This window comes from Leptinotarsa decemlineata, unplaced genomic scaffold (genome assembly GCF_025532065.1).
Source record: "Leptinotarsa decemlineata unplaced genomic scaffold, Ldec_3_MD MMD2_tig00000035_RagTag_RagTag, whole genome shotgun sequence".
NCBI classification, from domain to species: Eukaryota; Metazoa; Arthropoda; class Insecta; order Coleoptera; family Chrysomelidae; genus Leptinotarsa; species Leptinotarsa decemlineata.
Genome location: NW_027412540.1, coordinates 10,198,315 through 10,267,190, shown reverse-complemented (window position 1 = coordinate 10,267,190; position 68,876 = coordinate 10,198,315). Strand labels below are relative to the sequence as shown.

Below are 68,876 nucleotides of genomic sequence, written 5' to 3'. Positions count from 1 at the left end.
TATATTTGATGATCATTCGATGAGTCATAGTTAGTTTCAATAGTAAGATGTAGTTGCAGATAAAAAAACGTAAATAAGAAAAACAGTGAAAGAAGAAAGGAAAGAAAGGATGAAGAAGGTCTACAATTCAAGGTAGCTTCTTAGATATCCTATATGATATCCGAATCGAAACTTTCTTATTTTATTGTTGATACACGAGAAAACTGTGATAGAATAAATAATTGGCGAATATCAAGTACTTTGGTCTCGGTCTGTAACATGTCAGATGATAATCGTCTTGTTTTGTTGAATGTAATTTTCGAAAGAAATTTCTGTATAGTTTCAAGATTTCGTTTCAAGTTTCATTTGCTCCTCCCCAGACTACGATTCCATATAATAAATGCGATTCCCCTAATGAATCGTAAATTATTTTTATTTGTTCCACTTTCAGGATATTTGATAAATATTTGAACTTATGCAGTAAGTATCTCAGTTTTTTCATGATATTATTGATATGCGTTTCCCATTTCAAGTGCCTATAGAAATACTCCTAAATATTTAATACTTTTGGTAGACGAACTTTCAACTTGGAAAGTATTATGCAAGAGTGTAAGCTTATTATATTCTGGTAAATGACTTTCATACGATGCGAATGGAATATAAGTTTTATCATAGTTGATTGTTACTAATTATGTATCAAACCAATGAATAATTTTAGGAAAATCTCTCTCAACCTTAGCTTTCACGCCTTCCTACGATAAATCAGGATAAATAACAGAGGTATTGTCTGCAAAAGTTAATATTTCCCCTTCGGTTTCTAGTTCAAATGAATCGTTTGAGTAGATTATGAATAATATTGGCCCTACAACCGTCCCTTGGGGTACTCCATATTTTATATCAATAGGGTCGCTGTAAATTTCTCCTATTCTCACACATTGTTTCCTCTCTGATAGGTAGCTCTTCATTATGTCGTATGCATTCTCTCGGAAACCAATATTCTTCAAAGAGTGGAATAATTGACTATGGTTAACAGTGTCAAACGCCTTTAATAGGTCTACAAAGATACTAAGTGATGATTTTTTTTATCCACTCACTTATTTACTTTAGCAACAAGTTCAGATATTGCATCATTTGTAGATCTATTGTCCCGAAACTCGAATTGTTTATTTGATAATACCTTACATTTTAGTTAAGAATTTCATTGTTCCATTTTTCAAAAGTTTTTCGAATAGTTTGGCAAGGTTTGTGATCAATGATACCGGTCTATAATTTGTAACCTTCATCTTATCTCCTTTTTTGAATAGTGGCTTAATGGTATTTTTTTAAACAACTTTTTTAAACCTTCTCTAAACAACCTATGATGACACAAGCCAAAGGAGCTGAAATAAATTCTGAAATATCTTTCAATGTCTGTACTCTGATATCGTATCCGAGATGTTATTTTCAAGACTACTAATCACCTTTTTCACTTCCTTCATACATGTTTCTTCAGAAAAAAAGAAAATCCAAAATTTTTTCTTTTTGTTTATATATTAGAGAAATATTTTCCATTTGTAATTTTCTCCGCTACTTTTTCAACCACATTAGTGTAGAAATGGCAGAATGTGTTGGCCATATCTTTTTTATCACTTGTGATGTGTCCGTTTTAACTTTTGAATCGTACAATGTCATTTTTTTTACCAGCGGTAATTTTATTTATACATTTCAAATGGTTTTAAGTTTGCATTCGATTTTTGTTTATTTTTTCTTGATAATAGTTCTTTTTTGCATTTTTCAGGAATTCATTTAGTTTTTTCATAAAACTTTTGAATTTTGTGATGTTTTTTTCTGTAGGATTTTGTCTCATATTCTTATACAATAAATTTTTTTCATTTGCCGATTTCACTAATACTTTGGTGATCCAAATCTGTTGTTTCTGTTCGTTTTTTTTTTTATTCTGACTTTTTTGGTGGCTTTTGATATCATTGATAGCATCGTGTTCAAAAAATTTTCAGCAGCCTGTTCGGCATCAATATTTGGAGTGGATATATTTGTTATTGTTACCAGATCGCGATGCATCTTGTGGAATTCAAATAGCTCTCTATACGCGTAATTTAAGGTCTCACTATATATTCCTCACGATAACCTCTTTTTCAGTATTTACCAGTTTTTGAAATACCTCAGGCGTTTTATTTTGTTTTTTGTCCCACCAGTATTTTTCTGGTGGAACAGAATAACTTCCTTGGATAACTTCTTTGATTCTTATTTCTTGCTGTTCATGATTTCCCCATTGATTTTTTTCGGATTTAATTTGTTCTTATGAACCACAAATAATATTTTTGTTTCAATACTTTTCCTTTGAAATTGTTGTTATATTTGAAATTCTTGACAGGAGCTGAGTATTCCAGAAAACGAATAAGTTTTCGTTTGTTTTGATGATACCGGAGAAATAAATTCTGGTATCTTCGAAACTAAGGACTTGTTGAAACAGGTAGATTTTCTAAAAACAATTACCAAAGTACAACAGGTGATTTATAGATATGTTAATCATTGACATTCCATCAAAACAAATTTAAAATATTGGTAAGATAACATATCCCCCTCCTAAGCGGTTGAACCATGACAGTTAAATAATAAAACTGACTTGCCTATTCGACTTTCCACATTATGTACTGTAGGTAAAGGATATATAAAGGATAGGAAGTTTTCAAATTGATACCGGGTATCCGGGTATCCATCATGATTATAAATGAATTGCAATATACAATTGCAATTGCAAGTTAAACAAACTTATTGAATAATGTAAAGTTTCAGACCGAAGTCATTTCAGAAAAAGTATTTTTGGGAAAGAAAGTTTTTGGCTTTCTACTACTACATCTTGATACAAAAAAATGTGTGAATCTTCCAAAGAAAGGAAGGAAGTAATCAATTTGAAAATAAGTAACTCTATACATGGATGTGTAGATCATGCAAAGAAGCAACTTTCAGACACAAACTGGAAGAAAGCCCTCCTGAATCAGGTACTTTCATATAAACATTGGATTACACGACAGAAAAAATTCTTTCGAAACAAATACTTTCATATGAACACTGAATTATACAGAAGACATTTTTCTTTACCCAGTTTGTATAACAAACATTCGTTATGGAATAATATCAGATATCATTCACAGGAGTTCTATTTTAAATGAATGGAAACAAATTGCACTTACATGGAACACTGTCATCCTCACTGGTATACATCGATGTTTCGCCGTAAAACACTTGCCTTAAGGCTCTTCAGTACCAAATTGAATAACATTATAGAAAATACACACAATTCATTCATGAATTACGATTTTTAATGTCACGGAATAAGTTTGATTTACTTATGTCATGGATGACATCGTAATGACATTCATTCACCTATTTGATAAAATCCCAGCAAAGAAAAAGTATGTAATCTCAAAATGATCATGACCCTTCTGAATTTTTGCTTTTCTACCGGAACCAAATAATTACAGTTTCATAACTCACTCACTTTGAAAATGTTTTCAACTCATTATTATGAAAGATAATTGGAAAATTATTTTCCCTTTTCCATATGGAAATCATATATTCTAGCGAGGACGATAAATGAAGTGTTTGGTCGACAAAATCATTTTTCGCCATTGGGTCTATCAAAAGCTGATTTCAATTGATTGTTTCATTATTGAGACCAATTTTTAGTCTGAAAATCGTGAACAAAAGAAGTGACTTTTTGACATAATCGTGTGGGAGAAGTACAACCACGCCCAATGTACTTACTTACTTACTCAATTACTTACAGTGTACTGTAAGTATACTGGACGGTTTATGCCGATTATGTCACAGTGTCGGCTTCCGAATCGATGTTTTCTATATATCGATCGTACATAGTAAGTAAGTACCTAAATTTTTTCGAAAACCTAGTTGCCTGTAGCGTACCCTTGCATCGGCTCATCATTATGGTGATTTTTGTTCAAGACAGGTAAAAATAGCATTAATAGGCCCATCAATTTCTGTAGAATTGCCTGATAACACATTATATTGAAGTTCTGAAAATCTTGCGTGGGGGGTCGCTTTGAACATTGGGAGAAATCACAAAGTTAGGTTTGAATTGAGAATTTATATTAAAGTATGTATGTTGAAACTTTCACAGTATTTATTATGATAATAAAAATATATGCAATGAATTATTATTTGGGCCAAATCTTCTGGTTTGGAATTTTGTTGGTGTCATTTTATCTCCAGAGCTTGTCAACGCAAGACACTAGTTTTCAACTCGAAGATCAGTCCATCATAGCAGGCATTTTCTTCCGAAAGTTCACCATTTCTGAAATTCTTACAATATAACCTTATTTTTTTCCTATAAGATTTTTTGTAGGCCGCTCGAATTCTATTGAAACTGTATTAAAACTTTCATTACATATGTAGGTCTGGTGCTATTGAAGACCAAAACGATTATACTTTCACCAAAGTACCGATAATTATGATTTTATTGATTGGATATCCCCATTGCTATTACCTAAGCGTAGGAAAGGAAATACGTAACAGAAGTCGTTCGATTTGCCTGCGAAATGAGTTTATTGCGGCATAACATACTAAAAATAAAAATTATCCTTTCTGAACTATAAATTGTTTTACGATCATCTCCTCCACAGAAATCTTCGACCACACCCAAATGAATGCAGTTATGTTAAATAGGCATCTCTCCAGTTATTACTCAATCACGATTTACATCCTGATGTTTTGTCCTTGACAATCATAAAAATCTCACAATTTCAATCAATAACTGAACACACAATTCAACACGATGGGCTAGTGTGCTGTGCCGGACTGTAAAATGTTGGCTCTCACTTCATACAACCAATTCAAGATCGTTGGACGGGTTCTCAAATAAAGTTCCTTTTTTATTGGAAAAGTGGATATGGGCATATTTCGAACATCTAGATTCCAAGTTTCAGTCCAATATCTCATACAGGGAGTTAGTTATATGATAACAAATTTCCAAATTCATGCTTTTTTGACTGACCCTGACTGACCCTTCACAGAAAAGATGAAGTAACCATTCAATGAAATACTCAGCTACGAAGTTAAATAGGTGGTTATAGATAGATAGATAGATAGATACTTTATTCATGTTGTTACACAAAAGTGTTTATACATACGTCACATAAAACAGTTACAACAGAAAGTAAAAATGTGAAAATTACAGCGAATAATTAAGTTATTTAGAATCCATTACAATCAACACCATTTGTCAGACAATAAAAACATATTCAAACACAAATATGTATAGCTTTGTATACTTCATAAATACATAAATTCAGTTACTTGATTACACATAGGGTATCGGATATGAAAAGTAATTGAAATACTCTTCAAAGGAGTAGAAACATTCCTCGATCAAAATACTCTTTACTTTCTTTTTGAAGTTGCTCAAACTCAACGTTGTTCTAGGCTTTGGCAGTCTTATATCACTTTTTCCTCTCGTGAAATATTCATGTACCTGCTCATATTTGACGGTATCACCACGAATATTTTTATTTTTTATATAAATCAAACATTCATATATGAAACAAGAGGGAAGTGTAAGTATCTTAAATTTTTTAAATAGTGGTTTGCAATGATCATTATAATCAACCCCTGCCATAATTCTTAGAACTCTTTTCTGCAAGACAAAAATTTTGGCTGTATGACTTGATGTACCCCAAACAACTATAGCATACGTCATTGCTGCGTGAAATATTGAAAAGTAAGATACCCTGATGAATTCTTCAGTTAGCTTGCCCTTCAATTGTCTAATAATAAAAGTTGCCGTCGATAACCGTTTGGATAAATGGCTTATGTGTGACAAAAAATTTAAACTGACGTCTAGATGCACTCCTAATAACTTAATATCATTATTAGCTATCGTATTGTTCAGTGTGAAAGAGATTCTTTCGTCCAGATTCCATATTTTCAGTAATTCTTCAGATTCCATTATATTTTGTTCGACAATACATTTGTCCCTGTTACAATGTATGATGGAGACATCGTCAGCATAGCTAGTTACATGTATATTAGTTGGTTTGGACAAATTGAACATCATATCATTAACATAGATTATAAAAAGTAGAGGACCTAAAACAGAGCCCTGCGGAACTCCATGTTTCATTACAACAAAATCCGAGATATTGTCTTGCCACTTGACTCTTGATTTCCTATCCATAAGATAGGATTTAAATAATTCCAGTTCGTTTCCCCGCACTCCATAGTACTCCATTTTATTTATCAAAATTTTATGATTTACAGTATCAAATGCGCGGGAAAGGTCATAGAGATTTGCCATACAACATTGTTGATTCTCGAATGAGTCTAATATTTTTTCATAGGCTTCGCACAAAGCAGTAATTGTCGATCTGTTTGACCTATAACCGTGTTGGAATTTTGTTAGCAAGCTATTTGTTTCAAAATAATTTGTAAGTCTGTTTTTTAAAATAATTTCAAAAATTATTGCTAATATTGGAATTATTGAGACTGGTCTATAGCTGCTTGTGTCCTCAAAGTTTCCCTTTTTATGTATAGGTGTTATTTGAGAGAGTTTGAAAATTTCTGGAAATAAACCCTGTTCTATACAGGAATTCATCAGGTTTGTCAGTGGCTCGATCAGAAAATCCCTTATCAGATTTAATAATATGCTGTTCAAATTAAACACATCCATTGCTGGTGATTTTTTGAGGTTACTAATAATATCTCTAGTTTCACTGACAGTAACAGGAAATAGGAAAAAAGATTTTTGTGTGGATGGGGCAAACTTCAAGAAATTTTGAAAATCTTGATCATTTACACCAACGAAATCTGTTAAGAGTTCTTCAATAATATTAACAAAATATTCTGAAAATTCATCCGAAGTCACGTCCGATTTGTAGTTGTTAGTCCTTTTAGTCGCTCTGTTGGCATTTATTATATTCCAGGCAGCCTTCTGTTTATTTTTAGATTGATTGATATACTCCGAATTACTTTCAAGTTTAGACTGTTTTATTTTATTTTTATATATGCATTTCAGTTTTCTGTATGCTTCCAAATCTTCTTTATTTTGAGTCGAGTTAGCAATGACTTGTGTTGCCGCTAAAGAGTTTTGTAATTGAACCAGTTCTGAATCAAATTTAAAATTTATTTTTTTAAATTTTTGTTTCTTTACTGTTTTTTCCTTGAAGCATGATTCATAGCAATATGATAGAAAATGTGTAAGATAATTAGCCTTTGAGTTCGCACAAGTCAAATTGTAATACTCTTCGTTATTAAAGTAGTTAACACTATTTACAAACTCCTGTTTATTGTTTTCTGTCATAGGTCTGCATATAATGTATTCATCTTTTATTTTTCCTATATCAAAATTAAAAAATATACCTCGATGATCAGATAAATGTGGTTCTACAACTTGTACATTGTATGTTTCCTTAATATTGGTAAAAATATTATCTATTTTTGAACTGCTCTTCGGAGTAACTCTGGTATCTTCATTTACTTTCTTTGTTAGGTTATGGGACGACATAGTATTTCTACAATTGTTTGAGTCACAGTCATTTATATTGAAGTCGATATTGTAATCCCCCACAACAATTATTTGTTTATTTATAGAAATATTTCCCAATACTTCATCTATCGCGTTCAAATATGCATTCACCCCAAGACCTAAACTAGATCTATATGTACAAATCACTACCGTCTTCTCTGTAACTAATTCGATACCCGCAAATTCAGCAGTTTGTTCCAAACAATATTTAGACATATCTAAAGGTTTTATTTTCAAGTTGGAGTTTTTTCTCCCTAATATACATACTCCCACCATGCCCAACTGTTTCTCTACAATAATAAGACAATAATTCATAATTTGGAATATTAACATTTTTTAACTCACCTTCCTTTAACCATATTTCAGTGAATAGTATAATGTCAACCTCATATTTTGTTAAGAAATATTCTATTTGTGTTATTTTATTACCAATACTTTGGATGTTTATATAAAACATCTTTACGTCAGATTTATTACCTTTCATATCCAATTTTCCCATATATGATGTATTCGATACATTAGAAATGTTGGTTAGTGACTCATTATTGTAGTTAGTTGTGATGGACGAGGGTATAAAAAATTTTGTTTATTCGTCTCCACCTGACTTTCTTGAAGTTCCTCAGCTAATGGTTTAATTTGGTACGTAACAAGAGTTGCTTCGCGTTCATCTTTGTTTGATGGTTTAGAGTCACCGTTATTGTCGGCTACTCCTAAATTTGACATAAACTTCCAGATGGCTCTGCATACAAACTGTTTTCCTTTTCCTGTTAAGCTTTGTCCGTTTTGATTATAATTGGATTCCCTCAGAAAGTTGTTGCATTCAAAGATACATGTACTATGTAAAGTCAAATTAAATAATTCTTTTTTCAGTTTTAAATTACTTTGATATATAGCATAATTGTTTGTTTTAATGTCATAGCGGTAAAGTTCAGTAATTATAATAGGATTTGTGTGAGTCATCTTCAATATGAATTCTTTCAAGTTCATGTTTTTTTCATCAGGCCACAATATCACTATATCTTCTTTGTTAAAATCTTTTGTGTTATCTAGAGCAGTATCAACGAGATCGTCTCGGGCGCAATTTGGTTTCAGAATTGACTGTATGAAATAGTTATCATTTCTATCTAGTGATCTTAAAATTTTTCCTATATTTCTGCCATTACGTCCTGCTACAATCATTATCCTCTTTTTATTTGGGATGTTCGTTAATACAGTTTTGTTTATTGGAAAACTACCTTTCAGCTCCTCATAAAAATTTGTTCCAGTCTATGGTTCATACTGAGTTGCAGAATTAATTTTTACTAAGTACTACGTTAGTGATGTCTCCATTTTTACCTACGCCACTGGATGGAAATAGAATTTCATGGAGTTGTCTCTAGTTTAATTGAAATTAACAAATCAAAAGTTGATAACGTGTTTTTAATTTTAGAAAAATTACCAACAACAGAAGTAAATTGAATGATAAATGGAACAGTTTTTTCAAATATTGCAAAATTTCTTTCCATATCCTCAGGTTATAAATGTTTCTCAACAAAAAGACTTAAAAATCAACTCGCTACCAGGGTACGTCTGGCCTGAAGAACTTTAAAAAAAAACGACTTTAAAATCTCAATATATTGTTGGTGTTCTTACAAGTGTACTGTAAATAGTCAAATTATATACCTACATACTTCCATTGTTTTTTTTATATATTCATTAAGCGAGTTTTCATTCATGAAAAAATCAACCGAACAAATCATGTCAAAAAAGAAATATTCAGAGAATGAAGTTACACAGCGAAAACACAGGCACTTTTGTTCTTTTATAATGACAATGCAATCATGAGAGAATATTGAACATTTAAGTTTCAAAAATAAGTTTTTTCATGTTCTTTACCGTCTTTTATTTTCACGCTATGTGAGTATGAAGAAAAATGTTATTCAACCAGGCTGGGGATGTTTATCTCCAAATCAAACAATGAAAATGTAACAACTTTTCGAATGAAATAAGATTAGACATCCTACTAACCAAAAACTATATGGAAATCGTAGAAGACGGAAAAAACTAATCCTGAAGTTTCTTCAATGAATACACCGAGCAATGCAAAAGAACCTGAATTTTCCTGGCGTTCCATTAAAGCTTTCAGAAAAACAGCTATCGGATACAACTGTACATATCTATTTCGAAAAAAATTGACGAGGTGTCAGTGTCTTCAAAACTTATTGATAATCCGATATTTAGTGATGAGCACAATTGAATTTTGAAATTTTCAATATATCACTTGATGGATTGAAACCAACCGGTGCTATGCTGTGGAAATTGAAAAGGTAGCCTATGAATTTTTCATGAAATTGTCTGAAACTGGTTAGTTTATGAATGCACTCTGTATGATGAAACTTTGAAAACTAAGTCATTGTCATTTTCATGAAGTGATACCCAAGTCTTAAAAATTATAAAGATATTGCGCTAGTTGCCTGTGCTACAAAATAGTTGACTCAGATTCTCTTCAAATAGGTCGTTGAATTGGTCTGATTTTTCGAAAGCAATAGGATAATCTCAATCTGGGTTTGAAACGGGTCGTGGATGCTCTTACAATGTGTTATTACTTTCGAAATTATACAACTGAGCTCCGCGTCAGAAATCGGCAGTTTTTTGTAGCATTTATCGACTTCAAGAAAGCATTCGACTCCATAGTACATACAAAATTGTAAAATAAATTGTATAACAAGCAACAATGAAAATCAAGTCCAACAATGTATGATTTTTTCTCCGCGAGAAAAAAATCTGAGTCTCAATTTGTTTTCACTAATAATATCAGATATTGATTCTTACTTTCATTTCAATGGAGGTCTCAGCCTTAATGTCAATCGAAGTACCGATATCCTCCCACTTTGTCGATGCCCTAGTTATCCTGACGGATACATAATTTATTTCACAAACTACAAATCTGTGGAATACACGTTGTAGAAAACTATCGATAGCGTGTAGAAAAGTGAAGTAAAAGATGAGGCGATTCTTCAAAACTAGCTCCAGAGGAATCATCTCCACCAGTTTCTTCTGAAAACCATGAAATTAAAATACGAATATATCCATTTGGTCAAGTTTGTCTTCTTTCCGCTCTCTCATGAAAGGATTTCATCTTCATGGAACCACTCATGAGATGAGCGGTTGAATCTATTCAACTCTATCGTTTTGAGTATATTTTCTAGTAGCTTGTGTGCATGCGGAATCAGCACCAAAATATCGGTGAGATTACACCTTATCTTCTTTTTACTATCTCGTAATTCACTCAAATATATAATTTTCAGATACGCTCTGAACTGGATAATGAAACTTCTACCTACGACTGACGACATATATCCAAGAAAATACTCCTTTGAGTTACTTGAATTAGGTCAATATATATAGTCTGACAATTTTCAATTGAAGGTAACTCATATGCAAATTGAACTGAGAGCTTACGACAACAATGTTAAATGCTAGAACTAAATTCTTACCGGGGTCATTTTTATTGTCTATGCATCGTCATTATAAACAATTAGAAAGTAAGATGATTCCATAAAATGTGCCCCCCGTAACAAGATAGCTTCTGCATATCGATAGGATGTACGAGCGAATAGGTGAACCAGTTCGTTAAATACTTTGAAACATCGGTAAACTGATCAACACTTCGCGTCCTTAAAATGCCATAACTAGTCATTCGATTTCTTCATTATCAAGGGTCCTTATCTGCATAGGCGTAGTGTGTTCCGTTTCTTGTGAAGGTGACTTTGTTTTGTATTTATTAAATATATTTTATTATATTTATTAAATAGACTGTTATATTTATTAACTTCAAGATATAGTCTCATGGCGACGGAGATATCTTCGCTCTATTAGAGAAATGCGTTCTGATCACGAACAGATTTATTATCTGGACGAAACGTGGGGTGAATGCTGGTCACACAGTACCTAAGATCTGGCAAGATACTACTGTAACTAGTTATCGTCAAGCATTTGTGGACGATTTATCAACAGAGTTACACGGACCAACGGGTAAAGGGCAACGACTAATTGTCGCCAATATAGGTAGCGAGAGTGGCTTCTTAGACGATAGTGCACTAATTTTTTTATCAAAAAAAACGGGGGATTATCACGAAGACCTGGACGCCCAACGCTTTGAAGGATGGTTTGAATCCGTTCTTTCACGAGTCGAGCCAAATTCGGTAATAGTGATGGATAACGCTTCTTATCACAGTCGATTAGTAGAACAGCTGCCAACTATGACCACCAAAAAGCAGATATGCAGAGTTGGTTAGGCCGAGCTTATGAGTGTCATTAAACAGCATCGTGACAGATATTGCCAGCATGTGGTAGATACAATAGCTCGTGCTATTGTATCTGACAGTGAGACTGTCAGGCATGTCCTGTGCGAGTGCCCGGAGTTATCGTCAATAAGAGAGTGTGTGTTCGGCGAGTCTTGGCCTACACCTGCCGATATAAAGGAGATGTCTCCCAGCGACCTGTCCACTTTCCTGGAAAGGACAGGATGGACGACGACCTAGGAGGACAACTCCTCGGGAGGATGTACAATGGGTCACATGTGGCCTAAGTGCGTGGGCTTACACTCACCCTCCCTACTCTACAGATACAGATACAGCTCGTGCTGAAGGCATCACCATTTTGAAACTTCCTCATATTGCGAGTTGAACCCGATATAATTAATCTGGGCTCAAATTAAGCGTTACGTAGCTCGTGAAAACGTGACATATACAATTTCTGATGTCCAACGTTTATTAGAACGGAACGGATACGGAAAGAAGATTGGGCTAATACTGTAGCCCATGTGATCAAGGAAGAAGAGAAAATGTGGAGATTGGACGGGATGGTAGACACTGTTTTCGACCAAATAATAATAGATTTAAGTGTGACTAGGGATTCCTCTTTGGACAATGGATTCTGAAACTTCATAAGCATAACATAGGTAATTATTTCTTTGCTTTGTAGTTCGCTTTCTATATAAAAGGAACATAATTATTTTGTGAATTTTTCTGTTTTTTTGAAGTACAGTATTAGGCATAATAAGAAAATGTTATCAGTTTTACCATTGACACCAGTTAGTGCCACCTACTATAACAATTTTTACGTAATTACCTATGTATTCAAATAAATAAAAATATTATTTTGTTGCGCCTCTGCAGAGTTGGTAAGAGGATTATCTGTTGGTCACTTCAAGTGCGACGTTGCTAATGAATCACCTTCAATTGAAAATTGTTATAGTTTATAATCACAAAATCGTTCGACTACTATATATAGTCTATATAGGAAATCAATCCGAACAGATGATGAATTCACTACTTGATACCATACAAAACCTCCCACATAAAAATTATGATTAGACTCCGTGAATAGTACCACACTGCCCATGCCGTACAAAGAAACTGCCGACGTTCAATAACTATTCAGCTTTTATGCTGAATTTGCTTCGTATATACACAGATATAAACTCAAAAGTTCAAATATAAATATCATAGCGTAGATTTAGCTTAACTTGCCATCAGTAGGTATATTTATCATTTCATACGATTTTCTCAGTTTAAACATCCCCCCTAAAAATATCTCACCTTCAGGACATGTGTACATATCATCCGTAACTATCACATATTCGTTTGATATACGTTCAATATGGAATCCAGACGAACATATCATTCTGCAACATTTTTTCAAAAACTCGTTAAAACAAAAAACCCTCTTATCTTTTCGAAAAAATATCCTTCAGAACTGACGTAACTTGAGATTCAAGATACATTCAACAATACCGCAACACAAAATTCCTTTATTTCGTGGATCGTTCACTTACCATCATATTGCCTACTCATATAATCGGATACCCATTGAATACAAACCTCTATCATTAGAAAGCTTCAAACAAAAGATAAAAATATCTCACAATAAATATTATCCAACTAATCGAGTTATGTCGAAATCAATCAACCTTACACCAAGCTAAAAAAAAAATATATTTTGTATTTCAATTTCGCTGCAAATACTGTTGCACTGTTTTTGATAGCATACATACTGTTTTTATTTTCTTTTGTTGTTACGGTTGGATGGAAGAGCAATCTCTGCGATGATTCATCATACAGAGATATTGAATCCTGCCATTTGATTGGTTGTAATTGTATGGAACCATTAATAAAAGCCATTATTATTATTATCAGGTATATCCTGAAAATATCAATCAAAAACTTTCATTATTCTATTGACTCTTAGTACTCAGTCCTTTAGTACCATTCCTAATTTCCTAGAATCCTTTCGAGAATTTAGTAGAAATGCAAAAATATCATACAGCTACTTAAATTGAAGTTCGTTTCTTCATTATGAATGAATGAATAGATTAGTTCTGGTTTTCTCTGTCGCTAATGAAATTTGGTTATACCTATCTTTTATATATTTGTATTAATGTGCATACCAAACAATTGTTATAAGTTTTCAAGCTAGGCTTCTTTTTTTTCTTAAATACTGAACTTCCTAAGTATGAACACGACTGAGGAAGCTGTTGTATAGAGAAACATGTGTTGCTGTTTTGTAAACTATTCAGTAAAAATGTCACGATAAAGTGTTAATTAAATACGTTATGTATTCTCATGAAATATCAATCAATTCCAAAAATATTATTATGAGAGTTTGTCTTTGCCCATTATCACTACAAAGTATAAAACCAGGTCGCTTCCTGCTGCCTCTCCCTATCTATGCTATGCTTAGATCTTTAAAGCTACGCAACAAATTTTGATGCGAGTTTTTTGAATAGATAGAATGATCCACGAGGAAAATTTATAGTTATATAACATGCATTATACAGTGCATTTCTTTAATGCCCCCTTTTTATTTTTTGAACGGGTCAACTCAAAAAATTGAAATTTGATATAATGAAATTAATGCATGAATACTTTATTTTGAAGTGAAATTGACAGATGAAACTGGGCGACTGCCGACTGGGCGCCATCTGGAAAAAATTAAAGGAAAAGGGGGTCTTGTGACACTCCTGTGAAGCTCCTGGCGGTTACTTCATAACTCGATAATACGAAGTCAATATCGTCACTGACTACAACATGGCGAACTTTTAATAAATGCCTGAATACATTGACATTTAACTACATAATATGACGTAATAAGCTTAGGTTCAGTTTATCCAATATTGAAGCAGGTTCAGTTTCGTACACCTTTTGCTTCAGATAGCCCCATAAAAAAGTCCAAATGTGTCAAATCTGGTGAGAGGGCTGACCATTCTGTAGGACCTCGGCGGCCAATCCAACGATCCTAATAGTTTCTCATTTGTCTGGAGTAATGTGGTGGTGCTCCATCTTGTTGGAATACAATATCCATATCGAATTCATTAGGATTCGCTTCGATTTCAGTGATGAGATTGTCAACAGTAGTTTCCAGCATATTTAAATACAGTTTCCCTGTTAAATTTTGATCAATAAATAGGGTCCCACAATATGGTTTTCGAATATTCCTACCCAAACGTTAATTTTTTCTGGATATTGGGTATATGTTTTCCAGAAAACGTGAGGGTTGGTGTCACTCCAAAAACGGCAATTTTGTCTGTGAACATTGCCGTTTAAAAAAATGTACATTCGTCACTAAAACAAATATTGCGAAGATAGGTAGAATGCCTTGCAATGGTTTCCGTCATGATTTCGCAGAATTCTGTTCTTCGATCAGGGTCATCTTCAGTTAATTGGTGTACAATTTTAATTTTGTAGGGATGATACCTATTTCTCTTCAAAAGTCTCCATACAGTAAAAGGATACACCTCACAAACTTTCGCGACGGAATAAGTAGACTGTTCAGGATTTACTACCATCTCACCAATTATTTGACCTTGCTGTTCTTTCGGAATGGGCGGATGACCTGGGGGCTTTTTGCTATGTACACTACCGGTTGTGAATTTGGATACAAGTTTCCTCAAATATTTTCTACAGATAGGGCGATTCGAAAAACGTTCATTGGAAATCCTTTCGGTCTCGTGAAAGTTACGCGTCGCACCGTATATAAAATGTGTTTGTATTCAGGAAATTATTAAATGTTCCGCCATTTTGTAGTAGTTGAAGATATTGATATTATATTCTAGAGTTGTGAAGCATCTGTCAGGAGCTTCATAATAATGTTTCACAAGACCTCCCTCTCTATTTTTTCCCAGATGACGCCCGTTATCCCAAATTTAAATTTTTTGAGTTGACCCGTTCAAGAAATAAAAGGGGGGGACATTGAAGGAATGCACTGTATAGTAAAAATGAACACTGATAATTTCAGAGGTTTCCAATGTGATGTAAATTAACACGTTTTTTGCGTTTACATTGCAAACGCTGGCTGAATACTACAAGATAAATAAAAAAATGTACTACAGTACACTTCAAAAAGGTTCACAAAAATTCCGCGGTGGTACAGCTGCCGGACTGAGTCATGGCCGGTGAGAAGCACCTTCCTCAATACAATAAGTGTCTATGTACGATTTCTCCCACTGGCCATGACTCAGTCCGGTAGCTGAATATGTCTATCTCTTAGGGACAACCTCAAAAAATAATGGCTTATTTACGAAGCGATTTTAAGCAATACAGCATTAATTCTAATTCTTAGATACTTGGGGCATACAATATAGTTCAATATGACCCTTTACAACATGCAGGGACAATGCAGGACAATGCAGGGACATAGAGGTTGCGGCGGTATCGCTCGGGGGCCAGTACCGCCACATTATATATATTACATAACTAGCAGACCCGGCCACGCGTTGCTGTGGCTAAGGTTTTTGTTATATTACATTGTAGTTAACTTTTCAAGAGAAACGGTAGGAGAACATCCGTCACGGGGACCACCATGCTTTTTTACATAGATGCCATTTGTAAAAAATTTGGCGACCTCCATGACAGATTTTCTACTACCGTAACCTCTTAGTATAATCAAATTATTATTCACGAACGAAGACGAAAACGTTAAAGCTGGTATAAAAATCCACTGGATTGGGATTTGAATGGGAAGGAATTTGAACACGATTGATTAAAATTTTTGTACAGTTGATATTAAGAAAAAATTAATAAAAAAAAAAAATTTCGAAATTTATTATTATTTTTATTCAATTTTGTAACAAATGAGTATATTATAAAGTTGTTTGTAAATAACATGTGACACATAAACTTATGAATGAGGTAGGTATGGCAGATAGTCTTAAATCTTCAACAATATTATTTATTATTTTGATTTATAAATACTTTTGATTTCAATTTAATTTAGCACTAATCGGTGTACAATATTTTTATTTAACCTATCTTAAGCTAACACAAATAGATTCGACGGTTTCCCTACACGTGAACATGCAATATATAGTTGCCCCTGAGAAAAACATGGATTTTCCAAATCTAAACCACAAATGGACATTGTTTGGCCTTGAGATTCATTTATAGACATGGCAGAAGCTAAATAAATTGGAAACTGTAGCCTTCTGAAGGGTATGGCAGAACCGACGGTATCATTGGAATACGTGGCAACTGGACCACTTTTCCTTTAAACTTCCCAGTTGAAATGGTTGCCTCAAGAATATTTTCGATGATCTATTTGAAGACCAAACGCGTACCGTTGCAAAATTGAGGTGGATTCAAATTACGTAAGAGAATAATGAGGGAACCAATCTTTAATCGAAGATTATGTGGCGGCATTCCAGGTATATCTAGTGAATTCAAAAATTCAATTGAATTGTAAATTGTACACTTAAATTTTCATCAACAACAGTAGGTATCGATTGACTTAAAAAACATCAGATCGCCTGGTAACAGATGTTGTATCTGGAAGTTAATTTCGTCAACATCAACATTTTTGGTTGCCAAAATCGCTCGATGACTGAGCCAGTTATGATTTAAGTAATTATTCTGTACATCCGGAAAAATACTCTGAATCAATTCATTTATTTCCTGAGGAACAGTGCAGAAATTGTCTGGCAGTTTAATGCATTGCGTATTTGGTTGCAGTTTTATTTTACCGTTCTCAATATCTAGTAATTGTTCGGAAAATATTTGTGCTGATGAAACATTTTGCAATCGTACGCGCATGTTTACGGTCCATCCACGTGCTTCAAAACTTCGCTATGAGAATGATTGTTTCAAATATGCAAAGTAGAGCAAGGTATAACCGGTAAGGTCTACGTTTGTAGGTTTAACATAGCAGCGCCATCTATTGATTACTTACTCACTCCAGTCAACAGATATCGCCATCTGTTAAAATCATTTGGAGTTAACAGATAATTGTGAATGTCAAATAAGCTATCCTATCTTCCAAGTTGGATCAAACTGCACATGGTGTGCAAATTTGATTAAAATCGGTCAAGTAGTTTAGGATTCCATCGCGGACAAACAACGGACACGTAATTTATATATATATATACATAATTATATATATATATATATATATATATATATATATATATATATATATATATATATATATATATATATATATATATATATTAGATATTCATATATATTATATATTACACTGGTAAACACACAGTTTGCTGCCGGAATATTTTTACTGTTTCTAGGTAATTTGGGTCTGCTGAATCCAAAAATGCCACCATATTTGCTCTATCAGATCGTTTTGAGAAAATACGACAGCAGATCACATTTCTAACATAAAGGGTAATTTAACTCAGCACTACCTACATATATGTAGTGCTGCTACACATCAAATAAACGAAACACGAATAAAAAGTAAGATATTTATTGTACAACAATATACTTACAAAAATCATCACACGTATCTGCCAAAAAAACTTAACTTTTCATGTGACCTAAGCAGCATCGCAGCACAAATCTGTTATTCGGCATCACCTAAAAACTTCCTTTTATATGATTTTTTTGCAAAGGCTTCTAAAAGACGGTCCCTTTGAAAACTGCAGCAGTAATCCGCCATCATGTGAGTGTCCCATCTCCCCTGATACATCTCTTCCATCGTTTTGATATCTTGGTGTAAGCGTTTCCCTTGTTCATCACTAAGGTAGCCAAGATTTTATGGGAAACGATCTAAGTGGCTGTGGAGGTGATGAATTTTAATACTCATATGACAACCGTGTTTGTTAAAAATGTTGAGCATTTTTTCCACAAAATCCCGTAATTTTCCGATTTATTGTTTTCAAGAAAATTTTCCACAACCTTCACAAAAGAGCACCAATCATTACACTCAATTTCAGTCATCGATTCTGTAAAATGCGAAGTTGTCGTATCTGAGGCCCATCAAATATTCCGGCTTTCAATTTTTCTTTACTAAGTGCAGGGAATTTGCTGGACAAGTATTCAAAACAAGGACGATTCTGGTCTGGTCAAATTGTTTCATCAGCCCTAGTTTAGTATGTAACGGAGGTAATATTATTTTCTCTCGATCGACCAATCCTTCGTTAACTACGTTAGCTTTTCCTTGAACTAAAGCATCTCTAGAACGCCATTTTCTTCTACTCCAGTGTTGGTCCTTATCCCTTCTATCTCAAAGACACAGAAAACAAGGATATTTCGTATAGCCACCTTGTTGTTCCAGGAGAAAGTTCACCATCTTGAAGTCAACACAGATCGCCCACTGATGTTGGTCATACTTGATGTTTTTTAGCACCAGCGACATTGTTTTATATTCTTCTTTCAATTTTGTGGAATGCCTAATTGGTATACATCCATATTTGTTGCCATTATGTAGACACACTTCAAACTTCGTTTGGAACTGTCGATAAAAAGACGCCAGTGATCTGGTGTATACTCCGATACACCCATTTTTCCTAATAGTCCTTTAATATTGTTACAAAAAACCATATCATCTTGCTGAGACAAAAAAAGGCAAAATATCTTTTTCTCTATTACGGTAGTATGTAATTTTGGTGTCTGGGTGAAGAAGTTTCTTTTCCTTCAGTCTGGAGGCAAGCAATTCGGTAGAATCCTTTGGAAGGTTCAAATCTCTAATAAGATCGCTTAGCTCTTCCTGAGTAAAGCGCTCAGGACGTGTTGAATCCCCTTCAAAATCACTGTCGTCTTTCTCAACTCTATTAGTCTGTAGTTCGTCAGATAACGTTAACTCTGATAACGTAGGTAGGCTGCTGAATATTGGAATGGGTATCTGTTCAAGCTGATGTGGAATTGGTCTTATTGCTGAATCCAGGTTAGGATATGTCCACGTATGTCGATTGTTACGATTATATTCACAAGAGAGAAATAGCAATCGTCAAAATGATTTTTTGGTTCCCTCCATACCATTGGAACAGCAAACTTTAAACATTTTCGTTGTCCTTTCGTCCACTGTCGCAAGTTTCCAAGACAAGTGTTGCACACTACATGTGGAGCCCAGGATTTATCTTGATCTCCTAAATGAACACCAAAATAGGCATGATATGCCCTTTTTATAAAATCACAAACTGATTTTCTACTTTCCTTTACAATGTACTCGCCACATATGTAGCAAAAAACGCCTGCTTGTAGAAGCTATGGATTTCAGTTGTCACAAACAAACTCTTGCAACGAAACTCAAGTTCAGACTAAATTTTACAATGGAATGCAGTCGACTTTATAGGAGTTTATTAAGGCCATTTCCGTGAAAATACTATTTACTTATCGTGAAAATACTATTTACTTTACTTATCGGACAATAAGTAAGAAGCAATTAGCGCTAATTTCATGTTATGGGCATTTCCAATAAGTACACTTTGATTAGAAGTCATTAGTATGCATTTGTCTTAGAATTTGTTAGGTTTGTTTATAAACATATTACAATTCTAGTGGTGGAATACACTAAAATGTAAGAGTATTTAAGTATTTGATGAGTATGTCATATCTCGAAAACTAGAGGTGATACAAAGAAAAGGTTTGTATTTTTGTATTTTTGGAATCAGCACAGATGAATTAACCAAAATCAGTTGTTTTTTTTTTCGGCAGCAAGACAAACATTTTTTGGTGGGCTGTGTTATTCATTGCTTTCTACGAAAATCAGTTTCTTTCATGATGATAGAATCGAAAACATTGTTTCAAATTATCCCACATTCACAAATATTGAATTTCAATCGAATGCGGTCCTGCTAGTCTTTACGCTGCAGCATCCTCGGAGGATGCCGTAGGCAACATAATTAAATGTACCTTCCTGTTTGTCTCTTCGTTCAGGTGTAAAATATTCGATCTTTTGTTTTGATAATAAATAACTGTCGAGTGGCACGTGTCGTGAATGATAAAAGACCAAAAATGCAGATGATGAGCACTACCATCGTCATCGTGATGGTAGATGTAAAAATGCATTTTCAATATAAAGCCACGTGCTTGATTCTATGAATTACGATGAATGACACATAATATGTGTTTTTCACATTTTTTCATTGCTTCCTATGCTGCATTGAGATATGAAATTGATAAAAGATGATGGTAATGATATGATGCTACATATGTAACTTACGAAAAACTGTGACGTTTGTGAAACGTGTGATATTTTTTTTTATTTTATATGATATTTTATATAAAGACTACAATCCCTATGCCTAGATATATGAAGACATGTTGTCGAATAACATTTAAGGTAAACTGTACTCTATCCAGGTATTAGGTTATCCCAGAATTCTCTTATTTCGCGAGATTTTCGTGAAAATGGAACAATGGATGCATTGAATGATGTTGGAATGGCCTTCTGAGATCACCTTCGAAATCGTTGTAATCACTGCAGTTTATAGAAAATCACACTCAACTTTGGTTTTTCAAGATTTTCCCAGAATTCGATATTTTCGTCATGATGAGAATTGCAGAACTGAAACTATGTCAGCTTGTAGAGACGATGAAATGCCCCCCTACAAATATCATCTACATCATGCTAAACATCTTCGAAAAAACTATTCTCTACCTTGTTTCTGTATCCTGACAGGGATACCTAGTATCCCTGTCACTGCCGATATTGTGATAAACCGCTTCCAAAGTTTTCAACTTCAATAAATAATAACCTCATTACGATCTGTATCAGCACCAGCCAGAAGTGAGAAATATGGAATGTTCTCGTATATGCAGAAATGATTCCACATGTTTCGGTTCGAGCGTTACCAGAAAAATTGGGGTTGGTCAGAGATAATTGAATATAAACAGGTACCACATTAAAAAGCAGTGTGCATTTTGCTATGGATACACCGGTACTTCAATAGGACCACGACATTAAGATTCACTGCTGGACACCTCACTTGAACTATTAGAACGCGTTCAACTATCCGTATAATCAATGATGATATTGCCACAATTTATTGATTCTTCCTTAATTCGCACATTGTTACCCATCTCAATGATACATATGTTCAGAGATGGATAGGAAACAGGGGTCCAATGGCCAGCCAGTTCCTCTGATACGACTCCACGTGATTTTTTCTATGGGGTTGTCTGGAAAAAATGTATACCAAGTGCTTTCAGTGCTTTCATATCATCACACTTGTAACGATTACATGTATTTGCACTAGGGAACGATATGAGACGATAGAGACGATATGAAGCTTGTCAGCTTCGGAATATTTTTATAGAGCCTGTGAAATTTTCTGTACTTCATTCAGTTCAATAATATTTTCGAGATATTTTATTGAAAATAACTATTCATAAATAATACGATTATAAATAATACTACCTTTCTCATTCTTATAGTCTTGTTCACAATGACAGGAAGACTCAAGTGAAGTAAATGATTGTTAGGGGTACCATTTGAAAAAAAGTTGAGGGTATTTTTTGTGAACTGCAGTAGATGAAAATATTTCAAAGATTATTTCATAAGGACATTCTGATGTCTTTCAAGGCCGCCTATCTTTTACTTTTCTAGCTTCACTAATAACGGAGATGTTGTTTATTAACTGAATTCTGGGATACCCTATGTATTGAATTTTTTTAATGTGAATGTTGCTTGTTGAACAACTTTGGAGTTTCCTTGTACAAAACGTGTTACCAGACTCGTTATGTGACAAAAGGTGAATGAATGAAGTAACAGAAATACTAGCACAGAAATACTCGATCTAATTGTTTGAAAATTTAAATGAAATTGAAAATATCAAGAGAATTAATAAAGAGTATGGAATGTTTTTGCAATAATTACCAACAATCAAATATTTGTTGAAATCATCTGATTTCACTTCGCCCCAGAAATTCAGGTCAACAATGAAATTCCATATTTGAATATACTTTTAATAACGGGTGATTTTTTAAGAGGTATAGGATTTGATTTTGAAAACAACACAAAAAGTTTGAAGAAATTGATGAAATCTTCATTGGAATCGATGGTCCATGCGCAAGGTCCAATTTTGGCACACTCTCTAACATATCGATCAGTATTTCACGTATAAATGCTTCACAAGAAATAATCCAAAGGCGTTAAATCACCCGATCTAGGCGGCCAATTGACGGGCCCCAAACGTTCACCGAAGGCGGCTCTTAATTGGGACATTGATTCGCGTGCCATGTGGCATGTAGCACCGTTGGAACCACTTGTCAGGCATGTCCAATTCTTCCATTTTGGGCAACAAAAAGTCGTCAATCATCATACGGTAGCGCTCGCCATTCACAGTAACTTTCCGGTTATTGTCGTCTTTGACAAAGTACAGCCCGATGATGCCACCGACCCATAATCCACACCAAATAGTGACTTTTTCAGGATGCATCGGTAGCTGTTGCAATGCTTGTGGCTGGTCTTCACTTCAGATGCGGCAATTTTGCTTGTTAATGTATCCATTCACACGCTGAACACAATTTTTTCGGTAAATATGTGGATCTTTCTTCAACTTTGCCAGCGCCCATTCAGCAAATGCTATTCGTTGTGGGAGGTCGTGTGGCTTCAATTCTTGTACCAGCTGTATCTTATAAGGTTTAACACCAAAATCCTTTCGCAAAATTTTCCACGTATGGTGTAACAGAGGCGAAATTGCTGCGAACGGCGGCGAATCGACATTTCACGGTCATCACGAACACTGGCGGATACAGCTGCAATATTTTCTTTGGTCTTCACTCTACGTATGCCTGTTGGTGGTTGATAATGTCCAATAATGTAAACTGGGTTCGAAATTTAGTCACAAGCTTCCGAAAGGTTCCTCAAAAGAGGCACAGCCCAACAGATAAATCGAATAAATTTGTTTCTGAGAACTTGAGTATTTCAGCCAATTGGAAGGCTTTCATAAAAAATTAACAAAGTTGAAAAAAATTGTAGTGTAAATGAAAGAACTGATATACATAATTTTGATACAGCCCCAGGTCTACATGAAGTCCACCCTCCATTCATTTCTAAATTTAGAACCGTGAATATATATTTCCTTATTCGATAGGCAATCCGTGAGAACTTTGTAAGTCAAGTGGCAAGGATTTTTTCATAAGCTTTTTGTGCATTGAGAGTATTGAAAATCATACTGAACAACTACGAATATGATTGGATAGTTTATCTGTTCCATTTTACAACTGGTTCAGAAAAGAGAGAATAACAAATAAACCTGAGAGTCCATACTTCTAGCATTCGTTACATTCGATATCATATCACATCCTGGAGATCTAACGGTACTTTTTTGAAAAAAGTTTCAATTTGTAAGTGGCACTGTAATTATTTTGAGCCGATTCTGGTCCCACATAAACGCTATGGGGGAGGGGGGGTTGGTTGTCTGCAAGACAACCATATATGCAAAATTAATTTCCATAATAAGATGAATTTCATGTATTGAACATTCCAAACAACTGTATTTGAATTCTTATAAACAGTTTTAGTTAGTTAGAACATGTAGAAAAGTTTTCGTAACAATTCTACAATTCTTTATCTACACCTTTATGTTATTTGATATCATTAGGAATGAATGACGATCTCGATTTTTTTCAGATTCCCACACTACTATGTTGCCTGAGTGCCATAGCATATGCTGCAATCGCTCCAGGACTGAATGCATATCTTCCACCAAAAGAAGGCTACAAATACCCGAAACCGTCAGTCCCATTCCCAACACCTTCACCAGGCCTTCCATCCCGCCCGTCGATTCCATCATTCACTCCAGGATTTCCATCCCGACCTCCTACTTTCCCAACAAGACCTCCAGCTGCGACTGTTCCTCCAGCTTTTCAACCGTCACGACCTACTGCTCCCCCATATCGACCCACTCCAGGAAAACCCACTCCACCAAGACCCACATATGGCCCACCACCAACTTCTCCTCCATTCAAACCTCCAGGAACACCTCCCACTTTCCCCACATATAGACCTACCGGTACTAAGTCCCCCAAGACCTACATATGGACCTCCTCCAACATTCAGACCCCCTGGAACTCCAAGTCCTCCAAGACCCACTTACAGACCCCCTCCTACATTTCCACCATACAACCTCCTGGAACCCCATCTCCTCCGCGACCCACTTATGGACCACCAACGTTCCCAACATTCAGACCCCCTGGAACTCCTCCCAGGCCCACTTATGGACCACCACCTACCTCAAGACCAACACCACCTCCTACTTACGGACCACCCCCCACGAGAGGACCCACCCCACCTCCTTTCCCTGGAACTCCGCCGAAACCAGGACCTCCACCACCATTTACTCCAGGAAGCCCAATTCCAGGTTTTGGAGAGGTGAGAGTATTTTTGGAAACTATGAATTATTATTGATTCGTTATAATGATTCTAAGTAGTGACAAGAGTCATATTCTTTCTTTTACATGACAAAAGTCAGTAGTAACAATATCTGACATCAATCTGTTCGTAGTCAGTTGGTTGGTGAGTACAGTCTTGAACACTGATCTGATTTCAGTACAATTCTGCATATGTGAATATTTGAGAGTGGATGGATGAATTGGTCGACCATTACCCTGTAAATCATGTAGATCGTTCAAATGCCAATATATGTATTTGGCGTGTATTAATTGAATCATGCTTATTACTGGAGTGTTGAGTTTTTCCCAACACCAAATCGTTATTTTCAACACCTCGACACGTGTTTCGATCACCAAGTGATCATCTTCAAAGAAGAAGATTAAAACTAGAAAATAATGCGAGCTAACCCTATTTATGCTATATAGGTAACCCATACAGGTAAACGAACCAGGCGTACCAACCCTACAGGTATACCAACCTAAATTAATTTTACAATTTTGCCTTATCTATTATTTTACAATATATGTTTATATAAAACAATTTTCAGCTATATAAAAATTAATTTCACAATATTGCCTATGCAAATTTATTTTTGCAATGTGTCCTTATATAGTAATCAGTAAACCCAACATTATTTTATTTTATTTTAACAAGCTATAGTATGCTCTTTGGTATAGGTATGTCATAGTTATTCATAATATTATTGTGTTTACTTATTTCTACACTCTCATAGGCATCTAGTTGCCTGTTGATGTTAACTAACTAATCTTAATGAACTGAAGTCTATGGAATGGTTTTGTTGCAAAATATGATGGGCGACTGCTGATTTTTCAGGTCTTCCATATTTTAATTGTGCTATGTGTTCCTTATATCTTACTTTAATAGATCTTTTTGTTTGTCCATAATATTTTGCATCGCAGTCCTTACATTCAATTTCGTAGATTCGTTGTCGTATTCGTTCGCGTATATCGTTGATGACCGAATCCTGAAACCGAATCCGATAGCTTCTCCTTTCTGAAAATTTCTTTTTACAATCTGGCCAGTACTAGTATATATGATATGCTTCCTCTAGCTGGTTTAACCTCCTTTTCGAAAAGGACTGATCTGGCCATTTTTCATTCATTCGAGAAATGGCAACAAAGTAAGTTGAGTTCATATCTTCCAGGATTCTTCAAGTCGGTAGTATTCTACCGACTTTTTTATTGCTTTTATTGCCGGACTGTCTAGAAATAGTGCTGATGCGTTTTTCAGTTCACCATTCTCCTTCTTCTGAAAAAAGTAGACCTTTAGTTGAATATTTATAGAATGGAATTTTTTATTTTATTTTCTATATCCATATTTACTTTTACTGTCATCTTTTTGATCTCTGTTTCTACCTCGTTGATTGATAGCTGCTGCTTTTGATAAACTCAACTGGTTAATCACAGGCACAACACACAGGCACTACAAGGAAATCCTTAAAACGCTCTAAAAGCGGTGCCTGTGCAATAGTAGCGATTCACATTGGATTTGAATTGCTGGAGATTAAATCCCTTCGCAAAAACATTCTCAGGAATTTCATTCTACAAAATCGTAGTTTTTCAAATGGGAGAGTTCTTAAACAGTGGAGTTCGAGGTGTACTGAGTTGAATCTCAAAACGATGAGCAGCCACACTTCGTCACATATTTCTGATATGTACCGCTCCTGGTGAAATCAAATGTGACAAGTCACTTGAACACTTCCCGTGAAAGTATCTATAGAAGAAAGACAGATCCAACCCTTCTTCGATGTTTCAGACTACCAAGGTTGCCAGTGATGTTCGCGTCTCGAATTAGACGGATGGTTCTTTCCTGGATGGAAAATAGCAGCTTCAGAGTATGCTTGGTATGCTTAGAGGTGGAACTCTATACATGAGAGCAATGAAGGTTTGATCTGAGATTTATAAAGCACCAAAAGTTGCTGAGGGGTTTAAAATTTTTTGGTTCAGAACAGTATTCCAGCCTTTGCAGTTACAGCGACATGATTGTGCCAAGACATAGCTACAGGGAGCAATGTAGAGCAAACAGTCCTGAAGGCCAATGAAGAAGTCAAAATATCTGAGGAATGGTTCCCTTCAAATGGATAATTTTGAACATGGAGAAGACAACGTTCATAAGATTTAGTCACTCTAATAATAAACTCGACCACAGCTTGTTGCTAAAATCTAACGGCAGATCTATCACTCAAGCACTTTCTACGAAGTTCCTTGGGCTGTATGTGAATGAATGCTGTACATAGACTACCCATATAAATGAAGTGTGCAAAAAACTAGCTACAAAGTGTTATCTCCTGTACCAACTCAGGAAGACCGTCGAAAAATCAGTAGTGATGATATATATTTTGCACACTTTCAGTCAGTAATGACATATGGAATCATAGTATGGGGAGTATCACAGGAGGCCGATAGGGTACTCAAACTCCAGAAAAGAGCCGTTAGAAATATCGTTGGAGTGGCCAGAAGAGTGAGCTGGGTAAATCTACTGCTTATTGCAAAAGCCTCAGCTTCGCGATCTTGTTCGTCGTTAATATTTGAAAATTTGAGTCATTCAATATTGTGGACATTGAAGTCACCGAATATGGAAATTTCGGCACTGTGATGATTGATTTGAGGAAAGTCAATCTTGTTTACAAGTGAAGAGAACAGTTCCCTATATTGTGTATCGCTTGGTGGTCGATAAACGCAGCATATGAATTTAGTGATCTTCTGTGATATTACTTTAAACCACATAACATCAAAGTTTTGGTGTTCTAACATTTCTTCTCGAAGACAGGAGAGATCGCTTCTGGTGAAAAGGAATATTGCAAAGTATGTCTGAATCGAGAGTGAAACTCATGACCGAGATATAGAGAAGCACTGACTTGTTGTTTGCAGATGTTGGTGCACTGAGTTTATATTTTACGTGGAGTGTTCTGATGCTGCAGAAATCGATTTCGAACTTGCTAGTGTAGCAACTGCAATAACCATGATGTTTCCCTGTAAACTTGTCAGAAAGACCCTGCTGACTGTCACAAATTGTGGTTTTCAAAAAGCTTCTGCAGGATGATGCCCTCGAATCAGCCCCCATCCGAAGACCCGATTGTGGAGCTATTTTACCTCTGGAGTATTTTGACACTAGGAGCGTCATCATGCAAATTTTTTCTATATATTTCATCATTGAAACCGAAAACAAGCGTGAAGGTGCAAACGAAACGTTTGCACCTGGTAGATGCTGGTCCGATGCCGGATCGGACCAGCATCTACCATTTGTAACTCTTTTCTTCTCTTCTTATCTATTTCCAGAGTATTTTTCCTGTCACATTCCATCTGACTCCGATATTTCAGTCAACTCTTCTCAAATCTCGGGCAAGGTATCACTTGACCTATTCAGTGGGTATCGTGATATTTCAATTTTTTCCTCGAATGTATTTCCTCCACAATTTACTGATATTTCTCGAGGCTTCATTTTTTCTTTGGGGTCATCTACACTGCCTTCTCTGCTGTATATTTCCACATTATCGCTTATGTTGAAAATGAAATACGTTCCTTGTATCTTCATTCCGCGAGTAATGTCAAACTGTGGTCGCTGCCTCAAGTGATGCCCATTCCAGTACTTTGTGCTTGAGCCGCGTGCCCCATAGGTTTTTTCGACTCTATTGTTAGTTTTGTATAAAGCTTGTCTCTTCGGATGCCGGCCGGCTAAGACGAACCCATCAGTTTTGTGTTCTCCCGTATAACATTCCAAAGTCACGCCTCGCTCTGAATCTTGAAACACAAGCTTTCTGGTTAGATGTATTTTCTGCTTTTTGAAACCTTTTCTTATGTTCGACAACGCCTTCATTTTCTCTGTTACCGGATCTTTTCTTTCGAAGGCATTTTTAGAGTTTTCAATTACATCTGTCCACGAATAAACTGATATTCGATTTATTTTCCAAAGAATCAGTCATACCCCCCGTCATGACACTGGATTATGTGATGTTGTAACCGATAGCATAACTCACCAAAGCACCATATCTTGAGATTCTATCTTTATGCCTTTGGCACTTCGCTATTGTCCATTGATGGTTCTATTTTATATCATATCAAATACAATGGGATGGTTTTCACCAAGTACTTACCACTCATATATTCTGGTCGATACAGTACTTGTGATGAAAGTTATATCAATAATATATTGGCAGTTGTCTCTGATGAATGAAGGAACATCAACAGTATTATGTATAATAAGATCATCTTTGGATAGCCATTTTACCAATATTCATCCTCGTCAGTTTCCGAAATGAGATACCCATTGCGATGACTTAGTATTGAAGTCGTCGCTTACTATCATATTCCTGCCCCGTGATTTCATATCTTTCCAAAGTTGGAATATGGTAGAATCTGTTCTTGCGTTAACCCTCACCCCTACAAATGACGACCCTCCGAAATAGAATATTAGAGAAGCTATATTTAAACGAAGTCCCACTTTTCAACTTGCGATTCTTAGCATAAGTTGGACGATATGCGATTGTTCTGCAGTAGGCTTCGAACCATAGTTCCACATAACGGTTGACTAAATGACTAGAACCTCTCTCGTCCACTCACCCAACAACAATCTCACCAAGTGATATTTGGCGATTTGTAACGGATATATTATCAGTGATTCGTTTCAATACAAGAACCAGGTACTACACGATGTCGTGCAACTCTGTGATTGACCCTCAGAGCCACACTATTATGTTATTATTAGTGATCCATATCCCTTTGTAGCCTCTGATTTTTCTGGTTGCGATATTACGAAGATATATAACTTTTTCTCGTCTGCAAATTTGAACATCCGGTTCATAGCCAGCCTGCTCTTCTCACAGTTCCTTTGAAGTATCTTCATTTTCGGAAAAAGTATTGTATGCCGTTCTCATCTTCTCTCTGGCATCTATGTACTCGAGGTCTTTCATTGAGTCCGCTCTATGTCCTTCTTCTTTTTATACACAAAATATTTCAATTCGATAGTACATTATTTTGCTTCGTGCCTCAATTGACAATATTTCAGACATTTGCCAGTCACAGTATTATCTTGGTCAATCTAAATTTTTGTACTGTTTTGCATCTTCTTGTTGATTGCCGTGACAGGTAAAGCATCTGACTGGTTCTGAATGCTGCAAACACTCACACCACTAAATACTAAATTATCATGATATCATGAATAAGTTACTGAAGATAATTTCAATTTATTTTATTTTCAGAATGACCATCTCCTCCTCCTCATAAACCTGCTAGTCCATTGAGTTCAATTACGAGTGAAAAGCACAATTGGCAAACGACTATTCGCACAACGCTATAAATAATGGTTAATCCTAACGGAGATTAATTCATAATACCTCAGACCTGGTCAAATTTCACTGTCAAAGGACATCATTACAGCATATTGGGATAATTGGGCAAACTCCTCAAGGCAGATCACAAAAACCAAATTTCTATGATATTATAATGTTTCTACCCACTAAAATTTTAAGTTTTTTAAACATTTAAATTAAGTTTTTAAATTTATCCGCTGGTTAATGAAATCCCAAATTTTTCCAATGAATACCAACCTATCTCATTCAACTTCTTCCACTGAATGTTTCTAATGTTACTGTAACTTTCTCTGAAAAATATTCTGAGTTTTCTAGAAAGTTCTGTTAGGTATTCTAATATTTGTTTATGCATTTTTAGATAAGTTACGAGGGACCAAACATATCCAAAGTATCCAGGAAACCTACCTATCCAGTCCAGGAGGTCCAAGCTATACTGAAAGACCCACAGCCCCAACTAGACCTGGAAGTCCTAGTCCAGGAATACCTGGAGGTCCCAGTCCGGGTTATCCAACTCCAGGAAGGCCCACAGGTCCGAAGTATCCTAGTGGACCTAGCCCAGGTTTTCCAACTCCAGGTTATCCCACTCCAGGACGGCCAACGGGACCCAAGTTCCCCAGTGGACCTAGTCCAGGATACCCAAGTCCAGTTATCCAACTCCGGGTAGGCCAACTGGACCGAAGTTTCCCAGTGGTCCGAGTCCCGGTTTTCCGACGCCAGGTTATCCAAGTCCAGGAAAACCCACAGGTCCAAAGTATCCAAGTGGTCCTAGCCCAGGTTTTCCAACCCCAGGTTATCCCACTCCAGGACGGCCAACAGGACCCAAATTTCCCAGTGGTCCTAGCCCAGGGTATCCAACTCCTGGAACCAACAGGACCTAAGTTTCCCAGTGGACCAAGTCCCGGTTTTCCCAGCCCTGGATTTCCCAGCCCTGGATTTCCAGGAAAACCAAGTCCAGCTATCCTTCCCCAGGTGGAAAACCAACAGTACCGGATTCCCGGGAAGAGATAAACAAACACCTGGATATTTACCACCAGACACTTCACAAAAATATGCCCCAGGAGGTGGATATGCTTATTAGATAAGGAAGTTGTGATAACTATTTGCAAATCAGAAACACAAACCACGTTCAGTAATCATGAAGAAGACAGAAACTGGCAAAATGAAGAGTAATATAATAAAACACAAATTCACTGTTCATATGAGAAAGAGAGCATAGGAAAATTGTTTTCTTGCTTAACTGATTTTCTCAATACATTTTAATTAGGATAAAAACATGATTCAATTCGAGAAATTGTCCTTATTTATTTGAGTCTTACATGTGAAGACCTTCTTTACAAATAGAATAGAAATGTAAATAAGTAGATTCTAGAATAGGCATATTTAAAAAATAACGTAAACTTTATATTTCCATGTAATCCAAAATAGTCAACTGTCCTTTTTTATTTACTTCATCATTCTAAATTAGTTTCGGATAGAAAATATATGCAATACATTTACACAGATATAAGAAAGCATATTTTCAATTCAAGAGTACAATATTATGGCTCACAATAATACCAGAAATCTGAATTACTTAAGAATATATAGTTAAAAAGTTGTAAGTTTGCTTGAAACACCCATTTCAAAAAAAAATTGTAGCACTGTCTATTATTTCTGTCGCTGGCACTGCCAAAACGTGTGTTCCATAATGAACATGTCACATTCATATGGAACACACACATATATCTCTCCAAAATATATATTTTTGCCCATTTCATGTAATTATTGTGAATATTATTTATGTCTATCTATAGCTGATTTGACTGTTTGGTCTTGATAAATCCTGGTTAGTTATTAGGTATCATTTTGAATGTGAAATTTAAATCTGATTTTTCAAATATTTGGTGAATGAATAAAATTATTTTTATAAATATTGAATAATTCTTGCAAAATGAAACGTATCAACCTTTTTCATTGTCCTATACAAACATTTATCAATTCCATAGAACAATTTGAGAATAGTTGATGATATATTTCTTTGATAATTTCCATGGTAGGAGAAATGAAGACTTTGTTGTTTTGTTATTTTGAAATGGAAAATGCATTTTGGAAAAGAATAGAGCTATTATCAAAATCAAGTGCATGGTAACAAACGGTCTCATCAAACTCTTCGATTATTCGGCCATGTATTTTCTTTTCTTTACCATCTATTAGTAATTTTTATAATCGGATTTTCACATTACGACCAGAGTTGATGAAATCGACACTAACCGACAACAACACCAGAAAGCATACAAATTATATTTTTTTCATCTATACTTATATTATAAATTACATAAATACAGCCTTTATATCAGAATAACATATAGGCTACAATTCACAAAGGTTTTGTGTGATTTTGGTCATAACATAACGATAAGTATTGAGTAAGTCGGAAAAATTCTTGCTCCCTGAGAGCTATCTTGGCGTGCGCTGCATAAATCGTTGGAGTTACTTACAGATAATGTACCGTGAAATTGTTTATCTCAAATAGTTCTGAATAAAAGTCCGCAATAGCATATATCCACCTCTCATTTGGTAGCCACTATATGTAAAATACTGACCCATAAATACACTTAAATTGGATACTTCTGTATAATGCACATTTTAGAACATCTGACAAATTGTTATAAAAATTGATACAATTGTTGTTTCAAGTATTTAATATAGATACAATTTGTTTTTTACACTAAGTAATTTGGACGAATCGTTTGAAAGTTATCACGATGAGATTAACTTGACGGAACGCGCGTTTACTGTAAGATGACAGGGGTCGATGCGCAGGGGTAGAGTGGCAATCTAAGCAATGAAGCGTCACCACCGAGAACGCGACCCAAACGCGGACAGCCGTATGAGGGAGACGTCGCTGATGGTTGTGTAAGTTTTGCGAATTTCTTTATTCATAACATAATTCGATTATCGAAACTATCTATCACTTAGTGCAGTTGGCATATTTTTTCATCATCCCCATCCTATTTTTGGGTATCCCGAAAGTAGATGATTACACAAGATTTTATATTACACATTACAAATGTTTCCTGAAGAACTAAGTTCAAATTTGAAACAATCGTAACATTTTATAACAAATTATATCAAGTTCCAATCTGATCTATTGATTACTTACAAATTATAAATGAGTTATGGAGGTTCGGTTGCACACACATTGGATGAAAATGTGCATCATTTTCATCCAATATAGGACACCACTCAAGATGGCAAACTAGTTATTTTCATGATATGATATGAATATTAAATGAAGGAAATGTGTGTCTCCTAAATATTGTTGACCATATGTTTTATGCACTGTCATGATATGGATATCCAAAGAATGGGTTCGAAGGAACAAATCCAACTATACCATTGGAATAAATAAATAGTAACAAAAACCTTTTTTGAATACAATATTTTCTTTGCTTGCTCTGAAAAATGAAAAAATGAACTGTGACCTTATCTTTCACTTAATACCAAAATTATAATAGATTTACTCAAAATGCACAATGCGTACGGCAGCTCTTCGTAGGTATGCACTGTGTGTTTCGTTCAAAAAACTTTCCAGTATCCTGAAATTTCAGCAATTGAATATTTTCTTTATCAAAGATCAGCCAATAAATAAATGATACGTGATCTGGTCGGCTGTGAAACCAAATCTAATCAAAGTGAGTTCTTTAAATCACAGCAATGAAGTGAATCTATAAAAATTAGATGAATTGAAGGGGTTATATTTTTTAGAAGTGATTAATTTTTGGGAAAGAAAGTTTTTGGCTTTCTACTACTTCATCTTGATACAAAAAAAGGATGAGGGAATCTTCCAAAGAAAGGAAGGAAGTAATCAATTTGATGATTTTTTTTGCATGGTCTACACATACATGAATAGAGTTACTTATTTTCAAATTGATTACTTCCTTACTTTCTTTGGAAGATTCCCTCATCCTTTTTTTTTGTATCAAGATGGAGTAGTAGAAAGCCAAAAACTTTCTATCCCAAAAATTTGATATTTTGAAGATTCTTGATATTCACAAAATACTGGCTGGTAAATTGATTAAGGGTGGAAATCAAAATCTGAATATGTCATTCAATCGTGTGAAAAAAAATTAAAATTGTAATAACTCAATAATGATCGTAGATAAAAGTACGCTTTCACTTATCTTAAGATGGTCCAGGTAAAACTATCAGGAAAAGTGTTACTTATAAGATTCATTCCATAGAAAAAAACAATTATTAGGAATGGTGCCAAAATTACCTCACCAGAGTATACTCAGTTCAGGTTTACATTATAAATGGATATTAACTCAAAATTCAATTATTGTATCATGTCGGTAAATCAGTATTTCTATTGCAAAAAGTGGTTATTTCCGAAGAAATTAGTCAAGTGTAAGTAATATTTGCCTGTTAGTTTCTCGTCGAGCTGTAACTGTAGTTTTCTTCGACCAGAAACGAGACAGACTTGAACACAAACTTTTCTAATTGATAAAATGGACTCAGAGTATCTCGTGGACTTGAACAATACCATTTATCTTACTGGACGAATGAAAACCCACCATTCGGAAAATTAACTAAAAATCTATTCCGTACGGTAATCAGAGATAGAAGTCCTTCTTCTTTCTTCTTCAATGGTTCCAGACAAGTTCTGTAGAGACTCTTCTGCAGAAAAATTATCGTTAAAGTCTCCAACAACAAAACCCTGAAAAAAAATTCCATAATAACAATTCATTCAAAAGTTTGATTCACTAAAAGGTGAATCTCATATGCAATTGAAATGATCGAAATGAGTTTCCATACCTTCCTAAACGAGGTTTCCTTCAACCAAAAAAAAATCACGAAAAACGTTTTCAAAGACATGGCGTCGCTCGTTCTGGAAATGTGGTTGTGACCCAGTTGAATCCTCAGGAAGTGCAACCTTTCTGGTATCTGTAGAGTAGGGAGGGTGAGTGTAGACTCACAGCACTTAGGCCACATGTGAACCATTGTACATCCTCCCGAAGGGTTGTCCTCCTAGATCATCGTCCATCCTGTCGTTTCCAGGAAGGTGAACAGGTCACTAGAAGACATCTTCTTCATACTGGCAGGTATAGGCCAAGACTCGCCGAACACACACTCTCTTTGGCAACCTTGAGGTGTCTCACGGTGACCTCTGCGAAGGTGCAGCGATATTACTGCCGTTGCGCGGCTTCTTCAACCTTCTTGGGGTTCTTGGAGTTCCCTTCGTGGAAGTTCACGAGTAGCTTTCCTGCAGGGGCAGCCGGTTTCTTGCCTTTATTCAAGGCGGAGCTCTTGGCGCCCGCCGCAGAAAGTGCCCTTGCAGCTGGAGGTGATCTGCTATGTCTGGCCTCATTCCAAACGTTAGATTGAGGTGGACATTTCTGTTCATCTCCAGCCACCGCCTTAGATTGAGGTGAGCACTTCTGTCCAGCCTCGGGATTAGTTTTTGTTTTTGTTGTTTCTGTTTTTGTGTTGTTTCATTCATGTGTGTTCCCACGAGTAGCAAGAGAAGAGTTGGGCACCTCTGGCGAAGCCCCGCATTACCAGAGGTTGGCTGATTACATTGAGGTTTCGCCCAGTTCCCCAAGGGGATCGTTTGTAACCGCATATCACCCTGCGGCCATTCAGCTGTCGGCACGATTCCTTACACCTCAGCTTGGGGAGGTTTCAGTTCCCCTCTCCCTACTTATTTCTGCCACTGACCAGGAGTCCGGCTACTCCGTCCGTAGGGCTACATGGGCTTCCCGGGCAGGGCCTCTAGTCCCCTGGTCGTTCCCCTATCCGCCACCTGGGAACGCGCCTGACAGGTAGCCCAACCAACGGGAAATGCAACTTTTAATGGAACTCTCAAAATCTATATATGAAACTATATCTCAAACAATTTCGTTTATCACTCTCTTCCAAAATGCCACATCTTCTTGGCAGTTCTCATGATCAAGGATCACCTACCACGCAAGTCTATTCCGAGGAATTCACCCAAATAATTTTGGCAGTACCTCATTCCTGACTTTCGGTTTAACGAATATAGAAATTCTACCTCGAAGGGATCCGATTGAATCAGTCCTATTGGAAAGAAAAACTTACCAATCTGTCCTAGAAACTAATAATCATACGTGTATTGAGAAAATGAATAACAAAGAACATTCGAGACGACCTAGAAATTTGTAAGTAATAAAAAAAGGGATGTTTCATTTATATATAAGGTGTAATATGGATTACCTACTCCTCAGGAAACTTTCTTTAGAATCATCTAGGATTACCTTCGGTTACATAAAAAATAAATAAAAAGCACAGTAGGTTTTTATAAACGCTACACAATTTCAAATTGAATAAAATTCATTACTCAATTTCTATGATACAAAATCATGTCGTGAGATTTATTTACTTATTTAGATAAACAAGATATGAACAGTACAGCTTGTCAAATCTATATTGGAAGCGACTTCAGAGTCTCGGCTTAGGACCTCCCCTAAGATGAGCGTGTTAGAAAACCCTTAAAAACGATCGGAGTTCAGTTTTAACAACAATCTTGTAGTGACCATTTCGGTATAGTAGTAGTAGTTGGTATAGACATGAATTTTTCACAAATGGATTTGTGATTGTCTCCTTGTCATCTATATTTGAACCCAATAGAATTAGTACGGGCATCACTGAAATAGTATGTGGCTAATGAAAATGTGGACTTCAATTTAAAATCAATTGAAAGTTTATGTGACGAATTAAATCTTCAATTCATTTTCTCAACAGTAGTGGAAACACGTTGCGAACACGCTAAACGTTTCGAAGGATTTTATGCTTCGAAGGAACTTGCTCTTGATTTCGGAAAAGATAAAATTACCATAAATGTTCAAGGTGAACGTGACAACGATAGAACAAGTAAGGATACTGATAACTTCAAGCGATTCCAATATGTCTTGATAAATATAATGTTTTCCAAGAAATTTTCATTTTTATATTCAATCTTCAAACCAATTAAATTACGATTTCAGAATAAGTCTTTCTACCTTTCCCTAATGAACCCGAAATTAAATGCAATACAAACTGCTGAAAAACAAACTCATTCAAATTCAATTACGTACATACCGCATTTCAATACTGAACTAATAATTGACCATTAATTAAAAAACTATCAATCCTTACTGCTATTTGCGGCGAGGACTGTACTCTCAGGGCACTCTAAACCCCAAATAGGCGCACCTAGTCGCAAGGTAGATTTCATCCTTTCCTATCCTAATGCGTTCTCTGTCAGTAGTGTACGCAAGAGGTGATATGTTACAAGTCGCTTCCTAAATTTGACAAGCTGTATGTAACTTCATTTGGACATAAGTAATTCTGAGAAAAAACATTTTTTAAAGGAATAACACAACAGTTTTAGGCCACCCTCGTTCTCCGGATATCACTCTGCTCGATACCTGCATGTTTTTGAGTTTGTGGATGAAATGAGAAGACCTACTAGACCAAGAAGTATTTCAAATCCTACAGTAACAAGTTGTTTTATGAATTTATTGAATCATTTTCATGACGCCTACACATTGATATTTTTTGTTTGAAGTAGTTTTCATGTGATTTGTTTGATGAACTTATGAAATAAACTACGTATGTAGCTAAACATGTAGCTATTGTTAGCTTCATTATTTCGTAGTATACACATTATCCATACCTACATTTTCTATGTTAGAGAATCAATAAAAACGCGACATCGCTTTGAAGAGAAGAAAAAATGGCAGTGAGAATGTGAAGATATTTTTTCAATATTGTTTCAAATAGAGGATGAATGAAGTACAAACGCATTCGTTCGGCAAATTCTGTTTTGGCATAACAGCATGGATAGTCGATTTTATGGAAAAACATAGCAATTCCTGTATTATTATATGTTGTGCTATTCCACCGATTTTCCATGAATGTGAGATGTATGCTGATTGAAAATTCAATTGCATTGAATGAAAAAGAAATATAGAAATTTGATATATTTTACTCAATACATAAAATAGCATAGCATAAAAACATTTTGAATATCAACTTTCAGGCAAAGAACCGATTACTATATTGAAGAAAGTTTTGGTCATTTCGAACAAAAAAGTCATGCCAGATTGATTTCAGAAGATATGTAATCAACAAAATGATACTCGGATGGTTGTTCGACCACCAAGCGATACACAATATAGGGCACTATTATCTTCACTTGCGAATACCATTGACATCCCAGTACCGTAATTTCCATATTTGGAATGGCTCAAATTTTCAAATATCAATGACGAACGAGGGCACGAAAGCTAGGGCTTTTGCATTGAGCAGCGGACTTACTCAGATTATAAATGAGCCAACCGAGATTCCTAACCGAGATGGAGAATATGCTAGTCTTCTGACCAAAAACTCATTTCAATGTTAAGTGAAGAATCAAGACCATTTCCGACATTTTCCCTGACTAGATGTTTGTTTCAGCTTTAATGATTCAACAACTTGTGCTCCTGAAGTTACAGAGGTTATTCTATCGTCCTGGATGCATATATTGATTTTTCAATGAAACGGCAAACTTCTAACGGCAAACCTTGTTTCAACAGAAATTGCGAGCAAGCTGACACCTCCAAAAATTTCGCCTACCGGCAGTGGCGCAAAAATCCCAAAGCCGAACCAGGTTTCTTAATGCTCGCAAAAGCTGCAAACTTAGAATAAATGAAAACAAAGAACTTCACAATCAGTGAATTAGGGATGAACTGCTTGCCAATCCCAACGGGTCTAGATCCTTCAAGTCGGTAGCTGAACCCTAATAACACACGATATCCAGAGGACATCCCTTTTATGTCCATCAGAAGTCCTGGACATCTATGGACGTCGAACGGAAGTACGTTATGATGTACTCTGCAGGATATACAACGGATGTCCAGCGGTGTACTCCATTCGAAAGACATTTCATGTCTGTGGACACAGTTCGAATATCCATAGGCTGTCCATCACTGAATGTTTCGAATTCATGATGGACATCCATATTATTATTGTATTATCATTTATCACACACTTATTCAATTCAAATACTTGAGTTACAATCAGTAGGTAAACTATGCTGAATGAATTTATTGTTTAGCTTGTAAGTAAAAGAGGTAGCGAATAAAGGGTATTTTTGAATATTTTATAACAAGATTCTTTCTTTGTTTGAAGGTGATTGACAATGCTTCGTGATGAATTTCACTAGTTCGGACTTCCATTGTCTACTATATAGAATGATTTGAAATCCCTGAAACAAGTAAAAAAGAATAATTAAAAAAGAATAGTTGAAAATAACAATTATATTAAGCAATAATAAACCTGAAATGAAATGATAGTGAAATAACCTACAAGTAAAAATATAATAATTGAATAAATGAAAATTAAAAGAATGAAAAAGAAAATAATAAAAAATAAAAAAGTGTAGAGATTCCAAGTCACGTTAGTTCACGACGTTTCGATTGTTGGTATCTACAATCGTCTTCGGGTGATGACTGGACTGATTCCTCCGAGAGATGACTATTTATAGGCCGTTGAAATACTTTCACTTTCTCTACTTTCCATTTTCCGCTTCACTGATTCCGTGAGAGATGACCGTTTTGGCGGGAGTTGGTCATTTTTCGTTTGATGATGGGTTTCCATATGTTTCGTATATCTACGCTGGCCTGGCTGAATACGTTGTTGGACAACATGTATGCGGTTTCCTTAAATTTTCTCCTAAACCAATGTTCCTCTCTGTGCAAGATCTCAGCTTGGGACCACTCGATGTTGTGTTGATGGGTCCAAACATGGTCTGCTATTCCTGATTTGCTGGTTTCTCCTCGCTGTGTGTGCTTCTTGTGCTCGGCAATGCGAACATTCAATGGCCTCTTAGTTTCACCAATATAGGATTTTCCGCATATCCGGTAAATGCAATTCTTGGAATCGCAGACCGCGTTTGGGGGCCTGGTTTTCGTGAGGCTGCTACGGATAGTGTTACCGGATCTGAAACAGGTTCTAATGTTGTACTTGGAACCAATTCTTCTTATCCTCTCCGATAATCCTCTGATGTAGGGAAGTGCAAGCACTGGTTGTGACGGCTTCTCTTCCTTGCGAGGCTCCTGCTGTCTTTTAGCCAAAGTCTTTTCTACCATCGCTTTGGAGTATCCATTCCGCTGAAGATCATTTTTGATGATGTCTAGTTCCTTCTCGAGACCTTCCTTTGTATTACAGAGCCAAGATTTATTCAATTATTATATTTTTACTTGTAGGTTATTTCACTATCATTTCATTTCAGGTTTATTGTTGCTTAATATAATTGTTATTTTCAACTATTCTTTTTTAATTATTCTTTTTTACTTGTTTCAGGGATTTCAAATCATTTTATATAGTAGACAATGGAAGTCCGAACTAGGTAGTGAAAGATACATTCTGTTCTTGTGATTATTTTTCAAATGAAGAACTTTGATGGGATCAAATTGTATTTTACAGGAGCCTCTGAGAAATGCAACAGTTCGTGGGATGCAAAACAAATAGAAGATGCCATCAAAAAATTTTTGAGGGCGAAAGAAAAATTGTGTTCCACCACAAAGTCTCGCAGGGTGCTAGCAGATTAATGTTTCACAACTATACATAAAAATAGTTTTATTTGTTATTTTTTGTGGGAATATATTTTTATTTTCATATTTCTGTTTGACAAAGCTCAAAATATGTATACGTTTCAAAATAGAAACTTTGCAGATGATGTTTCATGAAATATATCTATATCCAATAGTTTTATTATTTGTTATTTTTTGTGAAAATATATTTTTATTTTCATATTTCTGTTTGAAAGTAGACACTTTTGAGTATTGTTTGAAAGTTTTCATTTTGTGGTGGATGAATTTTTTCTTCATTATTATTTGGGTTGATAACCTGCCACAATCTGAAAAAATAAGTATCAATATTATATACTTGCATAGATTTCAGTATTGGTTCTTAGGTTTTTCAGTTTGTGGTAGGTTAACAACCCAAAAACTACGAAGAAAAAAATAGATACTTGTTTTTATCTATCCTATCATATTATAGGATGTCCAGAACGGACATCCTATAAATGTCTTGGACGGACACCATATGGATGTCCACTACGGATATCCGTACATTGTCTAGTGTACAAAACTGGTTATCCGATGGATATCCGGGATGTCTTGCTAAAGATATCCATTGGATATCCAATGGACGAAGCTGTGCTATTAGGAAAGCTGATAATCGAAACATAAAAAAAATCCATAATTCCACCACGAACACAAGCGGATGGTTGCTACCACAGCCATAGCCATAACAACAACAGCCCTAGAAAAAGCAAATCTACTAGCTGAACAATTTGCGTAGCACTCTACAGTCCATTTTCTGGGAAAGGCACCACTCACTATTCCCACATTATAGAATCCACAATGCTGGAAATTACTTTTTGACAACTCTCAGTCAGGCGAATTTTGGATTAGCTCAATATCAACAAGGCGTCTGGTTCTGATGAAGTGTCCGTCATCGTACCTGAGAAGTGCTCAAATGAACTCGCACCAGTATTTTGCAGACTTTCAAAACCTGTCTTACAAGAAAAATCAAATCACAAATCAAACCAGGACTGGGTTTTTCTTCTTGTTAGGAGATTGCTCGCGTGTAGTCTTTTCCCAAAAGAGACAAAAAACAATTTCAAATAACTATAGACCAGTCGCTTTGCTATCAGTGATATCAAAAATCACAATATCCTTAAATATTTGAAAGGCTTCAACATTTTGGGTCTCATCAATATGACGGAAACAAAGATCAACAGGTGACCTTCTATCGTATGTCACCCATATTGGAATAACGCAATCGAGAAACATGGTCAAGACCTGTTGCGCTCGATATTTACAAAGCCTTTGACCGTGTGTGGGTTTGCATGAGGATCTGCTGGTCAAACTTCGATGCTATGGCTTGTCGGATCATGTTTGTTCATGCCTCTCCAGCATCCTGGAAGAACGTTCCCTGCAAGTGGCCATCGATGGATATCTCTTGAATACTTTTACCATCAACGCTGGTATTCCCTATAGATCCATATTGCCTCCAACTCTATTTTTATTGTATATCAACGACTTATGGAAAAAACCAAGAATCCAATATATTGTTTTTCTGACGACAGCACACTTGCTTAGTCATTCCATTTGAAATCCAGGACATCGGCTGCGGATGCACATCTTCACCGGCAGCAAGAGGTTGCATATCTTAATGATGACCTAGAAGTGATTTTGAAATGGGGTGAAAGTAACCAGGTTCAAGTCAATGCCACAAAAACCCAGGCATTGGTTTTCTCCAAGGAGATAAATGTATCTGAACCGGACATACAATTCCACTTTCTGCTTCGACAAGTTTGTTGGGGGTTGAAATGGACACCAACAGGCCTTGACATAATCATGTCGCTGGAATTGCAAAGGCTGCTTCTCAGAAGCTTGAAACACTGTTCCGAATCTCTGTTGTTTCCCGATCTTTTTCGTGTTGGATTTCGCTACAAAGGCTGCCCTATCATCAACTCTTCTAATAAGTCGCCAATGTTCTGTTGGTTTGTTCACTATTCTTTCGTCCACAGAAATCAAGTCCCAATTACTTTCTAAAACATGCGACAAGGGTGGCAATATTTTCTGCGGGTTGTTTCTGATTGTCAAAAATCAGTTCCATGAGCCTATCAACGGTTTGAATTCGGTTCATGAAAGGACAGCCATTTGTCCCATTTAGCACTTGAGTTTTCAAAATTCGTGAAAATTTCAACATTGACATCATTCTTACTTCCAACTAGATTGAATTATGCAAGAACAACGCTTCTTCTACAGGACCAGAAGTCATTCATAGACTTGATTTCAACATTCTGATTTGCAATTAATTGGAGAAAGTTCTAATGACATCTTGCTATTTCTTGTTACCATTTGTAAAACTTTGTGATGTTTTTATAGCAGCTATATATATTTACCCAGCTCTTCAAGTAGTCGACATTTTCAAAACCCAAAATCCACCTTAAAACTTTGTGAACACACTCTTTTTTCAATATATTTTTGAGTTTAGTTTCATGAATTCAAGAGGAAAAATAATTCAAGAAAACGTTGATGTCACCATTGAATTCAAAAGAATTCACGATAAAATTTACGTTAAAACTGGAAGTTGATAATCAATTTCTTTTTCTCGATGTTATAATGAAAAAATCGATAAATTGTCTTGAAACGAATGTTTATCGACAAAAAACTCCCAATTTGTCTGAGATATTGAGACGTATCTGTTACAGTGGGATATATGTATGTGATGATGGGGCAATTGTGACAATACGACGTTAACCATCTTGATTTTATTCAGGTTGAAGCCTGGCCTCCTTCCCCTTTTAACTGAAGTTTGTCAGAAAGACAAACGGGTCACGACTGATGTTTGATGGTGGCATGAAAGTCCTTAGACATCCATACCGCCCTTCGCGTTATACCCCTACCTGGCTGGGGTGAGATAGATGAAGATATTATTCATCTGTTAACGGAGGACATAGGGGCCTCATTCGACAGAGTGTCGGGGCCTTCTATATCGGGAGGGGTCGTCTACAGCGTAATCTATAGCTTCCCTGACTAAATTGTGACAATAGTTTATATCAATCGCTATTTAAATGAATATGCTTCTGCCATCTATTAGATGGAACCCGAAATATACTAGTCTAATGGGCCACCACTAGAAGTTGTCGAAATCTGAACTTGAATTTCAGCTGAGTTCAGATAATCGAAGATTGTGTTCGTGACGAAATATATTATTTTTTTGCCTCTTGAAATCTGGTTATTGGGGTAAATGTATTATTACAAGTTGGGTCGAATGTATCATAACATATCACATTTACCCCGTTTGTATAACTTCCTGTGATACTTATTTGAATCCACCCAAACAGTAAACTAAAATGGTTGTAGACCAAGTTTTACAAGCTTCTTTTGCTATACATATCATGGTTCGATGCTACAAATGAAAATATTTGGTAACTCATCTAAATACTGCAATATCTGATGTTTTAGCAGGCCGAACATCAATTTGTAAGGCAGCAAATCATTCAAAATACCATAATGTAACCCTACATTCTCGTGTAAGAGGTAAACAGTGAGCAAAAAAAGCAGCTGAAGGACGACCAAACTCAATTTCTACAGAAAAAGAAATAGAAAAAAGTTAGTATCCTTCAACAGCAGAAAAGACGAAGATTTGATATGCCCAATATCAAGGGATTCGGATAACACTGTTGAGTTGAGTGTTGAGTAGAAGTAGATGCGTGTGATAGAAAGAAAACAAAGAAATTTGAGATCCACAGGAATTGTGAATATATGTGTCGGATATTGGGTATTGGTAAGATATTGAAACATTATCTGACACTGGTATCGGAACACACGGATGATGGATGGATAGTTAAATTCACACGACCTAGAGAAAACAAATTTGTTTTACCAATAAATGACGACATTGATACTGTATTTCAACAAGATATCATGGAAGTGCTACTTGATCCTATCATTGATAGACGTGGAAAGTACGAATTTCCAGTTTCCTTTCAAAACTTCAATAATCAACAATAACTTCAAGGCATCTGAGAATGTTCTGTGTTCAATTTCATCAGTGTTTCCTTTGTTCTGACATTGTTTTATGAAAGCTCACATTTTTTGTATTTTTTTCAACAAAATAAATCATAAGTAACACAAAGAGCTTATTTTTTCTACAATTGCACCAGACTACGAAATATACTATTCACCTTAAAAATGTTAACTTTCGTTACATTTGTCGGGTCCCTGGGGTTGATGTGATATATTGATATTATTTTAATAAACATATTGCAACATTAAATATTATTTACCTTTCTCATACACAATGAATAAAGAACCATTCAAAAAGTATACGGTTTTTTCCTTGAATTTTTGAAACTTCTCTTAGCTGCATTATATTGAATTAGAGTTGAGCTAATCAAAACGTAAATCACATTTACCCCACTTCACTTTACCTTGTTCCTGTGTTATCATATTTATGTTTATACTCAAACTGAACGTTTTATCCTCTTGTTTGTTCTTTCATACGATTATATCGCCTTAGTGAATTTGTTGATAGTTCGTTGATTAGGGTTTCGGAAGGCATGAAAAATTAAAGACTCAGTGAATCAGCACATATTCTTTCAACAGGTAACAAGTGAATTTGGGATAGCTTTGTGAAAATGCATTGTACTTGGTTGCCATTGCTAAGATGAGAGGTTGAAAACGAAAATATGGAAGTTTGCTGAAGTTTCAAAAAAAAACGATCTGTATATGTAGATTATCGCATTTGACATCTTGACATATTCCATTCTTCCGACGTATGTCAGACGTATGTTTATATTACGCAGTAACTTTTCGGGGTGAACAATTCTATTTGCCCTTTTTTATTCTATAGCAGATTCTCAATTGATTCAGCTCTGTTAATTTTTCAGATTGTGGAAGGTTGTACACTCAGAGAACAGGAAAACATATCGAGTCCTCCATAAAAAAATGTCATTCAGAGAATAATCAGAGATTCATTTTGTAATTATTTTCAACACATCGAAGTGTTCTCACGAAGAACTATTTCTAGGACAGTTCATTATAAATGTGTGTAGGCCATTCAAGAAAATGATGACTCAATCTTTTCCTAGACAAGTCTTGAAATTAATCGTTTTGTTTCAACAACCGGTAGAAACATAATATACAATGGAATAATATTCCCATAATCTTCAAACCGGACGGTACGGCGCATCCACACAATCTGATGAACCACTTGATATCGCGTAACAGCTGTAAGTAAATATTATTTTCGCAATGAAACAATTGAAATGCAATATTGTGGGAGAATTAAATTCGAAATGGTATTGCTATTGCTGTAATCTGTTATTAAATCATATTTCCGAAATACAGTTACCATAAATTGTTATTGGTGGATTACAAACACCTTCAAGAAATCTTCAAGAAGAGAAGGAGTAGTTTTATGTGGTTTTTATAGTGCTTAGGATAAACAAGTGAAAGATTTTGGAACTGACCCTATAAAACTTAGGATAAATATTCGTTTTGAGGGCACCCGGCGATTTTGAAAAAAAATTTGAGTGTACTTACGTATTTTGATGCATAGATTACGAATCCGAAAGAAAAAAGCGGTGCTCTCCCTTATTTGCAAAGTTACGGCCCTTCTAAGTTCAGAAAAGGGAAACTTTTCAGCTTTCTTTTTCACAAGATAAACTATTTAAAAAAACAAGCATTTATTCACTAGTTCACCTTTACACCTTATTTCTCCTTTCTTGACACTTTTCACTTCAACAATCAACATTTTTACAATAAAAATGTTGAAAAATATACGGAGCTGTTTTTTGGTTATATATCTCTGTATTTTATGGATAGTTGGTGCGACTGATGCTGTCAATATTCCTAAAGTAATTCAAATGTTTTTTGCCTTCATTCTTTAGATCGTAAATTGGTTTTTGGTGATATATTAAGACAAGATGGATTTAAGAAGTAAACTAACAGCAGCAAAATAATCCTTGTGAGTATGAGTTATATTCGAAATAGTAGGCGGTGGCAAATACCGCTTTTTTCTGAAATGTCATTAGTAACTAACCTAACAATAGAAGAATGTCACCAGAAGAAGCATTCGTTTTCAAATCAAGTTTTTTATAAGAAAAATGTTGATTGTTGAATTGAAAAGTGTCAATTAAGGAGAAATAAGATGTAAAGGTGACCTAGTGAATAGATGCTTGTGTTTTTGAATAGTTTATCTTGTCAAAAAGAAAGCTGAAAAGTTGCGCTTCTCTGAACTTTGAAGGGTCGTGACTTTGTAAATATAAGGAAGCGCCGCTTTCTTCTTTCGGATTCGTAATCTACGCATCAAAATACGTAAGTACACTAAAAATTTTTTTCAAAATCGCCGGATGGCCTCAAAACGAATATTTACTAATTTCAGAGTTTGCTTGTAGTAGACCAAGTATTTGTTATCTATAACCAAGTTGGTTTGAGCCATGTTCCAAAACAAATGCCAAAACACCTCGCTATGGTTTTCACCAATGTACAGAATGATTCAAGAGGAAAGTATATTTGTACAATTTATTATTTATATGTGTAAATTGGTTTAACTATAATGATGTTGTGCGATGAGTCGCTAGTATCATATCAAGGATGACTGAAGTGTATCTTTTGTATTCATCTCTTCATTTATGAAAAAGTCACTGTGAAAGTGTTATTGAATAGATACGTTTATTGATTCTGGAATATCAAAATAATAGGTAGAGTAAACACTGTGAATTTGAAGATTTGGTAAAATGTAATAACCTACCAACTTCTTCAAAATAGTATTTGCAAGAGAAATTGTAGATTTTTTTCTACTATATGCGAACCGTCTGACTTCTTTATTTTGCCAAGTCTTCAGAAAACTCTGTAGCATCATTGCCTCATTGCGTTTTTCTCCCATCTTTCTCATAACACCTAATTAAAAAATCTTGTTCCACAAACAAGTTTGTGCAGGTTGAAATTTGATATACAAAACTAATTGAATGCTCATGAATTTAGTGGGATTTGAAGACATTAATTATTATGTTTCATCATCCTCATTTATTCTTCATTATTCAATTGATTGTTCTTCTAATAGTTTTTCTCTTCGGTTATCTCCTCAGTGAAATCCCCGTTGAGTTGAAAATCAGTTTGGTAAAAATCCGCGCACCTTCCTGATATATTGATCAAATTTTGAAACCTAGGCACTAAGTTCAGATAAGTTGAAGCCCTTCCTGGTGATGTGCGAGACTATCAAAAAGGTTTGTTAACTTGCTTGAGAAATTAATGCTGGTCCAAAAATTCATCGAGAAAAACCAAAGGGTTATTTTTCATCAGATGAATTATTTCCTGATAGATTTTAGAGATATTTCATTCCTTTTATCCACTCTGTATTTGTACATAAAATTCATTCTCAATCAACACCTTAGAACAAAAACCGACAATAGATGTTTTTTCAGAAATATTTGAAGATCAGCCTAGGACCGTGAAGCAAGGAGAATTCATAAATATATATCGAATATACTCTCCACCTACGAAGAATATTTATCGAATTGAGAAGGTATATAGATACATATTGAAGTATATTTTGAAGTGTAGGATGGCTATTTGATAAAAACAATAGATGGCTTTGATCGTTTATTATAAAAAGTATAAAAAAAATTACGAATAGAAAAATATAAAATCTATATACAGGGCGCAGAGAAGGTACTTTCAACTCCAATCAACAAATACTGGACATATGTATAATACGATCCTGTTTATGAAAGTTATTATAGACCATTAATATTTCTTAGAAAATATTCCTTCGTCCATAATTGATCTTTTACAATAGTCATAAATAGAATACTTCGGCAAAAATCATTGGTTTTAAATTTCGTTCATTTTTCAGAATTTTCTAACAAGGCTCCTGAAATTTGTCAACGGATTATTCTAAAACATAAAAAACAATTTTCATCGTGCCTTTGATATCTACACAGCTATTTCGTACCATGTCGTACCATGTGTATATATAGTTGTGTTATATTTGAAAAAGATGGAATCTTGAAGAATCACCAAACACTGCAAATACTGGCCAAAATTATTGAGTAATTCAGAAGTCATCAACTACAAACTAGAGATCTTTTTGGTTACTATATACTATTTACTGGAGAGAAGATATCTGCGCTAATGGTATGATAATGAGATACTCGTACGATGATATGAATCCACATAATTCTACGTGGAGTCTACAAATCCTTTACACAGCTCCATATACAGTACTGGGAGGCGCCTTATTATAACCGGTGTTATATGAATCGTAATGATTATTATTGTAGTTGTAGTTATCATGCCCAGCTGCCAAATTGTTTATTGCTGAACTTGTCGCAGGTCCTGCAGCGTATCCAGCTGAAAAGAGTAATTATTTTGAAGGTTTCAAATACAAAAATAACAAAGGAATAGTTTAGTCTAATCATGATATGATTTTCGAAAGAAATATTGCAAGAACTTCATCGACAGCTTACCTCAACTTTTGTGTTAAATTGAAGTTACTGGATACCAATTTCAAGGAAAACGCTCACTGCGTTTCTTTTATATATAATTATGATTTAGGTGACATCTTTTCTTGAAGTTGAAAAAACAAAGTATCATTCATAAAATTATTTTGGAATTATAAAATGTAATTTTGTATTGAACTTAACGCATAATATTGTGGTCAAATGAATAACCAGACTTGAAATTAGAGAACATTGCCGACATTAGTCTGAAAACTGACAAACCTTATAGGGAACTCATTGGTATTCTTATCGTCACTATGCTAAATACACGACCAGGTATTTGTTTTGCAGTGAATTATTTGAGTCGCTTTCTAGATTGTGCTGGAGAGGAACACTGGAAACACCTCAAGAGAGTTTTGAGATATCTGCGCGGAACTTCTGAACTGAAACTTTGTTACAGGCGACGAGAAAAGGCCACAGTAATTATGTTTTGCTGATTCAACTTCTGTTATTCATTCAAATCATTTGGATCATTTCTTGGACAACAAAGAAACAGCTGTGTGTTTCACGTTTAATTACTGAAGTACGTTGCTGCTTGCAGTGCTGCCAGAGCTGCTTGTGAAAGAATTTGGTTGAAGAATCTAATAACTGACATGAGAATAGATTTTTGTAGTCCTATACAAATCAGGACTACCAGGGATTTGTTCAGCTTACCAAGAATCCCGATACAAAACGGTCCAAACATATTGATATCAAATATATCTTCATCAGAGAAAAAGTTATTAGCAGATTAATAGAGCTGAGATATGTGAAATTGAACAGGCAAGAAGCAGATATACTGACAAAAGGACTAACAAGAGCTTTGAAGTCTATTAGGATTAAATGATGGTTTCTTATTCAGGAGGGTTGTTGAGGAATGAACATGAAAACATCACTCAGTTTAGTTGATTTATACTTTCATTTTATCTAGTTTTATACTGTTGCTATTGTGTTGCTATTGATATTGTATTGATAAAAAAAGAAAAACAGTTTTTGTCAATAAATATCAAAAAAAACATTTCATTTTCTTTAACTGGGAAATTAATTGATTACAAAAAACATGAACATGGAAACTTAGAAAATACGAAGTGGTGGAGGACCGACTAGATGTGTGAAATTGTATTTTGAGGAAATTGATAACCTGTTTGATTTTACAATAATATGACTTATGGACTTACTATTTCCGAATCCAGGAGCTCCATATTGGTTGGAAGCTCCTCCATTATATCCTCCACCATTGCCATATCCCCCATTATTGTATCCTCTGTTGTCCTTGTTGTACTGATCAGGGAACTGAGCCTCTCCTTCGTATCTGACATCAGCGTGGAATCCACTTTGCCAGTCAGCCCAGTAAGTTACGATCTGGGTCCGACCGTCTGGCAAGGCTACACGGTACTCTCCTCGTACTTGGTTACCATCACTAGATTCTTTTCTGTTGTAGTTGGTGCCTGTATAGTCGTCTTTCACTTGATATCCAAATTCGTAGGATTTTGGCTGCAAATTTGAGAATATTTACTCCCACAAATGTTATATCAATGACAACTATTGAATTTTCAACATCTCATGTCACTTTAGTGAATAACAGTACAGGAAACTCATTAACTACTGATTGTATGCGCAAGTCAATATGACGGGAATCCATCCGACACGAATATCAGAAAAATATATAATCTATTTGATGTGATCAAAATATAATTATAATATAAAACCTAGAAGTGTCAAATTGAGTGTCGAATGGTTTTTAAAGCATTAATAACTGACAGTGATTTTGGGAGGAACTAATAAGAGGAATTGAATCTATTCACAGCCAGCAATAATTTTATACATTATATTATGAGGATGACTAGTAGATAAGGCAGCATTGTAAAATTATTTCAAGACAATTCAGACGCAGGTACCTAGCAGAGGTATCTATGGTATAAAAAAGTATAACAGTGTTTGTATATTTAGTTCAATCTTCTTCTTGAAGATGATCACTTGATGATCGAAATACGTATCGAGGTCTTAGGATAAAACTCCACTAATATTAATTATCAATGCTAATAATTGGCATAGAATTTTTACAATGGATTATAATATTGACGCATTTCAATACAAGTTATCGTGTGAAAATTTCTACCACTATTATTATTATGACATAGAGATTACAGTACATTGATCAAAATTATTTGGAAGTATACTCATTGATAGAATATAAACATCCCTCTAAAAGGCATTCTTTAACTCTCCGTTTCAAAGTAGACATTAATGGGATACTCTTTATATTTGAAGGCAGACAATTGAATATCTTGGAGCCTGCTAGAGAGGTGATTTTTGAAACCTACTATGTTGCTGCAGTTTAATTAGACTTCCATTTCTTGTTGGGTAATTGTGACACTTTGAATTAGTTCCAAACAGTTTTTACAAAAAGCAGACAACTATATATATATATATATATATATATTATATATATATATATATATATATATATATATATATATATATATATATATAGTAGCGTTAAAATCTTTTTTTTCTTCAAAATGGGTCTACAGGAATCTGTGTGTCGAAGACCATACAACATACGTATTATCCTTTTTTGATAGATGTATTTTCGACGGATGTTAATCTCCTCACATTGTAAGATAGTACTGAATAAACCATCGCATAGTAAATGTTCAACAAATGGTCTTTATTCATAACCTTTTGTACCAAGTTGAACCAAGGGATAAAAACTGGTGTTGATTCTTATGCAAACTAATTTATGTGAACTTGACGACCCAACCAGCAGAATCTATATGAAGTCCTGAAAATTTCGTGGTTTCCGACGGATAGATAGTGACATTATTTATATCAACCAGTATAGGCTCTAAGTGTCTTCGGTTGATGAATTTAACTGACACCGTTTTGTCGGCATTGACTATAAATTCATTTGTGTGACACCATTTCGAAAATTTTCGACTTATTGTGTTCAGTTCAGACTATCAGCTGCAGTATCATCGGCAAAAAGTAATATTGATTTTGTACCTAGTTGTTGAGGTGAATCATTGATATAAATCAGGAAAATCAGTGGTCCCAAAACTGAGCCCTGTGGAACTCCAATATCTACGTTGAATGTAACAGAGTTCGTATCATCCCATGTCACATATAATTTCTTGAACTTCATATATGATAGTACCCATGTAAGAAATGTTCCTCTAATACCTATTGCATATAATTTGTTTGTAAGTATATCGAATGGAGTCGAATGCCTTGGATAAGTCAAAGAAAAGCGCAGCTACAAATTTACCTTTGCCAATACCATTATAAATATGCTCCAGGAAAGTTGCAGCCGCTCCTTCCGTTGACTTACCAATGTAGTATCCATGTTGATAGCTACTGATTATATTGTGTTTCACCAAAAAAGGAAATAATTTGTTACAGATACTGATTAAAATGCAATATCAATTCAAGGAGAATAGAGTAATTTCAAATATGTTGAATCTTGGCAAATTGAAACCAAAACTTGAGGTGTAATTGATGTACTCCAACAGCATATGATTTGGAATTTATGAAAATCCCCCGCTATTAAAAAAAGATTAGTATGTAGCCCGAAGTAAAAAAAAATTTAAACTAAAATATTTTTTTTAAATCTCAGAATCTACATCAGTATCGTATCATCATCAATGTACTACGTCTTTCATGATTGTTATTTTTTTTGTATCCACGGAAACTCAATTCGCGCACGTGCTACATTGATATTCTATTCGAATTCTTCAACCAAGGAGGAGCATAATTTCATTTGCATGATCACTCAAACATGATTCTTCATTCTACATTCATGAATTTAATTTCAGGAATTGAGTAAGTTTTCTTGTGAAACCCGCTCAAATATTTACAATTAATCGGTTTGGAATTAATGTTATTTGCCTCAGGGAGAAAGATTTAATAAAGTTTAATGTTGAATAACTCACTCACATTTCGGTGAATCATGAAAGAAAAGCACGAATTGTTTTCAATGGTTTTGTAATTTTGAACTATTAACCTTAAACAGAATTCATGCTGTTCATTCAGTGTGTGCAATAATTGTATAATGTATATTCTTGAGTTTATAATGAAAGGCTGTTCATTCAATCAGTCGACATGTTTTTAGAAACTATGGTTGTGAGTTATTATTGTAAAATGATTAATGATTTCATTATAGAAGCCATAGGACATTCATTACCTACTGAGTAGTGGATACATATATTCTTAGCACTATTTCTATTGAATTATTCAAAAGCATTTGACACCATCAATCATAAAATACTTTGTGCTATATTACATTTTTTTTGGGTTCAGTGATGCATCAGTAATGTTGATATCATGTTATCTATATAATATATTACAAAAAGTACAGATTCATGATATTTCTTCTACTTGGAGAAACAAAACGGAAGTACCCCAAGGTGGCATTTTAGGCCCACTTTTCTATACCCTCTATACTGCCACATTTATCAAGAAGTTGAAATCTTTTAAATAGCACCTTCATGCAGGACATCTGCAAATATATTCATTTTTCAAATATTCATATATAGGTCAAGCAGTAACCGATATAAATTTTGATCTAAATATGATTTTAAAAGTGTCCACTGACCATATGTTGAAAATCAATCCAAAGGAATCAGTAGCTATTATCTTTGGAAGTGATAGCATCAGGGAAGATGTAAAAAACTAGCTTGAAAATGGGAGAGTCTGATACAATTTAGACCGTATTCAAAACTTAAAATTGCTTATTCATCATTGAAACTCATATATTCCATAGACAATATTTTTGGATGTAGATGTCAAGAAAATGCTATGTGAGTTGTTAGTTTTATCTCATTTCAACCACTATGACGCTGTTTATCATTCATATTTAGACAAGAACGACAGGTGCCCCATACAAAAAGTTCAAAACTCTTGCATCAGGTTAATGTATCAGAAAAAGATCCAGAATTTCACACGAATTAGCAGATTTGGAGTAGTTGAATATGTTAAATCGCAGACGTTTTCATACAATATTCAAATATAGGAATTCTCACTACTTATATGAACATTTGTCTCATATAACAGATGTACATAAACTGAATTGGCGTAAAAAGATAGTGTTAAACATTCCTATAGATAAAAAGGAAATATTTAAATAACATTTTTCCTATAATACCTCCTCTATGATAAATTTTCTCCATAAATGGGAAAACAATTGTTTCAACATGTCAGAAACTGTTTTTAAAAGTATGTTTAAACAGCATCTGTTGAGCATTCAGAATAACTAGGTCCGGGGCAAGAATCCTGAAAAAAGTTTTAGCTATTCATATATCTCTATATCTATATATTATCTTCTCTTTTCTTTTTTTATAATTTTTTCACTTCAAGCCCTAATAAAATATTTTATTTTTGTAATTTTTTGGCCTTGGTGGAAGAGCAGATTCGCGATCTGAGCCAAAAGCCATTTGCAAATCAAATACAAACGGTTTCTATTTTTCTCTCTCTTGTTTTTTTGTTGTTATCTTGTTATTTCGATGGGAAGTAAATTTATTATAATTATTATTATAATTATTAAATCACTAAAAATTTCTATCATGAAACTGACAGAAAAAATTCAGTTTGGTGAAAAATTACAGCCAAACTACGATTCAAATATAATTTAAATGACACGTATTTTTTCAAACTGCCGATTTTCAAATGAATAATGGTTAACAGGAATGTAGATGAACACGAATAAACTTTCAAAATCATAATACCCATGGTAAATGCCAAGGAATCACCGTAAACTAAACCAAAATATTTCAGTAGGTACTTTATTTGTTCAATGCTATATTTCACATTAGACACGTACAAGTCACACACCACATCAACTAAGATTGCTAGGGTCTAGTTAGAAATTATCATTCCGTTCCATGTTTCGGACGCAGTGTTTTATATTTTGTAATGTTACTCCAAAATTCATTATTTCATCTTCTATCAAGTCACGCCATCACAATAAAAACTTCAGAAACACTTTGTTTTTAATAACTTCTCAAATTATTTTCATGTTCCATTGCTTACCAAAATAAAATATTAGAGCTTTGTACTCGATTGTGGCATTTCAATCAACATCAGTATTTGTGACTCAACGATGTTGTTATGTGTTTATCTGATGATTTCATAATTGTAGATTTGAATCAGGAATGGAAGAGATATTCATTACTCTGTTCGAAAAAAAAGGTGAATTTTCATTTTTCTCTAAAAATAATCATTCATTCATCAATTTCAAAGTAGTTTCCCTCAGATATAATGCACTTGGTCCAGCGGTTTTTATAATTCTCGAAGCAGTTCTGAAAGGTGCACTATCGTGATGCAAAAGCCATTAATTTTTTTCTGGAGGCTTCTTTCGTATTGTTTTTGATAAGCGGCGCAAACTTCAAGATAATACTCGTCATTGACAATTCAACTATGTGGCAAGAATTCCTGATGTACTACACCACGATAATCGGAGAAAACAGTTAGCAAAGCCTTGACATTTAATCGAACTTGGTGAGCTTTTTCTGGTCTTGGTTATCCTGGGCTCTTCCATTGGGACCATTGTACGTTGGTTTTGATGTCATAATCATTTACCCATGATTCGTCACCAGTTATGACCTTCTTAAGTAAATCTGGATCGTTGTTGACGTCATTCAACACTTCCATGAGCGGTGCTCATGCGGCGTTTTTTTGTCGAAATTCAGCAATTTTGGAACAAACTTTGCTGGCACAAGCATCATGCCCACAAGTGTCCAAAAATTGCATGGTACGAGCCAACTGATATGCCAACATCACCAGCAACTTCGACCTTCTTCAAAAAGCTTGTACCACATGTACACATGTTTCTGAATCAGAGTACAATCACCGTATGGCACTGTCAACATTTCAAGTGTACTAAATTTTTACTTGAAATTTGATGGTAATTCTTTGATCCTTTTTATTTCGATAGCAGAAAATCGCCGAACACGCAAAAAACTTAACTTTTATGCCTCTCACCAACAAACTAAACATGATAACAGCTGAAACAGTGAACATATGTTCAAAACGATTGTACCAGCATGAAAAATCGCTGAAATGAATGCACGTTGCTGCGAAATCTGAACATTTACCTTCTTTTTTGAACAGCTTTGTTTATTGTTCGTTCGAGAAATCATCAATATTATTCAATATTCTAGGTTCCATTATCGACAAGACTTGTACAGAATGCGAGGCTCATACACATAGTGCTATTATACGTCATCTCCAAACTGATAGAGCTGAGCATAGAAGTACCTAGAAAACTTCAAATTTCTCTCATATGTATGTGTATGTGATACACATTTGTGTATAAAAAAACATATGCAATCTGCAGGGTGTGACAAGAAGGTCTACTTAAAAAATTTCAAAACTCTATATTGCCATCAGTATGACCAGAGTTTGCGTTAGGTATTTTTCTCTATGCTGTTCTCAAGAGAATGGTCTAACAAACCGAAACCGGTCGTAACAAATAATAAATTTAGTAGAAATGGTTCTTCATCCTATATTGGTTATTGAAGATTTCAATTATTTCGCATTCCACATTTTTTCAGTTGACAGTAACCTTCGTACTACCTGTTATTCTAATACTCTGCCAAACAGTCCTAATGAAACTAATCAAGTGAAAATAATCAACGAGAACGTTGCAAAAATCATCAAATCAGGATTTTATTATGTTCTTCACTAGAGAAGCCCAGAAAACTGCACATTCGGTGAGGTTGTTATTTGCTGTCTCATCAGATTTCTCATATAATTGGTTAAGGTCACTATCAGTGTCTCTCTTTCATGGAAAGAACGTATTAGAAATGGCATAAATTACTATTTTTGTAACTCTGATTGATCCTTTCTGGATCAATGATTTTGACAAATTCAGAGCATCCTAGTAGAGTTGGAGATCATTCATTTCATACAGATACTTTCACAGTTTTTTCGGATATTTTTCCAATCTTTTCATCACAACCTTGTCCTACAACACGATACGATATAAAAATATAGGAAGTTTCATTCAATTTTCGTGACGATACGTATCATATGCATATATGCGTATTATATGGAAAGATGTGAGTCTAAAAGTTGTAACTGAAAGTCAACGGTTGAAATAAGAAACAAAAATAGGGAATTCAATTTTGCATTATTGAACTTATATTTCAGGTATTTTTGATCATGTATAAAACTGGTTCTGTAATATTTGATGTACCTAAAATCAACAATCATTAGGTATCGAAAGATCATAACATCTACGAATTGTCTGCACTAATGAAATCAGAAACTTTAGTGAAAGAAATATGTTAATTATTGAGCTATGACCCAATGAGATGATTGAGTATGAGGAGATTCAGAATATAAAAAACAAAGACATTTGAACTTATATTAAAATTTTGAGAATCAAGCAAAATCTTGAATCAGACATGGAAAAAAATCATTTCACATGATAAAAATATACAAAGTGATTGCTCAACACGTTTTATCAATTGAAAACAATTCAAAATAATCTTACATACCTCTCCACTATCTCCATGATGGTCATGGTGACCTTGGCCGTTATGACCCTCATTGTAGTTAGGTGTTCCATAGCTAGTGAGAGGTGCACCAAGAGGAGTTCCATAATCAGTATTTGGAGGTTCACTTCTTGCAATCGACATGAATGTGATGAAAAGAGGAATGCTTTTCATCTGCAAAAAGTATGTGTTAGAATGGTAATGACAATATCAACATTGAGAAAGTGATTCAAGTTGAAATGTAGGTTGAAATTCAGAAAACATTCATCTGAAATGAATATTTTCTGTACGGATATTGAATTGACTGAAAAATATTCCATTGCCTTCATGATTATTATTGTTGATTATTCATCTTTAGCCACAAATTCAAGTCTAACCATTCATTTTTTTTCATTTTCATCGTTTATTCTTTTCCCTTAATGTATTATGGGCAGGGCATTTCCTTATTGTAGTTAAAAAATCCTACGAAATATTTTTTAAGGTTTATATAAATATGGATCCTCAATACATGATATTGAGTTTTTCTGATTTTTTAAAATAATTTTGTGAATATCTCTTATCTGATTTTCATGAAATCAGGCAATATTTTTTCCAGTAATGAAAGGTTTATTTAACTTCGAATAGATATGAATTATTGAGTTCAGAGAAGGCTTCTGACGCAGTTTAACCAACATTTTTGACTAAAAATGTACGTCACTGTTTATATGAACTTTTTTCATAAACTTATCCACTACACACGTCTCTTTATTTTTTCAGCGCAATCAGAAAACTTTTCATATACATCTTAACGAAGGAGCAACATACATGAAAATGTTGGTTTCAAATCCCTAGCTTTTTGTTTATTTTTTCAGTACTAAACAATCGAGAATTTAAAAATAGAGCTTGTTTTATGAACTATGAGTAGAGAAATGTTCAGTTTCTTATTTTAATGTAAACGGAAACACAAAATGAATTAATGTCACCAATGTAAATTTCATTGATTTTTCAATACTGATTCTGTATTCAGTTGAACTTTAGTCACCTATACTATAATTATCATATACATTTCAGTGATGCAAGTGGAGCTGACAGTATTTTTTCAGGAGAATTTATAACAGAACTTTTCTTACTACCTTATTCATAGCCATAGAAATTATAAAAATGATGAAAATCTCATGACTTCACGATCGATAAAAAAATAATATTTCAAATTCGAAAATGGAAAAGAAACATTGAAGCTACATGAATATTCATAAAATGAATGTTTCTATTCATGTCCACTATTTCTTCATTATAAAAACATTTTCTCAAATCTTTACTCTCGAATCCAAACACAAAGATTGTTCAATCGATATAAGTAAACATATTGCACATTATGAAGTCAAAAGATTTGTTTGTTTACAATGGATAAACTCAAAAACTACTAAACTAATTGTCAGAACTGTTACAGATTTACTTTGTATAGAATAGCTTCTGCCCGTGACTTGGTCCGCGTGAACTACAGAATGTAACTAATTTACCCGCGTAGATCCCGAATCCGTGAGAATGAGAAGCAGCCTCTGTTACATTATTAGTCGGTTTTGTAATTTCAGAGAATATCGATTATAACTTACTCAACATGCATACAGGTAGATGAATTGACATGAATTTCTTAGACTGAAATTTGAAGTAGCGGCTGATGAAAACAATAGCTCAATAGCTCAGATCTTCACAGTAAAGAAGAGTACTTGCTATCGGAACTCACAAAAATCACCAAACCACTTGACTTATTTTGCCATAAATGAAACAGGTTTGTGATGAATTAACTTTATTTCACCTACTCAACTATAGAGCTGTCGATGAGGATAGTTGCTACAGGATATTTTGATCTGAAGAATGTTTGTTATTGTCTATAAGACCAAATGAAGTTTGACTTATTTCTCCCCTACGAAGTTGGATACATTGTGAAACAACTGAATTGATTTATGATTATTATAGTATTGAAGAGCTTTATCATCCAAAAGTAACATTGAGTACCTTTCATCCAGATATACCCACGGGATCAGGACTTACGCGTGTGAATTTGTTACATGTGGTTAACAGCATCATTTCATAAAATGTCTAACGAAAAAAAATCAGATATTTTGAAAATGAATATCTATAATTCCTTAGGTTCCAGCTAACTTCAACATATCCACAGGATATGGAAACCTACAGAAAAATAATAACAAACAGTTAATATTTCTAGTTATAATCAGATTATTTAAAAATAGCGATTCTGTGCCCTTCGCGATTCATCTGAACCACACTTCCGTAACAGTAAGTAGATATTTAGTTCTTCTCTGATGACGGAAACTACATTGTCGAATATTTGAAATATTCAAATCATTATTCGAATGTAAGATCTAGTCGTTCAACAACCTCAGTGTAAACATACTTTTCTTGAAAGTATTTTTTTTCATTTTTCAAAGATTGTTTGAACCTGAGCTGGTGTCGGACCAACAGAATTTACTCCAGGTCGAAAGAAAGTACGAAGTGGAATACACTTTCTCCCAACTGACTTTGAATTATGTCAATTTGAAATTCAATTAGGTCGGCACTCTTTGTGGAAGACGATCAGTTTACATTGTATTTACAATAATGGAATGGAAAGTATTTTCCGATACTATTTTCACAACAAAATTCTTTTGAATACCAATTTTTTTATATAATTGACCCTTCCAATATATAATTCATCGAAAAATTCGAACATTTTTCATCTTTAAAAGTTCTTCCAAATCACTTCAGAAACTACTTTGTCAGATTAATTTTGTTTTGTATCTTCTCAACGACTCTTTCATTTCTCGACAATGATGGTTTATATTTAACAACAAAGTAAATAGTCACCTCAGAATATACCAAATAAATACTACATTTTGATGACCTTTTCTCCTTAATCATATTTTCATGGTAACTAAATTGAAACTCCTAAATCCTAGAGGCTACCAGGTCATTGATGAAGAACAGATACTTTTTTTACTTTTTTCCAATGAAACTTTTTTAAATTTTATAAATTGTAAATTACCGAGAATATGTTCATCAGTTAGTTGACATTTGATTTTGTTATTATTTCCTCAAAGATATTTTTTCTCTACATTCATAATGAATGTTCACAGTCGACGGATGGTAGTCCTTTTTATTTGAAACACTATTTCTACACCAGAATAAAATACTGTATTCCATTCATTCCTTTCGAAATTCTCTTGTTTCTTGAGCAAACCTGATGATCTTGAGAACAAAATAGTTTTTGAAACTGGATGATTTTTTTGACAGTCTTCGATTCATTGTTCAAGCTCTATATGAACATGCAAACACCGAAAAGGAATAGGTATTCAGACCACTGTGGAACAAAAAGATAATTATGTCTAACTGATGAAGCAACAGTGTAGCGAAGCGCCTCATAAATAAAATTTTCAATGTGAAAATTGTATAATATTATCATGAATAGTGTTATTAATTTTCAAGTAACAGGTCATTGTAGTCAGAATTTCAATTTGTTCAGTTCAACAACAGTTTTCTGTGTTTTTCGTGCTATAGAATGGAAGTTTCTATTAGACACGAATTTCTCCTTTCAACTTCAAATTGAAAGGGGTATATTTTCAGAAGAAGTTAATTTTTTGGGAAAGAAAGATTTTGGCTTGCGGTGAAACGTCGGATGTCTACCAGTGAGGACGACAGTGTCCCATGTGAGTGAAATTTTTCCTCTTTCATTTAGTATATTGTGTAGGAATCCTATGAATGATATATGATTCCATTCCACAATGAATGTTTGGGATACAAACTGAATAGAGAAAAGTGTTTTTGTATAAGTCATGAACAGTATAATGTTTATCAAAGACGAGGTGGTTGCTAGAATATTTAAAGAAGGATACATGCAATACTAGTATTTTTGGTATGAACGGTGCCCATCAAGACGCCCAGAAATTCCTTCGATATGTTTTAGAAGGTTAACATGAGGACCTCAATGGAAATACTGAGAAACCTAAACCGATCTTAACGGAGATTGACGAAAAATTGAGCGACAGCGAAAAAGGGCAAGAGTCTTGGCTGAGATAGTTGAACATGAAAAACTCTAAGAGGGTAGACAACTTCGTTAGTCAATTGAAATCTACTATGAAGTGCACACACTGTTGATGCTCATCAGTAAACTTCGATCCTTTCTGGGATTTGTCTCTCCCTATACCACAAAAAACTGGTCAATTGAGTTTGTCACAATGCTAGGATTTCTTCTCCAAAGAGGAAACCCTGGATGGAGTTGAAAAACCAAACTGTTCGAGGTGCAAGAAAGTCCCTATCAATCCATAAGTTTTCCCGTATTTTAGTAATTTATTTAAAAATATTCTCTTCAACGGAAAGATTCAGATGCACTTTCGATTCATAGTGGGACTACTTACAACAGGCATTACACAGCAAATTGCAGACACCCTTATAGTGGCACGTGGAATGAATACTACGATTCACACGTATTCCCAATTTCACCAAAATCGCTTGTAAGTGAAGAGAGATATGTCCTCTTTTATGAACAGGAGATGACAAAGCAGCACTTTTGAGGTGTTTTTTTTCTTTTTCTGTTCTAATAAGCTAATCTCTGTTAATTGATTTGTATTCAATGATGCTTCTGATAATATATGACATCAAAATAATAGTCAGTTTTCGTAAAAGTATTTGTTTCTAAAGTATTTTTATTTCGTGTAATTCAATGTTTATATGAAGTAGATATTTCAATAATGCTTTCTCTTTCACTTTGTGCCTGAAAGTTACTTCTTTGCATGATCTACACATCTTTGAATAGAATTACTTTTCTGAAATTGATTGATTCCTTCCTTTCTATGGAATATTCCCACATGTTTTTATATCAAGAAGAAGACGTAGAAAGCCAAAACCTTTCTCTCCTTTCAACCTTTCGAAGAGCAATTTGAGCAATTTACGATCCATTCGATTCTTGATGATCATCATTTGCAGTTAATTCAATTGCAGAATGTAATAATTTTTTGAAGTATTACAGCGAGAAATAGGTGAATAAACACATTTCCTTTTAATTATACATTAATAAAAACTGAATTATTTTATTTTGATTCGAAGAACAGCTATCTAAAATTAATATTCGAAATGCCCAACTAACCGATATTTTTGAAATAATAACGATTCAAGGTTGACGATGATTACTTAGAACAGTGAATTATGGAAAATTAATTTTTGAAATTATCCAAATCGACGACACTGGTCAATCACTTTTGGAGCTGTTTTCATAGTATTAAATTCCTGTAATGTAATGTAAGTCCATGACTGAATACATTTCTTTTTTTTTCATAATTTAAAACCCACTTTACAAAAAAGGATATTCCCAAATTTTTGATTTTTTTTTATGTATGTTCAGTGGAAATTTCTCACAATATGTATCGGATTTTATTTATTTTTTGTCTGGGAGGAGATTCTTTGCTGGTGTACGAACAGACCCATTCAAATTTGGTTCTAATGACGATATTCGTAACAAAATGGTCGAATTTTTAAATCTACATGAATTGTTCCATGACGAATAGAACAATAATTGTATACTACTCAAACCATTTTTGATTATTTTTTTGTGTTCGAAAGGAAGTACCTACTTAGATGATACTCTCATATAAGATCTGATGATGGAATAGTTTTCATTAGTCGTGGTCATTTTTCGTTGAGTATTTGTCAACTTATTTCAAAGTCTGTTCCATTTAATACAAAAATGAGTATTGATACAAATGTTATTTCCTGCAAGTTCAAATATGGTCACAATTCATATTTGGTTGATTTAAAATTTTCATTAGAACATTTTCGAAATTGAAATTCGGATGCTCTTTTATCAGCAACAGGAATATAATAGTCCTGGTTTGGTGTTCATGATTCATTGATCATTTGCTGTAAAAATAAAAAATTCTGGAAACTGCTGCATGATTTTTTGTATAAAATAGTAGTATGAATTTTCAAGTTTGATATTTGTTGATTCACTGAACTGCAAAACTTTAAAAAAATATTCGAAACAATTGTTATTATAAGGAAGTTCTCTTTTATCCTTATTTCCGCACATTCACATTAGATTAACCACTTACTGCAGTGAACATCTTTGATTAATCCTTGCAAAATAAACCGCAAGATAATACCAGCACTAAAAGTAATCACACACTCGAAATATTTTTTTGTATGAATTGAAGGAGCAAACGCACCACAAACAAAGGAATAACTACTGTTTAGAGAATTATTTTGGTATATATATACCATTCGAGTTATTTGGTAATCTATTGTGTTTTTTCACTAGAGCAATACTTTTACTCTAGTTTACTCCCACGCACTCGAAATATTCCAGATTTGCACTCTCCTTCCTCGAAGTAGTAAATTTGTCTGAAAACGATTCAGTACATTTCGATGTTATCGTTGAAAAAATGACCGCTCATTAAGTTCGATTAGGCGCTCATGTAACGTAATAAAAATGATGGCGTATTTTGCAATTTTTTGCATTTATTATGAGAGTATATTGGGGAACCTTTCCCAATTGAACGTGATATAAAATGAATATGTTACAAAATGTGCCATAAAAGGCTTTTACGATGGATCTTGATGCATAATAAATAACCGACTTGAGAGTGAAAGATGATTAAGTGGTCATATACAAACCTGGATAAGGTCATGTAATAGCATATTTCCCAATATTGTGCGGTTAACTCCTCAAATTAAAGCTTTCTCAACCATATATTTATTTTACAATGATTTTTGTTTTTTAGGAAATAATACCAAAGAGCGACAAACACAGCTTCATTAGAAATTATGCTTTTGGAGTTAATCACAAATATATTTCATATGATGTAAAGAAATACGGGTAGATAGGTAATGTAGTAATTTTTTCTACATAATCACACTAGCCAACAAATAAAAAAATGCGACTAATATTGTAATGGCTATACATGAGAGTTTAAAGCATCCTGACTGCGACTCCAACATAAAAAATTTCCATCATGTAAAGATTTTGAGTTATAGTTATTTTTATTCCATACAAAAATTATACATATTATTGGGAAATATAAAATCAAAACAAAAAAATCAATATATTTTGAGGATAATAGACTTTATTTACAATACACATGGAAAAACATTCAAATGAAGTCTTTTGTGCATAACCTTTTTGCAAATTTTGACTTATGTTTATATCGGTTCATCGTTTTAATATGTGTGATTGATGACTTGTTTACTTTATGGTAATTCATGATCACTTGAATGAAATGAATGAATGAATTGAATGAATGAATGAATGAAATGAATTTTATTTTACGACTGGTTTCGGCTTTGATCCCATTATCAAGTATAAAACTGAAATATGAATTTGGAGCATCGATTTTATAGAATTTTCAGGTGTGCTGCAAGGCCATGTATTTGAGAGACAGGATGCCAACTCAAAATACCATCCTGAAAATTCTAGAGGTTGTTAAACTCATAAATTCAAGAGAGGAGACCTACATAAATCAAGTTGCTCGTTTAGGGGTTTATGTTTCTGGTTTTTAATTGATTTGTTAATTTCCATGGCCTCCAACAGATTCATTTTTCTCCCTTTATTACATATATGCAGGATTTTGAGGTTATCTTCATTTATCTTATGGTTTGATTCTTGAAGATGTTCGTACATTGCAGATTTTTTGTCCAAACGTGTTTCATCGTTTTCCCTCATGAGGAACCACCAATAATCCCCGATCATTGCTGCATCCCATCTGCCTTGGTACCGTTCAAATGGGAGTGCAAGATATGGATTTTGAGAGACATACGACATTCCATTCTGCAGTAGTTTTCAAGTCGTTCATCTACAAATGTTTCGTTATTTTCTACTTTCTTGTTCTCTAAAAACTTGTTCCCTAAAAAACAATTCTTTTGAAAAAACTTCACGCAGCTAATTCAACATTACTTGATTTTTCATGAAACTGTTGATCACTCAGTAGTTTTCTAATTTGTGATCCAACAAATATACCTTCCTCGAGCTTTGCATCACTTAATTCTGGAAAAACGTGTTGAAGATATTTAAACGCATCATCTTCTTTGTCTAATGCTTCTACAAAATTTCTCATTAATCCCAGTTTAATGTGTAATGGAGGTAACAAAACGTTTTTGGGATTAACAAGAGGTATATTCTTCACGTTAGCTTGACCTGGAATATATATATATATATATATATATCTCTCGGAGGCCATTCTTTTCCTTGATAATGGCTATGTGTTGCCCTACAGTTCCAAAAGCGAAAGAAAACAGTAAAACTTCGTAAATCCGCCCTGAAAACGTAGTAACAGTCCTATGACTTTTCGGTCACCACATATTTGCCACTTATACTTATTGCATGCATTTAGAATAAGTGAATAGAGGGTCTTTTGTTACCATTGTGGAGCAGAACGGCCTTCAACTTGTTTTAGACTTTGTGTTGCCAGATTTTAAAAAATTTCCTCAAATTAGAGGAAAAGTGAATTTGGAATAAATTTTTGTGAAAAAAATCATAACTCAAAAATCTCATTTGTTAGGAAATTTTTACTATGATTTTGGCATTTAGGGATCAAAAATTACTGCCTTTGGCATTACAGTCGTAAATTGGCTGTAAACTAGTGTTATTTAAGACCTTCATCATTATTTGAATCTAGTTTCACTAAGACTTTCATGATTCGGTACTAGAATGAATGTATTTTTTGTTCCTCAACAGCTTTAATAATATTCTGAACTAATATAAAAATTCCGATTCAAATATATTTATCTTTTGGGATCTAATGAGCGCTAGAAGATATAGAATTATCGTTCGAATTGTGGAAGTATTGTGAATTGGGTATAGCTTTCCCAGACACAAAAATCAATTTTCCAACACTCTTATACTTACCTGGCTCGGAAACTGTATATTACTATTCCTGAGGAGATTCGTACTTTCCGAATAATTCACTTGTTGTTTTATAATTTCATAATTTGTATTTTGGAAGTGTTTTAAATTTTGAAATATAAAGGTAAATTTTTCATAATTGAAATTCACTTGTTGAAAAAAATCAAGACTATTCATTGTTTCTCAACCTGGGATAGTAGTTTCCGATTTTGTTGACATGATCAGGTTCCAATTATTGTGCCATTTTTCTTCCACTAGTATATAGGTATGTATTATTCTTTCCATTATTTGGAAGTTTTACTTGTATTTACATTGTATTTTACGTTGTGTAACTGAAATTGCCAGTAACGATAGTTATATATCTTGAACTCTTATATATCCTTTTTACTATCAATAATGTTATAGGTTCAACTTTATATCTATATATTTTATCTGTATTTCGATAAATTTTTCAAATTGTATTGTTCTTGTTATAAGCAAATGCTTTTACACTTATCGTTATTTTTCTTCATTTAACTATTACTATTATTATTATTATGTTGTGTGAAACCTTTCAAATGAATGAATGAAGTTATTATCATATTATTATTATATCATATATGATACTTATTTGGTGCTTTTTTGTATCCTAAATACACCTGAAATCATTGTTTCAATATTTCCGGTACGTTTCATTATATGCAGAAACATATTCGTATATTTTCAAATAAGTAATTGAAATTGATTGCTTCCTTTCTTCCTTTGGAAGATTTCCAAATTTTTCCGTTATTAAGACGAAGAAGTAGAAAGCTAAAACCTTATTTTCCCAAAAATCAATCTCTACTGAAAATATATCCCTTTCAATTCATGTTTCATATTTCACAACGTAGGTATTCTGAATAAAATTTCCAATCATGATTATTCATATTTATTCATTATGCTATGATTAACACCAATTTTGAAAAAAATTAATTATATGACAAGGAAATCAGAGTTTTTATCGATCTTCTCTGGGTTATTTTCACCTTCTACAGTTTGAAAAAAAAATTAAAATTGTAATGGATAACTTCATACACGTGTAGATAGGCCAAATTTTCCAGTTGACCCGATAAATAACTGCGTGAATTTAAAGTATTTTTCATATAAAAAATGTTTTATTTGTCATTAACTTGCCATATTCAATGATTTTGCCTATCAAAAAAGAGCTAGGAATTCATACAGGTACTTATCTTAACAACATTGACATACCAACTTCACATTTCAAAACTCCTTTGACATTTGTCGAGGAAGTTTAGAAATGAAGCTAATTAGCGAAAAACAAAATTGTCAATGTCCTTAGATTTTCCAATTCTCAAAGAAAACGCAGATTTTATTTTTCGAAACGTGAGGATAGTATCTGCATAATTCCTTATTTTTGTATTGAAAAAAATATTGAATACGAACTGACTGATGAATAGAACGTTTGGCATTTTCATGCATCTATAAAGTTCTCCATTATGATTTCCTTATTTTTCATTATTGTGGAAGCTTGATAAGACAAATTACTGAAATATTTTGGGTAAAATCATATCCCAGCTATATGGTGCTGTCACAATTTCATAAAAGATGTCGCAGACCTACTGACACTTGACAAATCAACATATATAATTACGTATATGAAATAATGTGATTTTGAAACGATGTATAAAATAATGATACATCATCATTCGAACTGTCTCTCTTTGTGTAACAAGTCATGAATATTGCCACAAAATGTTTGAATTCTCGATTCTTTCACCTTCTTTCTACATTTAAATTGTTATTTTCATCATTCGACCCATGTAAAAGTGTTCAGTGAAAAATTATTTTTTCATTTTGATAGTTCTAGGAAAACTTCAAAAAATCAGTAATTGAGTTTACTGATGTAATATAAATATTACATCAGTAAACGTTTGGGTTATGAAAATTATGTATAGAAGTTTTATAGTACAGAGGGACCCATTGAAAAATACTCATATACCCACAAATATTGTTTAAAATATTCGGTTAACCAGTTGCTAACGATTCAAAAACAGGCG

General features: G+C 34.2%; 2 protein-coding genes across 2 annotated transcripts; one reads left to right on the top strand and one right to left on the bottom strand.

Moving 5' to 3' along the window:
- Positions 1-24,334: 24,334 nt before the first annotated feature.
- On the top strand, positions 24,335-31,670 carry LOC111508938 (uncharacterized). Its single transcript, XM_074172227.1, is given in 8 exon segments — positions 24,335-24,747; positions 24,749-24,852; positions 24,855-25,127; positions 30,811-31,095; positions 31,098-31,314; positions 31,316-31,404; positions 31,407-31,439; positions 31,442-31,670. Coding segments are annotated over 8 exon segments (1,503 nt in total). The 3' UTR covers positions 31,531-31,670.
- A 17,030-nt stretch (positions 31,671-48,700) lies between these two features.
- Positions 48,701-64,232, bottom strand: LOC111508937 (uncharacterized). The gene is made up of 4 exons (XM_023164586.2): positions 64,055-64,232; positions 57,978-58,148; positions 50,658-50,973; positions 48,701-49,351 (listed from the first exon to the last, which is right to left on the bottom strand). The coding sequence occupies exons 1-4, from the start codon at positions 64,064-64,066 to the stop codon at positions 49,203-49,205; spliced, it is 648 nt and encodes a 215-aa protein (XP_023020354.2). The 5' UTR covers positions 64,067-64,232; the 3' UTR covers positions 48,701-49,202.
- Positions 64,233-68,876: the final 4,644 nt, after the last annotated feature.

Bases quoted from the DNA above. Each gene is read 5' to 3' on its own strand.
- LOC111508937 (XM_023164586.2), bottom strand. The intron at 50,974-57,977 runs GTATGTAAGATT...TCAAATTTGCAG, and splicing joins ATCATGGAGATAGTGGAGAG to CCAAAATCCTACGAATTTGG. The intron at 49,352-50,657 runs GTAAGTCCATAA...TACTCTTTTCAG, and splicing joins AGCTCCTGGATTCGGAAATA to CTGGATACGCTGCAGGACCT.